The sequence below is a fragment of the Schistocerca gregaria genome, chromosome 1, assembly GCF_023897955.1.
Source record: "Schistocerca gregaria isolate iqSchGreg1 chromosome 1, iqSchGreg1.2, whole genome shotgun sequence".
Classification (NCBI taxonomy): Eukaryota; Metazoa; Arthropoda; class Insecta; order Orthoptera; family Acrididae; genus Schistocerca; species Schistocerca gregaria.
The window spans coordinates 587,043,015-587,115,103 of record NC_064920.1 but is presented as its reverse complement, the minus strand read 5'-3'; the positions used below and the strand labels follow the sequence as shown (position 1 = coordinate 587,115,103).

At 44.8% G+C, this 72,089-nt stretch overlaps 1 protein-coding gene across 1 annotated transcript; it reads left to right on the top strand.

The window, feature by feature from the left end:
• The first annotated feature begins 17,284 nt into the window (after nt 1-17,284).
• Nucleotides 17,285-56,296, top strand: LOC126362802 (mucin-19-like). Its single transcript, XM_050007915.1, has 7 exons — nt 17,285-17,474; nt 43,611-43,885; nt 43,976-44,207; nt 44,257-44,473; nt 44,567-44,935; nt 45,302-45,775; nt 56,116-56,296. Exons 1-7 carry the CDS (start codon nt 17,285-17,287, stop codon nt 56,294-56,296), a joined length of 1,938 nt encoding a protein of 645 aa, XP_049863872.1.
• Nucleotides 56,297-72,089: the final 15,793 nt, after the last annotated feature.

The window sequence follows — 72,089 nt, the reverse complement described above, 5'->3', positions numbered from 1 at the left end:
TTATCTGTGGTTTCACGGGCTGCGACCCCTCGTCGGTATCGGAATGAAAGCCAAACCCGAGCACCCGCCTTCACCTTCCTCCCCCCCCCCCCCCCACCCTTTTTATTTTCCTTCCTCCTCACCCGTCCCGCCCTCTCCAGCGACCCTCGTCGAGCCCGTATCAAAAGCAGAAATAATTAGTGTAGCAGATAATTAGATGAGTCAGGGTGGGTACGATCTTTTGTTCTTTGCGTAACGACCGCGTCTCAGCTGAAAACAGAACCTCTCATTCTGTCTGTCTCTCTCTCTCTCCCTCTCTTGCTCCTCTCACTCACTCACTCAACACACACACACACACACACACACACACACACACACACACACACACGATGTACGCAAATGAAGCTTGCATGTAAGGAGTGGAGCGTCATTCCGGCCGCTCCTCCGCAGAGGGTAAATTATTTCCACGCAACGGGGCGCGTCAGGCGCTGGTGGTGACGGCTGCTGGTTGGTCGGTTTCTTTCCCCCTGAGGCCTGGATCCCGGCAGTGCCATTATCCCGACGGAGAGGGAGAGCGAGAGAAGAACAGCGCACACCGGCCCGGTCTTCCTTCCTCCTTTACTTCCTGGTAACTTTACGTCTCTGTAACGATGATTGCTGTGGTACATCCGTTTGCATTATCTGTAAACGAATATTAATTACTTCTCATTGCTTAAATGACCTTAATTACATATGAAGAAAGGTTCACTATGCGAGACTACGCCCTCTCTCTTCAAATACTGTTTTTAATTTGTTTCAAAATAACGAGAAATGTAACTACGCATAAAAAACAAGTGTTATCGATTACTGAAGCAATGACACTACGTCCTAGTAGCTCACTGAACATTACAACACAAAGTTTAAAAATGAAGTTCGACATTTATATTTGAGGAGATCTCTTTGGATTCAAACACAGTACTTATAACCATGTACATAAAGAATTTTCAAACAGAAAAGTGCTCGCAGTCATTTTACATCTAAAATAATATTCGAAAAAAATTAGTAAGACTGATTCTAAATGAGTACCAAAATTTGTGTACCACAATGGACATCGTGGTTCAAATGGTTCAAATAGCTCTGAGCACTATGGGACTCAACTTCTGTAGTTATCAGTCCCCTAGAACTTAGAACTACTTAAACCTAACTAACCTAAGGACATCACACAACACCCAGTCATCATGAGGCAGAGAAACAATGGACATGTCTACGTAAGCCAAAGAGATGTAAACTAATTATGGCAAAGATGACAGAATGTGTTAAACTATTGATGATACCATGAACAGCACCGGTTATAATGTAAAAGAATTATATATTTAAACATTTTGAAATACATCGTAAGAATCAAGAAAAATAAAGTTAAATTTGTAATAAAAACTAAGACTGTTATCATACATTTATAGAAGTGAAGAAACGATTAAATATACACAAATATAAATGAGGTAAATCGTTTACAGTACTTGAATGGTATAACAAAGAATGAGAACGTAACTGCAATAAACAGAATTTTCTTGACCATACAGACGCTTAGCAATAAAGATATTCTACTAAGAATCTTCACCACACGAAGAAAAGGTAAGAATAAACTAGCCATAATAGAGTCTTAAAGAATATCTTCAAAAAAACTCTACAACAAAGGAGTGAATCGGCAAACCCAGAAAACCAACACAACAAAACAAAATGTCTAGCGTGAACTGTAGGAACTATAAATTTTTAATCCATGTCGGTACTCAAAGTCTGTTGCAAACAAACTTTCTGATTTAGTTGTGAGCACTGTTTCATGGAGATTGTGCCTTCACATTCAAAAACGGTTATACACGTATACCCATGATATTTTAAACAGTACTGACTCACAATGAAATTGCTACCTACCCCAACTTCGGTATAAGTGTTCAGGAGACCAATACCAGACTGAAAGTACTCCATACACAATCCAAAATCGAACGATCACTACCCTCTTAAGATCCCATTGGAATCCAATTGAAAACGACTCAGGGAATGAATCAATACAATATGCTACATTGGGGTCAAATAAGTGTAGAATGTATTTCGAGGTCTTAGGTATACGCTTGTAAATTGGTTGATTTCTCACATACTGTGAGCTTGTCTTGTTATAAGCTCCTAAAAGACACATAAATCATCCATATCCCAAAGCAGTCAGCTTCTTAGACAACCTAGTAACACCTCAAATCATCAAGGATAATTTTAAATGATATAAAAAATTAATTATGAACTCTTCTGGTATATTTTGCATACCAAAAGCAAATAGTTATTGGCTTTGCGGCACAGTGTTTGATTGGTGTATTCTCTCTCATTACTCGTTTTACTCATTGCTGAGTGTCGTGACCTCATTTCCTCATTCATTCTTACGTAGTTGAAACAGATGTCTGCATCAACAGCGATCTTCGGCCATTCTTAATATGATGTGAAGAGGCAGGCTGGTAACCTTCTTCGACTGATCCATCAGTCTGTTTGCTGCTCTCCCACTTGCTCCTCTCCTCTCAATTTTTCCCTGAATGACGGTCATCTCTAAATTATTCCTTCTCAAGATGTTCCCACGGAACTTTCTTTGGTTGACACGATAAGATAACCTTGTTGTGATTTTAAGTTCTTCTATTATTGAAACATTTGTTCTTTTTTTGTGTACATGTATCATACTCCACCAACATCACATCTCGAAGACTTCAATGCGCCTCTTATCACTACCTTTCACAGTCCAGGTCTCGCATCCGTGTAAGAATACAGGAAACACCAATACTTCTACCAAGAGCATCTTCGTTGTCTTGGATATTTCCCGATTCTGCCATATCATAGTGAGGTTGACCATTGCGGATCGGCTAAGAATGATTCGTTGTCTCATCTCTTTATCATACTTTCCTGCAGTCAGAAATGGCAGTGGTTTTGGCTCAGTCGAATTAACGCTACAGGGCCTGTGGCTTACAGATGTTCTTGAAGTAAAAGATTTTTAACATTTCATTGTGTGACTGTGGTGTCAACTCCTGCCGAAATTGCTGCTGCAGATGCGTTACGATGTCCTAGAGCTATACGCCGAACACGATTGTCTTCCCTCTAGGTAGTACTCGTGTTGTCCGGAGGCCGGTCTTCTTGCGACCGTACATTCTCTCGACCACCGATGAACAGTGGCTTCATTCCTGCAAAGCCTTTTTGTTGTATCGCAGAAGGAACATCCAGCTTCTAGTAGCCTTATTACACGACCCTGTTCAAACTCAGTGAGGTGTTGGTAATGACGTCTTTGTCACATTAAAGGCATTCTTACTTAATATCAGTTCACCGCTTCCAGTCTCAAAGGTGTCTAACGCCCACGACCGTTACAGCGTATAGATAAAAGCAAGCATGATTTGCATCCCCACAGCGGCGTTGCTAGCGCCACTGTCGCACGTCTGGCGCGACAACTCAATAGGTATCATCTTCCAGATGCAGAAACGTGCCTTCTAATTTTCGATATTGCCGCACAACTAATGCTTACGTCCGTTACAACGTGTATTTAAACAGCAAGCCTCATTTGCATCCCCATACCGACCCTACTCACGACTGGCGCTAAAACTGATTAGACCTTGTCAGTCTATGTTTAAGAAGCGTCATTGTGTGATATGACTATGACTACGTACTATGTCTATGGTAAGCCTCGTGAACAACTGCAAGAGGACAGAAGTGATAGCTACCGAATAACATCTCATGAGCTAACGATGCCTATATTTAACTACAGTTTTGAGGCCCCGCGTCACAGGTACCTCCTACTGTACGAGTCGTGGTACTGCTGCCATAAAAGACTCGCTTCTGTCCTCTGAAGTGCGCCAGACACCCATGCCCAGCTCAACGGTATCGCAACTCCCGAATATTGTAGTCCCTATCTACTCTGAGTTGGCATGCAGAAGTGTCAAAATACTGAAGAATCGTCACTCTAAGAGTGTCTGAGCCGAAATCTATTTTCGACTGTTCTCCCCTGCTCCACCGAGATGCTGCAAAACGCGCTTCTTCCTCTGCTACTCAGAGAGGCTGTCACACGAAAGCTCCAAAGCTACCGTCCAGTTGTACGTGCTATAAAAAGGCACAGTTCCTGTCTAGAGGGTATACTTTGATTACCAATCAGTGGCGTTTCCACGTATGAAAAGTATATCCGCAAATCGTTCTGCAGACTTGGGACCTAGACAGGTGCCTTTGTCTTCTCCTGGGCGGAAAAACATTGTCACACACGGCGGTGCGTGTAACTCAAATAATTTTTAGAAAGACATTATCAGTAACTAGGCCCGCGCCACCTCTTCCGGAAGAGCCATCTTTCAGTGTAAACTCTCCAGTGCTTTCTGCTGCCAGACAATTCCCATTAAAGACATGTCATGGTCAGCCAAGATACAATAAATTTTGCGTCTTTACATGTTGTAGGGAGACATCCGTGGCATTCATCAGAGGAGAACCTCCTGGAATGCCCGCTAGCTGATAGGCCAGAAGAACCATTCACTCTTTACGGTATCTACGTCCGCCCCAGGTAGCTGCGTAGTCGCCGGCACGGTAGCTCAGCGTGTTCCGGGGCAGTCTGCCGCCGGCAGTGCTGCGAGGCGGTCACGCGCCCCTGACGACCTTGCCGCCGAACAGGCTCCCGCACCGGACGCTGAGGAGAACAGTACTTCTTCACAACACTTTGACAATTTCATTGTACCCACCGACGCCTTCGAACCAGGTCGACGCTCTTCCTTGCCGTCGTCCGACACTGAGGAACACGTGCGCAAACAACGCTCGCCACGTAGGCGCAAACGCCGTCGCCGTTCACCCACGGGCTCTCAAAGTGTCGCCACCCGCGACGACGAAGACGACACCCAACCAGCCGACATTTCCACGCAGAGGTCGGCGGACAACTTTCACGATGAACAAGACGTTTCACAGGACGGGACCACTATGGAGGTCGCCACGTACAATGTAACGATCGGTGCGCCGGTTGACACGCCTGTCTCCCCGCCGACAACTCCAGATCTCTCTCACCATGACGCAATTCCCATGGACATTGGACAGACCCACGACACAGGAGCATGGGCCGACGAGATTGAGGAAGATACGCCCCCTCCTCCGGATGAGTTGCCTCCGCCGGACAAGGCTGCCTGTTAACGTCAAAAGCAAGGCACTGCAGCTGATGGGACGGGACTTCCTGTCGGTGCCCTCCTCTTACTTCCCTTGGTGATGGTAGATGCGCGTCCACCACCGCTGAAACAAATGGTACCGGTTTGCCGCACTGAACATCAACATGATCGGCACTGCACCCAAGCTGCAACTCCTATCTGACATGCTTCGGGCCTCTGACGTCGACGTCGCCCTTCTTCAGGAAGTACGCGTTGCCACACTACCACCAGTCTACGGCTACGACTCATACACGTCCACATGAGATCTATCAGGGCGTGGAGTGGCTTTCTACATACGCGAAGGAATCCCACTCAAGACACGACAATCCTTTCCTGTGGAAGAGGCATGGCTGTTACCATCTTAGACACGCGCGTCATCAATATCTTACGCTCCGTCTGGCTCCTCGAACCGTCGGCAGCGGTCCACGGTCCACTTTCTTCGGACATGACGTGGAGCCCCTGTTTTCTGGACGCTATGATTGCCTTATCATGGGAGGCGATTTTAACTGTGTTCTCCATCCGCGGGACCAAATGCCTGGTTATTCGCCATGCCCAGCGCTTCTCACCTTAATCGAAGATTTTCGTCTAGTGGACGTTTGGGAGAAAATTCATGGCAATACCCCCGGTTTTACCCATTATACAGCACATTCTGCGAGCAGACTGGACCGGTTTTATGTCTCTGCCCACCTTGGCAATGACGTCGCCCAAGCTGAACGGTGGCGCCTTGCATTTTCGGACCACTGCGCCGTCATTTGCTCCCTGGCTCTGCCACCTCAGTCAGTGTGGCGCAGTAGAGGTTACTGGAAGCTTAATACCTCCCTCCTTAATGATCCACACTGCCGACAATGTATTGCCACTACATGGGCGTCTTGCGAAGGACGCCTTCCGCAGTACACATCCACGTTCCATTGGTGGCTCAACTGTGCCAAACCTGCGATCAGAAAGGCCTTCATACAATGTGGCAAGGAAGCAGCAGCATGGCATCGAGACACCACAAATTTTCACTACGCCGTCCTCCGTGAGCTCGATGCGCTCCCTCCATCACCTGACACCCATAGGGAACGACAACGTACTAAAGCTCGTCTCCTCTCTCTTCAACGTGCACGACTGCAGGGTGTCGTGGTGCGTCCCCGACGACAAGACCTCCTCCACGACGAAATTCCATCCACAATGCATGCCGCATCCGACCATAGTCGTCGACGTCGACTTTTCCTTCCCAACATCACGACCTCCGATGGTGTTCACCACACAACACAGGCGGCGGTGGTGTCAGCCTTTGCTGAACATTAACGCCAATTTTATGAAGATGAACCGATGGCGACGCCCATTCCTGATGATCTCCGTATTTCTCCTGATCGGACCCTCACTGTAGCGGAGTCTACGTCCATGATGTCTGCAATCACCGCAGAAGAGGTGGTAGATGCGATCAACAAAGGGGCCAAGAACAAATCACCCGGACCAGATGGTCTCCCAGTGGAGTTTTACCGGGCGTTCGCCACGTTAATGCTTCCTCACTGGACGGAAATGATTCAGGAACTCTTTACTCCGTCCTTCCCAATTCCACCTGATTTCGTCACTGGCATTCTTCTACCTGTGCCTAAACCTAAGGGAGGGTCTTATGTCTCTGCATATCGCCCCCTTACACTTCTGAATGCAGACTATAAAAACTATGCACGCCTCTTAGCAGCGCGCATACGCACCGTCTTACCTACGGTCCTTTCACCTGAGCAGACTGCACGTGGTTGTGGGGCCACCTTACAAACAGCCCTAGGAGAAAGCCTCATTGTACTTGCGTCGGTTTGTCGCCTTCGTGCAGCACTGGTATCCGTCGATTTCACGAGTGCCTTTGATCGCGTTCGACACCCATTCCTCCTCATGGTGGCGACACGTATGGGGTTCCCATTACATTTTGTCGATGCCATTCGCTGGTTACTACTTCCCGCGGTCTCGATGGTACAAGTCAATGGGAGGCTTGTAGGACCGATTCCTATACGCCGCTCTGTACGTCAAGGATGCCCTATGTCTACTTTACTACACTCCTGGAAATGGAAAAAAGAACACATTGACACCGGTGTGTCAGACCTACCATACTTGCTCCGGACACTGCGAGAGGGCTGTACAAGCAATGATCACACGCACGGCACAGCGGACACACCAGGAACCGCGGTGTTGGCCGTCGAATGGCGCTAGCTGCGCAGTATTTGTGCACCGCCGCCGTCAGTGTCAGCCAGTTTGCGTGGCATACGGAGCTCCATCTCAGTCTCTAACACTGGTAGCATGCCGTGACAGCGTGGACGTGAACCGTATGTGCAGTTGACGGACTTTGAGCGAGTGCGTATAGTGGGCATTCGGGAGGCCGGGTGGACGTACCGCCGAATTGCTCAACACGTGGGGCGTGAGGTCTCCACAGTACATCGATGTTGTCGCCAGTGGTCGGCGGAAGGTGCACGTGCCCGTCGACCTGGGACAGGACCGCAGCGACGCACGGATGCACGCCAAGACCGTAGGATCCTACGCAGTGCCGTAGGGGCCCGCACAACCACTTCCCAGCACATTAGGGCACTGTTGCCCCTGGGGTATCGGCGAGGACCATTCGCAACCGTCTCCATGAAGCTGGGCTACGGTCCCGCACACCGTTAGGCCGTCTTCCGCTCACGCCCCAACATCGTGCAGCCCGCCTCCAGTGGTGTCGCGACAGGCGTGAATGGAGGGACGAATGGAGACGTGTCGTCTTCAGCGATGAGAGTCGCTTCTGCCTTGGTGCCAATGATGGTCTTATGCGTGTTTGGCGCCGTGTAGGTGAGCGCCACAATCAGGACTGCATACGACCGAGGCACACAGGGCCAACACCCGGCATCACGGTGTGGGGAGCGATCTCCTACACTGGCCGTACACCTCTGGTGATCGTCGAGGGGACACTGAATAGTGCACGGTACATCCAAACCGTCATCGAACCCATCGTTCTACCATTCCTAGACCGACAAGGGAACTTGCTGTTCCAACACTACAATGCACGTCCGCATGTATCCCGTGCCAACCAACGTGCTCTAGAAGGTGTAAATCAACTACCCTGGCCAGCAAGATCTCCGGATCTGTCCTCCATTGAGCATGTTTGGGACTGGATGAAGCGTCGTCTCACGCGGTCTGCACGTCCAGCACAAACGCTGGTCCAACTGAGGCGCCAGGTGGAAATGGCATGGCAAGCCGTTCCACAGGACTACATCCAGCATCTCTACGATCGTCTCCATGGGAGAATAGCAGCCTGCATTGCTGCGAAAGATGGATATACACTGTACTAGTGCCGACATTGTGCATGCTCTGTTGCCTGTGTCTATGTGCCTGTGGTTCTGTCAGTGTGATCATGTGATGTACCTGACCCCAGGAATGTGTCAATAAAGTTTCCTCTTCCTGGGACAATGCATTCACGGTGTTCTTATTTCAATTTCCAGGAGTGTATATGCCATTGCACTTGAGCCCCTCATCACTGGCCTTACCTCTAGACTGCAGGGTCTCACTTCGCGTGACTACACCTTTCACTGTAGGGCTTATGCGGACGATCTCCTCTTTCTCACCTGCTCCTCCACGGAACTCAATGACGCCATCCAATGGATCCACCAGTATGGACGTCTTTCTGGTAGCATTCTTAACGTACGTAAATCGACTATGATGCACATTGGGCGCGGCCTACCGGCTATGGTGCCGAACCCACTCCCAGTCAGTACCACCCTTCGTTACTTGGATATCGAATTTACGAGCTCCACACACCGCAAAGTGGCCCTGGCATACCGGCGGCTTTTGTAGTCGATTCGGCACAATGTCCGCGGCCAAGTGCACCGTAACTTAAATCAACTCCAACGTGTGTCCTATGTCAAAATGTATGTAGCCCCTAAACTGGTACACGTCGCCCAGATCCTCCCAATGCCATTACACCTTGGCCGCCGCATCCAATCAGCCTTAGGATATTTAGTGTCAGCAGGGGCACTTTTCAAAGCCCGCTACAACACTCTAACATTGCCTCCTGCAAAAGGTGGCCTCGGACTCATCAACGTGCGGGCACGATGTTCTGCCCTCTTTGTCCACACTCGTTGCGGCACTGTCAGGGGACGATTCCGTCCTTAACACGCACTCTCTTAGATATCCTCCGACCAGCTTCTATCTATCCACCGATCAATGTTGCACCTATTTCTCCATTATTGTACCACGTCGCCAATTATTTCATAGAACTCAGCTACGTTCGGGCCGATCTTCCAGTCACCCGTCCTCCCCGTACAAAAGATTATTATCGTTTGTTTATGCTGTCCAACCCTTGCGACCCCATGGTGCTACATTATCCTGACATTAACTGGCGCACGGTTTGGAGGTGTGTACATGTACCCTTTTTACCGTCGTCTGTGTCTGCACTCTGGTATGTTTTAGTCTATGGAAAATTCCCGACTAATAGTAGACTTTATCGCATAGGACTGGCCACCTCCCCACTCTGCCCTCACTGTCAGCTCGAAGACACCGACGAGCACCGTCTCACGTGCCCCCTGAAACAAAACGTATGGCTCCTCATCAAAAGAATCGTGGGCTTTTAGCTCCGCGCCCCGCCAACAACGGTAACCCCGGATTCCCTGTTGTTGCCCCAGACATTTCACTACCCTCTTGCTAAGCACCATACCCTCATCTGGTTTCGAGGACAGGGTTTAGAATACCTCTTTCAAAGTGGTCAGCATGCAGTCCTTGACTTCTGGTACAAAGTTGTGACCGCGCTTAGCACACTCACCCGACAACCATCTTACCGACAAACTTTTGCCGGTTATCTCCGCAGCGTCTTCCTTGACCCCCTCAAAGTTGGGGTGTACCATGCCTACCTGTCACATGATGCAACACCCTTACTCACGTTCCCATGCATCAACCCTCACCCCCTTTCAAAAAAAAAAAAAAAAAAAGGAAGAAGACAGAATATGTTATATTTTGTTGTATTTAATGTTTTTCTCTTTAATTAATTAATTAATTTTTTTCTTAACTAACAGTCATTTGTATATGTTTAAATGATATTGTACCTTGAAGAACTCTTGCATAGTGAATATATATGTACTTTTAGGTTGTTCAGTACAAATTATTAAAAAAAACCAACACAAAAAAAGCGTGTTCGGTCAGGGGGCTGCGTCCTCACTGTAATAAAAGAAGCTGAGTCAAGGAATCAACGATCAACTTGAACGAATGTTTTGTGACGTCCGCCCAGACCAAACGCAACGAACTATATCGAAAAAAAAAGTGGTCAGTGCCACGGACTGTCAATCCTAAGGGCCCGGATTCGATTCCTGGATTGGTCGGAGATTTTCTCCGCTCAGGGACTGGGTGTTGTGTTGTCCTAATCATTATAATTTCATCCACATCGACGCGCAAGTCGCCGAAGTGGCGTCAAATAGAAAGATTTGCACCAGACGAGTGGTCTCCCCGACTGGAGGCCCTCGTCACACTTTTTTTTATTGCGGTATCTGTCCTGCAGTTAGTTAGACGTGCCTTTCTTCTATCGAGACATTATTCTCATTGACTCACAAAAGAAACACGTCCTATCACTTAGCCGAGTGGTCAGAGCGTCTGACGGTAATGCAGTGAGGTCGGGTTCGATTCTCGTCCCGGTCGCGGATTTTCTCCGCTCTGGGACTGGGTGTTGTCTTGATCTAATCATCACTTCATCATCATCAACACACAATTCCCCAATGTGCGACTTGCAAATCGGTGGTTGTACTTCCCCAGGTGGGGACTCCCGTCTATAATGCCATTTGATCATTTCATATGATTGCATCCAGAAGCACGAACATCTGGCATTTCGCTTCACGCAAGGATGTAAGAAATTTGGGCGGTGAAATGAAGTGAAGCTGTCATACGGTCACGAAATCACTCCTCAGAATTCATGAATTAAACTTCGTTCGGTGAACATCACGTGATTAATTAGTTCAATTATCATATTATGAAAGGAAAAATTAATAAAAATTTGAGGACGTTGCCAAACCCTTGCTGAAACCTCACAAAATGTTCGTCACAGATGCTCTGTCAAAAACAATCCTTCTGCATTAAGTCATGTTTACAAGATATGTGTTATTTACAACTGAGCTGGTGCGAACATGGATGCTTCAGTTTCCAACAGTAAAACGTACATTGCCCACCTTACATGCAAATATTACACCAAGGTTACCGAAAGCAAACACAGGTCTTTAATAGGTTCTGCAGCATAGCAAATATAAATACGACAAAACCAAACATTGAAGGACTCAAGTATAATGAATCCCTCACTTACACCATTTTAACAGTAAATAAATACCTTAAATAAAACATAATTTATGTCTACGTGGATGAAACGAGTCTGATAAATGTCTGCTGCCCCGAGAAATCACGCAGAGGACTGTTTACAAGATATTACGTATCAACTTGAATAACCCAAAACTATATTTGGATTTTAAAAATAGTACGAAATGCTTCATTTCGAACAGCCTTACTACTTACATATTTCTTATACGATTGTAAGTTAAGTTGATGTTTTCCTCATTATCGTCATATCACTATTGTCTTAGAGAGGCTAATCCAAATAACGCGTCTAATTAGAATGAACAGAAAAATCTAGCTGTAGCAGGCTGTCAGCTTCAAAAATTCGAAAAGAATAAGTTTCAGAAACGTAAAAAGTGAAATATTACATCTGGTGGAGGGATAAATTAATAGCACACAAAAGTATTAGTCCTGACAACAAAAGCACTATTCCTTGTACAGGTATTTAGTGTGGTCACAAACAGTATGGAAAGCTTGCTCTTAATGTTTCAGGAGGACTGTGCTGATAATTGTTAAGAAAAAATTCGATACTTTGGACCGTTTCCTCTCGCTCAAATACAAGCACCCTGCCACAGACGGTGTCACCAAACGAATTATTCGTTTGGTTTCCTCAAACTGAACAAACATAACTTTTGATCATCTAATTTAAACCTATTACTTCCGAAAAAAGGCATATTTTAACTGGTAATAAGCTTTTCCACAAGGGGTAACTTATGGACCGCCAAATTTCTGTACATTACCGCATTTTCGTCCTCCAAAGTGCCTTAGTTTCCGAGCGCGATGACTTGAATGACTAACTTCGGTTCTAAATTTTTCGGGAATGGAGTAAAATATCGAAATTTTCTTTTCTTAACCTGTTTTGGAACATTGCTCCAGGGAACAGCGACCTAATAGTATTATAATTACTTAGTAAACACAGTCGTGATTAACTTGTTACATTCCATTTGTAGATGACCGATTTCGATTTCATGCAGAGATTAACATCAGATGAACATTACTTCGTGGTGGTAGAAATCCCTGGCGCTGACAATAGTGCTCAGTATTACTATACATTAAATTACACCCATTATATATATATATATATATATATATATATATATATATATATATATATATATATAATGTGTGAACTCAGCCTCGTGATGCCAATTGAGGGGCTACTAAACCGAATAATAGCATAATAGCGGCTTCGGTCAAGAATACCATCATTACGACTGGGAGAGCGGTGTGCTGACCCCACGCCCCTCCTATCCGCATCCTCCTCTGAGGATGACACGGCGGTCGGATGGTCCCGGTGGGCCACTCGTGACCTGAAGACGGGGTGCTATATATGAATGGTGAAGTTTATGGACGTTATTCTGAGCAGGAATCGACAACGAGGTAACCAGATTGAATGATAAACCACTATTTATTATATCTATCTGTCCTGCTGCCCCAGTTGCAACTTCTTTCACAAATCTCCAAATAAACCATAGTTTATCTGATTTTATTACTGTCCGTTTGCCTAGGCAACATCGACACTTAATCAGCAGCAGGTGTTTGAGCCATAAAATATTGTTGAATAAGAAACGGGGGGAAGGTCATAAACAAGTAACACAGGGGCAGGGTGTCAGTTGATATACATGATGCAACTTTGCAGGTGCAGATATTCCTATTAGTGACTGAGGCTGGTGTACATAAAAATATTACGTCAATATTTAATTTAATTGTAGCCCAATAATAATAGCTATAAAGTGTAGTATGTTTTATGTTAGTTAGTGCCTGCAAGTACTCATGGCAAGACCAAGCAACTTATGCTTATTTTCCACTGAGCAGCAGGTCAGGAGCTGCACTTAGAAGGTGTGCACGCAACACATTTAGTCTATACTGCAGGCGTAGTACATTTAGTGGCAAAGTTTCGATCGTTCAAGAAACATCTGGTGCTAAATTATGTGATGTGTTGCGGTAAGACCCCTTAAAGCAGTGTAAAAAGAACCAACACGCCGATATGTGTATGTATTACTGTGCCACGTCTAAAAACATCTGCACTGACACCAATGCCAAGCAACCTTTACAGAATATGATAGCAGCAATCCCCGATGCCGGATTTTTCGTAGAACCACCAGTCCTCCACGAGACTTTGAATTTACAAGAGAAAATCACTAAAGATGAATATAAAGTTAGTCAGTTCTCTATGGAGTTCTGGATGGTAGAAAGCGCGTGGAACAGCCCTGAGCGAATGTGGGGGACATTGTTGATTATGAAACCTCAATGAGAACGGCGGTGACTGTACCCAAGCCGCATCGGGTGGTGGGGTGCAGTCGGCTCATAGAGCAAACTGCGCCCGTTCGTTATTTTGGCGGTCGCGGCAGTCGTGTGCACCCTGTCTGGACGCACCGGGATACCTACTGATATGACGAAGCACATGCAACTCGGAGGTAAGAGAGACATCCTGGAGAGCCTGCGACAGTGTGGGCTGGAGAGCGTGCCTCAGTTAGTTTTATTGTCTACGTGGCGATCTCTCCTACTATTCGTTAGGATGTAGGACAGGGACGACTTCTAGGTTCTTAGGTTAATAATGGCACTCGGACACCTGCCATCAATGTCACTGTTTAAACAATAAGCCTTGTTGTCATTAAAATTATTTTGATCTCACCATCCGATGGTACTGTTCTCCAGCAACACATCCCGGGTCCAGATAACAGAGAAAAATTGCGTATTACGTGTTCCGATTTATTAAATATTCTCGCATTCGATCAATGACTGGAGTCATAAGAAAAATGGCTCTGAGCACTATGGGACTAAACCGCTGAGGTCATCAGCTCCAAGAACTTAGAACTACTTAAACCTAGCTTCCCACAACAACCAACTATGGCCGTAATAACGGCCTTGATACGTCTGGGCATTGAGTGAAGCAGAACTTGGATGGCGTGTACAGGTACAGCTGCCCGTCCAGCTTCAACACGATACCACCGTTCATCAAGAGTAGTAACTGGCCTATTGTGACGAGCCAGTGACGGTCGGCCACCATTAACCAGACGTTTTCAGTTGGTGAGAGATGTGGAGAATGTGCTAGTCAGGGCAGCAGTCGAACATTTTCTGTATCCCGAAAGGCCCGTACAGGACCTGCAACACGCGGTCGTGCATTATCCTACTGAAATGTAGGGTTTCACAGGAATCAAAAGTGTAGAGTCACGGGTCGTAACACATCTGAAGCGAAACGTCCACTGTTCAAAGTGCCGTCAATGCGAACAAGAGGTGAAACCAATGGCACCCCATACCATCACGCCGGGTGATACGATAGTAAGCCGGGGACGAATACCCGCTTCCAATGTGCGTTAACAGCGATGTCGCCAAACACGGATACGTCATCATGATGCTGTAAACAGAACCTGGATACATCTGAAAAAATGACGTTTTGCAATTCGTCCAACCAGGTTCGTCATTGAGTACACCATCACATTCGCTCCTGTCTGTGATGCAACGTCAAGGGTAACCGCAGCCATGGTCACCGAGCTGATAATCCATGCTGGTGCAAATGTCATAGTACTGTTCGTACAGATGGTTGTTGTCTTGCAAACGTCCCCGTCTGTTGACTCAGGGATCGAAACGTGACTGTACGATCCGCTACAGCCATGCGGATAAGATGCCTGTCATCTCGGCTGCTAGTGATTCGAGGTCGTTGGGATCCAGCACGGCGTTCCGTATTACTCTCCTGAACCCGCCGATTCCATATTCTGCTAAAAGTCATTGGATCTCAACTAACGTGAGCAGGAATGTCGCGATACGATAAACCGCAATCGGGATAGGCTACAATCCTATCTTTACCAAATCAGAAACGTGATGGTACGCATTTCTCCTCCTTACACGAGGCATCACAACAACGTTTCACCAGGCAACGCCGGTCAACTACTAGTTGTCTATGAGAAATCGGTTGGATACTTTCCTCATGTCATTACGTTGTAGGTGTCGCCACCGGCGCCAGCCTTGTGTGAATGCTCTGAAAAGATAATCATTTGCATATCACAGCATCTTCTTCCTGTCGGTTAAATTTGGCGTCTGTAGCACGTGATCGTGGTGTAAGAATTTTAATGGCCAGTAGTGTACTTGCAAACTCTCTCATCAAAATCTGTACGTTACTTCCCTTTGGTCTAGAATCATGAAATTCGGCAAAAAGAAACGTTTCACATGAGAACCAAAAATATTTCCCGAAACTATAACTATAACACACGCCATAATGTATTTTTGTCATTGCTTACTTGACTCTCTGTCTGTTTGTCTGCCTGTTAAGATCGCTTTATCTCGGAAACGGGTGAATCTATCAAGTTGAAATTTATGTCACATACTATCGCCTTTCTTCTCATAGTGGTGTACGAAATTGAAGAACCTAAGTTAATGTGGTCTAAATATATGGATTTATATCACATATTTCGATACTCGCAAACTCACTTATCAAAAGCCATAGGGTACTTACCTCTCTGCTTGATTCATGAAACTTGCCAAAAAGAAAGGTTTCACAGAAAAACGACAGGAAAAGAATTCGAAAACTTTTTATTTGTAATATGTCACACTAAGAAAAAATATATTCTTTCATTTTTATCCAACTATCTGTGTTTCCGCTCATCTTTTCTTATTTAGTTGAAATTAATGTGACATACCAAGATTTGTGGTCCATTGGTAGTATATAAGCGTTATGTTCTAGGTCAATATGATCAACGGATGCAACTATTCATGTCAGCTCACTTGCAAACTCACTCATCAGAATCATAGGGTAATTCTCACTGACAACGAATCACGACATTTTGCATGAAGTAAGGTTTAACACTGGAAGTAAAGAAAAATATCCTAAAATTGTTTATTTGTAATTCTATCAAATGAAAAAAATATTTCTTTTGTGATTTGTTATCCGACGTCAAACTTGAAAATAAAACAACGAGTAGTTCTGGATTCAGGCTGACTGTCTCGCAGTGGTAAAAGTCACCATGAGGTAAGGAATGACTTTATTCCTCATATGACGGGTATGTGAATGTTTGTTTCAACTACTACTTGAAACGCCATATCTACATGCAGTAATCACTCCTGGATATCCGATGGATATATTCCTAAACATATCATATGAGTATTCAAGTCATTCTTTGCCTGATATTTGACTTTTACCATTACGACCAAGTCAGCCTGAATGGAGGACCATTGGTTATTATAATGATAATCTGGCTCCTTCACGATTTTGAATCACATTTATACTGCGGTTAAAACATTCTGGTAAAGCTTGGAATCCCTGGGATCTATATCTTGCCGTTATCAAAGTCGATAACATGCAAAAATGGCCTAGATTCTCGATTACCGGAATAAGTGAACTATCTATACAGTAAAGTTTGTACTTAATCTTCGGTACGCGTCTACTACTCGCACCTGGCCAATTTTTTGTGTGTGCCGCAAGCCCGTCTGTGTTAGATAACTCGGTGCACCCTCTCGAGCGTTAGTTACTTACATCTTTGATTACTTCTGAGAGCTGTTCTCGATTGCAGAAGATCCTCTGTTCTTTTCAGTCAAATATCGCAGTACGCTGCAGAATCAAAATAGTGTGTGTGTGTTTGTGTCAGTGTGTGCATGTGTCTATGTTTATGCGTACACGCATGTACCCGAGTAACTGTTATTTGTATGACAGAACTGAGCGAACACAAAAACTCGCATGAGTAAAAGTATACATTTCGTAACACAGTTGCAAGAGAAACGCTCACAAATGCGCCTGCTATTGAAGCAGAGCCACAGTCGCAGCGGCAGCTTATACACCCGTTTCTCGCCGTACACTCCAGTTAGCAGCGGGCCGGCAAGCGCAATCTCTGGAGATGGAGTGCACCCGCGTGTACAGTAGCAGACCGTGGCCGCCGCAGCTGATGACGCAAGGAGAGCGTGCGCAGGCGCAGCTGGAGCCCGAACGGCAGCGGCCAAATGGCCCTGCAGAAGGGCTGCGAGCCCGCCAGCCCGCCAGCCCGCTTGTTAATTGCACGGATATGCGCCGGAAGCGCATTGTTCCCCGTGACGAGTCACCGCGCCACGGCCTCGGGCAGCGGACTCAACTGCCGGTACACACCAGCCTGCAGTTCTAGCCCCGTGTGAACCCGACCTACGCCGACTGAAGTCAGAAAATGTAGGCGCAGAGAACATCTACATACACTATTGGCCATTAAAATTGCTACACCACGAAGATGGCTTGCTACAGACGTGGAATTTAACCGACGGGCAGAAAATGATGTGACATGGAAATGATTAGCTTTTCAGCGCATTCGCACAAGGTTGGCGCCGGTGGCGACACCTACAACGTGCTGACATGAGGAAAGTTTCCAACTGATTCCTCATACACAAACAGCAGTTGACTGGCGTTGCCTGATGAAACGTTGCTGTGATGCCTCGTGTGAGGAGGAGGAATGCGTACCATCACGTTTCCGACTTTGATAAAGGTCGGATAGTAGCCTATCCCGATTGCGGTTTATCGTATCGCTACATTGTTGCTCGCGTTGGTCGATATCCAATGACTGTTAGCAGAATATGGAATGGATGGGTTCAGGAGGGTAGTACCGAACGCCGTGCTGGATCCCAACGGCTTTGTATCACTAGCAGTCGAGACAACAGGCATCTTATCCGCATGGCTGCAACGGATTGTGCAGCCACGTCTTGACCCCTGAGTCAACAAATGGGGACGTTTGCGAGACAACAACCATCTGCATGAACAGTTCGACGACGTTTGTAGCAGCGTGGATTATCAGCTTGGAGACTGTGGCTGCGGTTAGCATTGATGGTGAATCACACACAGGAGCGCCTGTGATGGTGTACTGAACAACGAACCTGGGTGCATGAATGGCAGAACGTCATTTTTTCAGATGAATCCAGGTTATGTTTACAGCATCATGATGGTCGCATCCGTGTTTAGCACCATCGTGGTGAATGTACATTGGATGCGTGTCATCGCCATACTGGCGTATCACCAGACGTGATGGTATGGGGTGCCATTGGTTACACGTTTCGATCACCTCTTGGTCGCACTGACGGCACTTTGAACAGTGGGCGTTACATTTCAGATGTGTTACGACCGAGGCTATACCCTTCAATCGATCCCTGCGAAATCCTAGTTTTCAGCAGGATAATGCACGTCCGCATGTTGCTCGACCTGTATGGGCCTTTCTGGATACAGGAAATGTTCGACTGCTGCCCTGGCCAGCACATTCTCCAGCTCTCTCACCAATTGAAAACGTCTGGTCAATGGTGGCCGAGCAACTGTCTCGTCACAATACTCCAGTCACTACTCTTGATGAACTGTGGTATGGTGTTGAAGCTGCATGGACAGCTGTACCTGTCCACGCCATCCCAGCTCTGTTTGACTAAATACCCAGGCGTATCAAGGCCGTTATTATCGCCAGAGGTTATTGGTAGTCTTTTGCAGATTCGAAGATTTTATGTCTCCGTAAATGGTAAGAACAGTAGATGGCGACTTCAGAAGAATGGCTTACAACAAGGAAGTGTACTATCTCCCATCCTTTATAATGTGTACACTAATGACGAACCTATACCTGAAGATGCAAGACTGTTCGTATATACTGGTGACACAGCTGTGGTGCTCCAGGGGCCAAATTTTGATGCAACATCTGGAAATCTCTCTAGAGTGCTTGAAGAACTGGCTCAGTACTACGACGCCAATCACTTCAAGCCAAACCCAGACAAAACTCAAGTATGTGCTTTCCATCTGCGCAATAGAGATGCTGGAGTTAATCTCGACGTAACATGGTAAGGTAAGAAGCTAAAGCACTGTCCAACACTTCAATACCTTGGGGTTGTACTTGACAGAACGCTTTCCTTCAAGCAGCATTGCCAAAACACCAAGGCTAAAGCCAGGAATAACAGCACTCACAGGCTGACTAACTGTGAATGGGGAGCTCAACCATCAGTAATGAGAACATCAGCACTCGCTCTGTGTGTTTCTGCAGCAGACTATGCAGCGCCAGTATGGGAAGCATCTGCACATGCTAAACAGGTTGATGTAAGTGTAAATGTGACAGGCTGTCTCATACTCACACCAATGGGTAATTTGTACCTATTTGCTGGAATTGCCCCATCCAAGATCAGAAGGCAGGTAGCAGCAGATGCTGAGAGAACAAAGAAAGAAACAGATTCTCGACACCCACTGAATGGGCACGTCACTCAGGCTCGGAGGCTTAAGTCTAGAAATAGCTTTATTGCAAGAACCAAGATCCTTGACAGTTCACAGGACGATAATAGAATCCTTAAATGGGAGAATGAACAAACCGCACTGCAGATAATACCAAAAGAGCAAATGGCACCTGAAAACAAACTTCCTTATGCAGTGTGGAGGACACTAAATAGGCTGAGGGCTGGTGTACCCAGATGCGAAACTAATCTGTGCAAGTGGGGACTGCTGACTAACGATGACGACGTTCTTTGCGGATGTGGAGAGGTACAAGACGAGGCACATCTGCTCATGTGCCGACTACTGCCGGAGCCCTACAGTATTAGTGACCTGCTACAAGCCAACGACAAATCCGTAGGAGTGGATAACTATTGGAAAAATAAAATTTGATCTGGACCACCACGTTCATTGCATGCTCCAACGTATATTTGGCACACACTATGTAACACACCTGTTATTTTAGAAATCACCTCAGGTATGCAAGCATCATCGTCCATGGGTGGAGAAAATAGCTCAGGAAGTAAGTTGATACAAAATAAGATGGTATTTCAGTAAAGGAGAAGACAAATGAATCTGCAGACTGACGAAGTTGCAGCAAAGTGAAATGTTAGGACCAGGCTGGGAGCTAAACATTATTTTCATGTACCTTGAAGACAACTGCTCAGACATCGAGGTTATGCAAGTGTATCCCTGTTATCTATCAAAACTTTTCCGCAAAGAGCAGAGCTGTAGGTTGGTGTAAGGATTCTTCTACATTGAAGTGTGGCTCAAAAAGACTTAAATCCAGTTTTCTGTTGATTGCTTTTCAATTTTCGTGATATAACAATGTTCCAGACAAAATTTCGTGAAACGTAATTATAAATTTTTATGGCACAAATTACATGATGAATGCAGCATCAGAATTGCTGATTTTAAAGTAATTTGACGTTTTGGAAGTCTATCAAAATGTCAATCAACAGTATATATATAGTACAGTATATATATAGTACTTTGAGGTATACACTGCATATCATTATTCAGAAATAGCTGTGAACGTAAACTACTTGGGTCTCTTTGATTTATCCTCACTCCTTCCGTTACCCCAAATACGAATTTACACCAAAAAACATATTATGATTCTAATTAAGCCACCAATTTTTAATTTTAAATAAACCACTCTTCCAGAATATCATTACATGTGGCACTTAGCCTTCATATATATATATATATATATATATATATATATATATATATATATATATATATATATATATAATATCATTACATGTGGCACTTAGCCTTCACATATATATATATATATATATATGAAGGCTAAGTGCCACATGTAATGATATTCTGGGAGAGTGGGTTATTTAAAATTAAAAAATTAAAAATTGGTGGCTTAATTAGAATCATAATATGTTTTTTGGTGTAAATTCGTATTTGGGGTAACGGAAGGAGTGAGGATAAATCAAAGAGACCCAAGTAGTTTACGTTCACAGCTATTTCTGAATTATGATATGCGGTGTATACCTCAAAGTACTATGTCTCCATAAGGTGAATTCATTTCTTCCATTGATGGCCTTTAATATCATAAGAGTACCTTAGGAGTTAGTCAGTGGTAAAGGGACATACGGAAGGCTAACCCATTTTGCAGGTGAAACTTTCTAGTTGAAAGGAATGAAGAAGAGATCTACATTTATATCCACATCTGTCTGTGTGCTCCACAAGCAATCACGCAAGCGTCAGCGTCCTGATCGTTCCATTTTTTGTTCCACTAGCACATAGAACGATGAAAACACCACTATGTGCTTCCTTATGAGCCCTGATTTCTCTTGTCTTAGCGATCTTTTTGCGAGATATGGATTGGTGGCAATGGAGTCGTTATGTGGTCTGTTTTTAATAAAACTTTTCTAAACTTTCTCAATATGGCATCGCAAGAAGAACTGCCTCTCTCTTCAGGGATTTCCATTTGATTTCATGGAACATTTTCGCAATAATGATGTGTTTGTCGAAATTATCAGTGACAACTCTACCACCACACATCCGAATTGCTTCGGTGTGTTCCTTTAATTCGACCTTCTGAGAATCACAGAGACTCAATTAGTATTCAAGAATGGACCACATAAGTTCTCTGGAAACGTTCTCATTCCCTAGAACTCCCAATAAACCGAAACAAACCATTCATGCTCCTTACTATCGACCTTGGATATATATTTCATTTCACATTGGTTTGTGACAGTAGTGGGACAAAGAGAGCTGGAGTATTTGCTAGAGGGGGTGCTTACATTAGGGGCAGGAATGCACTCAGGTAATGTACCCGTAACAGCAGGGGGAGGGGTTAGTTGGAGGTTTCCTAGGTGAGAGTGGAGTGGGAGGAAAAGGGGGGCAATAGGTTAAGCACCCGTTAATCAAAAGGAAGGATCCTCTTAGTAGAACATTAGGTTAAGGACCTGTCAATCAAAGGAGAACAATGGGTTAATGAACTGTCAATCAAAGGAGAACAATAAGTTTGCCCCTGAGTGCATACCTGTCCCTGACGTAGGCAACCTGCATTAACAAAATGCACCAGCTCTCTCTTTGTCCCACTACTTGCGATGTTAAGCCTACATGTTTCACTGACTTGACTCAGTAATACTATATTCTATATGTACATGGTTGTTTCTCATAATAATCTACATTAAGTTACATTTTATACATCTGGTACAAACTGACACTCATCACAACAAATGGACGATCTGTCCAAATCATCCTAATTCAACTACACCCACCTACTGACAACACTTTTCCGTTTGCTCCCGAGTCGAGAGTAAACACTGTATTCAACAGATCATTTATGCACACAGGGACTAGTCCCAGCTATGTCACAATTGCCTGGGACCCTTCGGGCAAGACCTTGTTCACTGACAAACGCTCAACATCCAAGACAACGTACTAGACTCTATTACTTAAAGTCTTCAAGTCATTCACATATCTAAGTACCTGTTCCACTGCGCTGAGGGGAACATCTCATGTCTCAATCTATAATGTGTGGTTCACTGTATTAAATGAAAGACGTTTAGTTATATCTTCTTTAAAGAGTTGGCGTAAGTAATGCGGTAGCCAAATACTTCATTGAGACCAGGTCCTGACTGTCCGATGCATGAGACACTCGGAAATCGAGTTGTGACTGGATTTTTAACATACCAATAGGAGGTGTGTAGCATGACTAGAGTGGTGCATGGTACAAATTCCAGGCTGTAAGGCAGTGTCAAGTGCGCTAACTACCATGGAGTAAATAAAATAGCCTGGCACAGTGGTGTTGACAATGGGCTAGCAGAGGAGCCCAGCAACACACCTGCTGATAAACACGCTATTCTGTGGTCTCCACACATGGACCTCTAATGTCCATTACCTGTATAACTGTGCGTTTGCCTGTAACTCTGTAAAACTTAAATGTCCCTTTGATGTTGTGTTCTACATGATTCCCACTGTGGGTCAATGGCTTGTAACAATGTAGTTATTAGGGAGTCTATCCTACATGATTGGAGTCTCTAAATCGTTAAAGTAGCTTTGATGTACAACATTAAGATATCAAGAGTTCAAAGAATGTGTCCTAATAAATCGTATTATACATTTTTTGTTGTTATTGTATGTTTTGATTGCCACCTGTCTACTTCAACCTAAGTGCATAGGTAATGAATCGACATTAATGAATTAATTGCATACATAGGTGAAATAGTAGGCAGCAAGACTTTTATTGTGCAATGAAGTTAGTGAATAGGCCTCTAACTTGTGTTAAATTAATGTTGAATTATAACGAAAACATTGAAGTATCCTAGCACAACCTGTAAGTGCAACTGCGACTCCCCTTATAGACGAAATGCTGTCTTCTCAGATATAAACTGAACTGTGCATTGACTAACACTTTATAGTCCAGAGCGTGAACCACAAGGTAACCAAATCTCGATGTCTTCATAACTAGAGCAAGTGGCTCAAAGTTATTAGCAGCTGAAACCTACATGGTGTTCGCTGAAAATCGATTGGAAAGAAGGTGGAGTAAAGAGAAAAAAGACCAAAGTAGCCAAAATGAGAATAGCGGGAAACTTAGCATCAAAATTGGTAGTCACGAAGTAGATGAAGATAAGTTCTGCTACCTTGCAAGTATAAACATCCATGACAGCCGAAGTAACAAGGGTATAAAGAGCAGAATTGCACAGGTAAGGAGAGCATTCCTGGCCATGAGATGTGTAATAGTATTAAAAACTTGCCTTAATCGGATGAAGAAATGTCTATGTACCAAACATAAGCCTTAATTGGAAGAATAAATTTCTGACAATGTACATTTGGAGCACGGCGTTGTAAAGACGGTGGGAATCGAGGCCTTCAAGATGTAGTGATGTTGAAAATCAGATGGACTGTTATGATAACGAATGCGCAACTTCTCCGCAGGATCGGCAAGGAAAGAACGTACGGAAGACAACAAAAAGAAAAAGGGACAGGATGGCAGGACACGCATCAGCATCAGATAGCTATAAGGGTAGTCAGACTTGGAAACAGATCCAGCAAATAACTGAGAGCATAGGCTGTCGGATGCAAGTGCTACTCTGAGACAAAGATGTTGCACAAAAGAGGAATTTGTGCCTGGCCGCATATACCAGTCAGAAGACTGATGGCTCATAATAAACGTGTTATCTCCTAGGGGCTGCTTCTCACTAAATTAGTTCTGCGGAATGCAGATTGCTTTTCAGTGAATTATGCTCCCATTAACTAGAAAAGGACGACAAAGGATTAATATAAACTGAGAATGACTGCCGTAAGTATCGAAATATTCATGGGAGAAAAAATGACGAAGGATAGACTGGAAATTAATTACCATTATTATTCAAGAAATAAAAATGAAACTTCTCAGGAAAATATAAGTGTATCCTTCATTGGCACACTTTGAAGTACAGCAAGATATGGTCTCAGAAACTACTAAAACATGAACCCCAGTACATACAAACACTGACGAAGTATTAATAAATGAGACAAGACCTAATCCCATGGGTGGCTTAATGAAAATCCTATGCTGATTCTTGTACATTACACAAACGGAACAAGTAAATATACAATTGGAATTTGTCGGCAAATCTGAAGAATCGTGTAAGATAGAATTAGGCAAATTCAACGCAAGCAAGCAACATAATCATCAATACTCATGATTACTGCCACATGTAGTTAGGCTCACGTTCCACGGATCATTTGTAGTATTAATCTTAATAATGTGGAACAAATCATGTGAGATTCACATATGGATTCATCTGTAAATACGTCTACAAGCCGACCAATTACAAAGTTTTTTTTTGTATATAAAATACGGATTTGATTAACAATTCCAACCGACCGCCTCTTACAGGTTACAAACACAAAAATTCTTGTAGGAGTTGCTGAGGAGAAACTCAGTTTGTTTTATAATTTAACTTTTCTTTCTGTCGGGCGATTTAAATACTAGGAAAGTGGCAAAAATTTTGTTTGCATCTTTGTGCGCTCATTTTTCTACTAAAGACAGCGTTAATGTGGAGTAACAGATCTCATATTTTGTTCTGTTATTGTAATTATGTACATTACTGTTAGGTTACAACTGCTGTAGATTATTTACGAAAATGCTGAGGAATAAATATACTGCCAAGCATTCGTGAAATATGTCTAACTCCTTAAACAGATGTTTACAACAAGATAGTGGGTGCACACCACACATTTTTCATAAAGAATTTGAGCAATGACGACCTTCTTTTTTAAAGAGAGCTACTCCAGATCATTATTCCATATAATACTACCGAATGACAATTTGAAGAATGTGTCTAGGCGCTGATTCGTCTGTTCCAAGGATCTGTAGTGATTCGAAGTAGAAAAGTGTCTAAACTAGTTTTAGGAGATCCAAAACGAGCTTCTTCTATTTTAAACTCTCCCATTTTAGAAGTGGCTAGACCAGTTATACATGAATTCGGCGTTATACCTCTAGATGTGAAGAACTGAATGTACTGTATCTTCTTGAAATTGAATGAGATCATTCGCAAAAAACAACTCAAAAATACTTTTAAGTACGTTATTAACCATATTTTCCATTGCTGCTTGTACATTTGGACTGTGTACGTTACTAGTGTCATCCGCAAGAAACCCCAGTTCCATTTGCTATTTATTAGACAGGACGTTTACATACACGAGAAAGAATAGTGGCTCTAAGATTCAGCCTTGATTTCTCCGCAGGCAGAAGAATATCCCCTAGTGATGTTGGTTAAGCATAGATTTCTACATTCTTTCAGTTAGAACTGACGTCACCCATTTCCTGACTACGCCATCAAATTCGTAGCGCCTCAGTAACATTTAGTTGAATATTGTGATTCACACACTCTGTCGTCTTAGATACATCACAGAAAAGCCAACCGGTGTTATTTTGTTGAGTGAACGTGTGAACGACGTTCTTATTTCAGCAGCCCTCCAGCTTCAGACTTACTGAGGAGATTATTGTCGCTGAGGTGACATACTATTCCAATTTACACTACCTTCTCAAATATTTCGGAAAATCTTGTCATTAGGGAAATTGGTCAGTAGTTATTGACATCTCTACTATAACCCTCATTAAGAGCGATTTAATAACCTTAGAAACTACAATGTCTCGGAAAGTTGCCCTGAGTTAGTGGTACGCTACATATTTAAGAAATTAATTTGGGAACTATACTTTAGTGCTCTAATAGAAAAGGCATCCAGTTCAGATGAGCTTTAACTTTTGAGGGAATACATAAAATTCCTGATTTCATATGACTGAATTTTACAAGAGTTGCATTTACAACATATTGCTTTGATTGTTTTCTTGAACTGTTCGTCCCTATATTTTTTACTACATTTTATAAATGATTACTAACATTTCTGCTTCCTGTGACGATTTATGGCCCTCACATTCAAATCAGTAGTGATGTTAATCTATTCTAAGGCCTGTTGTCCTCTCTGCCGTTATACAATTTTCCATACTGACTTAAGTATGTTACCAGAGTTACTGATTTCTAACATGATATCCATACTTTTTTATTTTTAGTAATTTTTCTCGGCAGTTCTGACCAGTGCTTGCAGCTTGCAGCTACTGAAGGCTCTCTGCTTGCCAATGCCAACACATCAATTTTCTTCTTACACAATATTTTAAGCATGGCGATCAACAATATTTTACCTGACTGTTAAATGTCCTTTCCGACTAGGTTTGTTGAATTATATTTTGAAAAAAAAAAAGATGTAGATTTATAATGGAATAGATCAATATTTATGACAGCATTTGCTACATTACAAATTTTACTCCAAGTCATTTTTAGCAAACTATTCTGAAACATATGTGTCCACGAATCATTAATTATACTGGCTGATTTCCACTTAGGACTACCTATACTGTAATAAACTTATTTACTACACTACTGGCCATTAAAATTGCTACACCAAGAAGAAGTGCAGATGATAAACGAGTATTCATTGGGCAAATGTGTTATACTAGAACTGACATGTGATTACATTTTCACGCAATTTGGGTGCATAGATCCTGAGAAATCAGTACCCAGAACAACCAGCTCTGTCCGTAATAACGGCCTTGATACGCCTGGGCATTGAGTCAAACAGAGCTTGAATGGTGTGTACAGGTACAGCTGCCCATGCAGCTTCAACACGATACCCAGTTCGTCAAGAGTAGTGACTGGCATATTGTGACGAGCCACTTGCTCGGCCACCATTGACCAGACGTTTTCAGTTGGTGAGAGATCTGGAGAATGTGCTGGCCAGGGCAGCAGTCGAACATTTTCTGTATCGAGAAAGGCCCGTACAGGACCTGCAACATGCGGTCGTGCATTATCCTGCTGAAATGTAGGGTTTTGCAGAGAGCGAATGAAGGGTAGGGCCACGGGTCGTAACACATCTAAAATCTAACGTCCACTGTTCAAAGTGCCGTCAATGCGAACAAGAGGTGACCGAGACGTGTAACCAATGGTACCCCATACCAACACGACGGGTGATACACCAGTATGGTGATGACGAACACACGCTTCCAATGTGCGATGTCGCCAAACAGGGATGCGACCATCATGATGCTGTAAACGGAATCTGGATTCATCCGAAAAAATGACTTTTTGCCATTCGTGCACCCATGTTCGTCCTCGAGTACACCATCGGAGGCGCTCCTGTCTGTGATGCACCGTCAAGGGTTACCGCAGCCATGGTCTCCGAGCTGATAGTCCATGCTGCTGAAAACGTCGTCGAACTGTTCGTGCAGATGGTTGTTGTCTTGCAAACGTCCCCGTCTGTTGACTCAGAGATCGAGACGTGGCTGCACGATCCTTTACAGCCATGCGGATAATATGCCTGTCATCTCAGCTGTTAGTGATACGAGGCCGTTGGGATCCAGCACGGCGTTCCGTATTACCCTCCTCAACCCACCGAGTCCATATTCTGCTAACAGTCATTCGATCTCGACCAACGCGATCAGCAATGTCGCGATACGATAAACCGCAATCGCGATAGGCTACAATCGGACATTTATCAAAGTTGTAAACGTGACGGTACGCATTTCTTCTTCTTAGACGAGGCATCACAACAACGTTGCACCAGGAAACACCGGTCAACTGCTGTTTGTGTATGAGAAATCCGTTGGAAACTTTCCTCATGTCAGCACGTTGTAGGTGTCGCCACCGGCGCCAAGCTTGTGTGAATGCTCTGAAAAGCTAATCATGTTTATGTCACGGCATCTTTTTCCTGTCGGTTTAATTTCGCGTCTGTAGCACGTCATGTTTGTGGTGTAGCAATTTTAATGACCAGTAGTGTATATCATGACCACTGTTACTCAATAGTTGTATTTTCCTTTGAGCCTCATCGAAGTAGAGATTATCAATTAGGATTCTATTATCGTTAGTACTGCAGTCTTAAATACTGAGAACAAACTGTATGACCCAAATAGTTTTCTGAAGATAATGTTTCCTATGGGAGTCCTTTAGAAAATCTACCTGGAAATCACAGACTATTATGCACTTGCTGCTGTCTGACAGCATGGTAAGGTATGCCAATTCCTTACAAATATTTCAATATTTCCTAGCTGGGATCTGTACACATTTCCAATTAATAGTGAACTATTTGTCACTATTAATTCACAAGCAAACATTTTTGTACCCTGATCACTAGAAAACATTAAAGTTCCACTAATAGTGGTGGGTATATGAAGCGTATTGGTAGGACGCGCGAAAGCGTGAGGCGGAACTGGAGCGATTTATCTGGGGCCCAGCGGGCATGATTACTGGCTACCGGGCCGAGGCTGGAAGCATTCCCGAAACGGGTAAATTTGTCAACTGTTACCGAGGCAACTGCGATACAAGGGCGAACGAAGGCTGCGGAGATGTGTACGGGCCAATAGACGTGCAACTAGTGAGACAAAGGACTACCAACAATGTGCATTGCTACGTATAGCATTTGCAGCAGATGCCGGATTCATGCATCTATGCTGACTGATTTTCATCGGCGACGAAGGCAGTATCTCCCCAATTGGGCGTCGATCGAGTGGCGACAGGTGGGCGTTTGAGATGAGGAACGTTTTATGCTCAATCGCACAGATGGTGTGTATGGCGTGAAATGTCTCGAAGCAAACACGCTGTCGTAGCAATGTGGTCTGAGGAATGTTTTCATGGGTGCTCTCGTCATTCTGGAAGGTACAACAGATCAGCCCAAGTATGCACGTATCCTTGTTGACCATGTACATCCCTCGATGCAGTTTATTTCTCCCAACTAAGATGGCATTTACTAGGAGGCCAAGCTACGTACCTCACAACTCTCATTCTATGTGCGTTGTTGGAAGAGCACAAGGAAAAAATTTACTGTACTCTCCTGCCCAACCAGTGTAGCATACTCCCGTGGCTAACAAACCCAGTTGAGAAACTATGGGACCATCTCGATCTTTCTCCCCCCTAGAACCATGGACCTTGCCGTTGGTGGGGAGGCTTGCGTGCCTCAGCGATACAGATAACCGTACTGTAGGTGCAACCACAACGGAAGAGTATCTGTTGAGAGGCCAGACAAACGTGTGGATCCTGAAGAGGGGCAGCAGCCTTTCCAGTAGTTGCAAGGGCCCCAATCTGGATGATTGACTGATCTGGCATTGTAACAATAACCAAACCGGCCTTGCTGTGCTGGTACTGCGAACGGCTGAAAGCAAGGGGAAACTACAGCCATAATTTTTCACGAGGGCATGCAGATTTACTGTATGGTTAAATGATGATGGCGTCCTCTTGGGGAAAATATTCCGGTGGTAAAATAGTCCCCCATTCGGATCTCCAGGCGGGGACTACTCAAGAGGATGTCGTTATCATGAGAAAGAAAACTGGCGTTCTACGGATCGGAGTGTGGAATGTCGGATCACGTAATCGGGCAGGTGGTTAGAAAATTTAAAAAGAGAAATGGATAGGTTAAAGTTAGTTACAGTGGGAATTAGTGAAGTTCGGATGCAGGAGGAACAAGACTTCTGGTCAGGTGACTACAGGGTTATAAACACAAAATCAAATAGGGGCAATGCAGGACTAGGTTTAATAATGAATAGGAAAATAGGAATGCGGGTAAGCTACTACAAACAGCATAGTGAACGCATTATTGTGGCCAACATAGATACGAAGCCCACACCTACTACAGTAGTACAAGTTTATATGCCAACTATCTCTGCAGATGACGAAGAAATTGAAGAAATGTATGATGAAATAAAAGAAATTATTCAGGTAGTGAAGGGAGACGAAAATTTAATAGTCATGGCTGACTGAAATTCGACAGTAGGAAAAGGGAGAGAAGAAAACGTAGTAGGTGAATATGGATTGGGGCTAAGAAATGAAAGAGGAAGCCGCCTGGTAGAATTTTGCACAGAGCACAACTTAATCATAGCTAACACATGATTTAAGAATCATGGGAAGAACCCTGGTGATACTAAAAGGTATCAGATAGATTATGTAATGTAAGACAGAGATTTAGGAACCAGGTTTTAAATTGTAAGACATTTACAGGGGCAGATGTGGACTCTGATCACAATCTATTGGTTATGGGCTGCAGATTAAAACTGAAGAAACTGCAAAAAGGTGGGAATTCAAGGAGATGGGACTTGGATAAACTGAAAGAACCAGAGGTTGTACAGAGTTGCAGGGAGAGCATAAGGGAACAATTGACAGGAATGGGGAAAAGAAATACAGTAGAAGAAGAATGGCTAGCTTTGAGGGATGAAGTAGTGAAGGCAGCAGAGGATCAAGTAGGTACAAAGACGAGGGCTAGTAGAAATCCTTGGCTAACAGAAGAAATATTGCATTTAATTGATGAAAGGAGTAAATATAAAAATGCTGTAAATGAAGGAGGCAAAAAGAAATACAAACGTCTCAAAAATGAGATCGACAGGAAATGCAAAATGGCTAAGCAGGGATGGCTAGAGGAAAGAAGGATGTAGAGGCTTATCTCACTAGAGGTAAGATAGATACTGCCTACAGGAAAATTAAAGAGACCTTTGGAGATAAGAGAATCACTTGTATGAACATCAAGAGCTCCGATGGAAACCCAGTTCTAAGCAAAGAAGGGAAAGCAGAAAGGTGGAAGGAGTATATAGAGCGTCTATACAAGGGCGATGTACTTGAGGACAATATTATGGAAATGGAAGAGGATCTAGAAGAAGATGAAATGGGAGATACGATACTGCGTTTGACAGAGCATTGAAAGACCTGAGTCGAAACAAGGCCCCCGGAGTAGACAACATTCCATTGGAACTACTGACGGCCTTGGGAGAGACAGTCCTGACAAAACTCTACTATCTGGTGAGCAAGATGTATGATAGAGGCGAAATACCCTGAGACTTCAAGAAGAATATAATAATTCCAATCCCAAAGAAAGCAGGTGTTGACAGATGTGAAAATTACCGAACTATCAGTTTAATAAGCCACAGCTGGAAAATACTAACACGAATTTTTTACAGACGAATGGAAAAATAAGCAGAAGCTGACCTCGGGGAAGATCAGTTTGGATTCTGTAGAAATACTGGAACACGTGAGGCAATACTGACCCTACGACTTATCTTAGAAGAAAGATTAAGGAAAGGCAAGCCTACGTTTCTAGCATTTGTAGACTTAGAGAAAGCTTTTGACAATGTTGACTGGAATTCCCTATTTCAGATTTTGAAGATGGCAGGGGTTAAATACAGGGAGCGAAAGCTATTTACAATTTGTGCAAAAACCAGATGGCAGTTATAAGAGTCGAGGGACATGAAAGGGAAGCAATGCTTGGGAAGGGAGTGAGACAGTATTGTAGTCTCTCCCCGATGCTATTCAATCTGTATATTAAGCAAGCAGTAAAGGAAATAAAAGAAAAGTTCGGAGTAGGTATTAAAATCCATGGAGAAGAAATAAAAACTTTGAGGTTCGCCGATGACATTGTAATTCTGTCAGAGAAAGTAGAGGACTTGGAAGAGCAGTTGAATGGAATGGATAACGTCTTGAAAGGAGGATATAAAATGAACACCAAGAAAAGTAAAACGAGGATAATGGATTGTAGTCGAAAGTCATTTTGTGCCTTGTACATTTTTTGCAAGAACCGCAACCAATCTTTCCTACCCTCTCATTTCAGGCATAGGCCGCGTGTAGCATATCAACGTCTGCCTAATGCAGCCACAGGCACCACACACATTTTTTTTTTGTCATCAGTCTACTGACTGGTTTGATGTGGCCTGCCACGATTTCCTTTCCTGTGCTAACCTCTTCATCTCAGAGTATCACTTGAAACCTACGTCCTCAGTTATTTGCGTGACGTATTCCAATCTCTGTCTTCCTCTACAGTTTTTGCCCTCTACAGCTCCCTCTAGTACCACGGAAATCATTCCCTCATGTCTTAGCAGATGTTCTATCTTCCTGTCCCTTCTCCTTATCAGTGTTTTCTACATATTCCTTTCCTCTCCGATTCTGCGTAGAACCTCCTCATTCCTTACTTATTCAGTCCACCTAATTTTCAACATTCGTCTATAGCACCACATCTCAAATGCTTCGATTCTCTTTTGTTCCGGTTTTCCCACAGTCCATGTTTCACTACCATACAATGCTGTACTCCAGACGTACATCCTCAGGAATTTCTTCCTCAAATTAAGGCCGGTATTTGATATTAGTAGACTTCTCTTGGCCAGAAATGCCTTTTTGCCATAGCGAATCTGCTTTTGATGTCCTCCTTGCTCCGTTCGTCATTGGTTATTTTACTGCCTTGGTAGCAGAATTCCTTAACTTCATTGACTTCGTGACCATCAATCCTGATGTTAAGTTTCTCGCTGTTCTCATTTCTACTACTTCTCATTACCTTCGTCTTTCTCCGATTTACTCTCAAACCATACTGTGTACTCATTAGACTGTTCATTCCGTTCAGCAGATCATTTAATTCTTCTTCACTTTCACTCAGGATAGCAATGCCATCATCGAATCGTATCATTGATATCCTTTCACCTTGTATTTTAATTCCACTCCTGAACCTTTCTTTTATTTCCATCATTGCTACCTCGATGTACAGATTGAAGAGTAGGGGCGAAAGGCTACAGCCTTGTCTTCGTCCACTCTTATTATTCCCTCTTGGTTGTTGTACATATTGTATATGACCCATCTCTCCCTATAGCTTACCCCTACTTTTTTCAGAATCTTGAACAGCTTGCACCATTTTATATTGTCGAACGCTTTTTCCAGGTCGACAAATCCTATGAACGTGTCTTGATTTTTCTTTAGCCTTGCTTCCATTATTAGCCGTAACGTCAGAATTGCCTCTCTCGTGCCTTTACTTTTCCTAAAGCCAAACTGATCGACACCTAGCGCACTCTCAATTTTCTTTTCCATTCTTCTGTCTATTATTCTTGTAAGCAGCTTCGATGCACGAGCTTTTCAGCTGATTGTGCGATAATTCTCGCACTTGTCAGCTCTTGCCGTCTTTGGAATTGTGTGGATGATGCTTTTCCGAAAATCAGATGGTATGTCGCCAGACCCATATATTCTACACACCAACGTGAATAGTCGTTTTGTTGCCACTTCCCCTAATGATTTTAGAAATTCTGATGGAATGTTATCTATCCCTTTTGCCTTATTTGACCGTAAGTCCTCCAAAGCTCTTTTAAATTCCGATTCATCCCCTATCTCTTCTAAATCGACTCCTGTTTCTTCTTCTACCACATCAGACAAATCTTCACCCTCATAGAGGCTTTCAATGTATTCTTTTCACCTATCCGCTCTCTCCTCTGCATTTAACAGTGGAATTACCGTTGCACTATTAATGTTACCACCGTTGCTTTTAATGTCACCAAAGGTTGTTTTGACTTTCCTGTATGCTGAGTGTTTCCTTCCGACAATCATATCTTTTTCGATGTCTTCACATTTTTCCTGCAGCCATTTCGTCTTAGCTTCCCTACACTTCCTATTTATTTCATTCCTCAGCGACTTGTATTTCTGTATTCCTGATTTTCCCGTTACATGTTTGTACTTCCTCCTTTCATCAATCAACTGAAGTATTTCTACTGTTACCCATGGTTTCTTCGCAGCTACCTTTTTTGTACCTATGTTTTCCTTCCCAACTTCTGTAATGGCCCTTTTTAGAGATGTCCATTCCTCTTCAACTGTACTGCCTACTGCGCTATTCCTTATTGCTGTATCTATAGCGTTAGAGAACTTCAAACGTATCTCGTCATTCCTTAGAACTTCCGTATCCCACTTCTTTGCGTATTGATTCTTCCTGACTAGTGTCTTGAACTTCAGCCTACTCTTCATCACTACTATATTGTGATCTGAGTCTATATCTGCTCCTGGGTACGCCTTACAATCCAGTATCTGATTTCGGAATCTCTGTCTGACCATGATGTAATGTAATTGAAATCTTCCCGCATCTCCCGGCCTTTTCAAAGTATACCTCCTCCTCTTGTGATTCTTGAAGAGCGTATTCGCTATTACTAGCTGAAACTTGCTACAGAACTCAATTAGTCTTTCTCCTCCTTCATTCCTTGTCCCAAGCCCATATTCTCCTGTAGCTTTTTCTTCTACTCCTTCCCCTACAACTGCATTCCAGTCGCCCATGACTATTAGATTTTCGTCCCCCTTTACATACTGCATTACCCTTTCAATATCTTCATACCCTTTCTCTATCTGTTCATCTTCAGCTTGCGACGTCGCATGTATACCTGAACTATCGTTGTCATTGTTGGTCTGCTGTCGATTCTGATTAGAACAACCCAGTCACTGAACTGTTCGCAGTAACACACCCTCTGCCCTACCTTCCTATTCATAACGAATCCTACACCTGTTATACAATTTTCTGCTGCTGTTGATATTACCCGATACTCATCTGACCAGAGATCCTTGTCTTCCTTCCACTTCACTTCACTGACCCCTACTGTATCTAGATTGAGCCTTTGCATTTCCCTTTTCAGATTTTCTAGTTTCCCTACCACGTTCAAGCTTCTGGCATTCCAGGCCCCGACTCGTAGAACATTATCCTTTCGTTGATTATTCAATCTTTTTCCCATGGTAACCTCCCCCTTGGCAGTCTCCTCCCGGAGATCCGAATGGGGGACTATTCCGGAATCTTTTGCCAATGGAGAGATCATCTTGACACTTCTTCATCTACAGGCCACATGTCCTGCGGATACAAGTTACCTGTCATTAATGCAGTGGTTTCCATTGCCTTCTGCATTCTCATGTCGTTGATCATTGCTGTTTCTTCCGCCTTTAAGGGCAATTTCCCACCCCTAGGACACGAGAGTGCCCTGAACCTCTATCCGCTCCTCCGCCCCCTTTGACAAGGCCGTTGGCAGAATGAGGCTGACTTCTTATGCCGGAAGTCTTCGGCCGCCCATGCTGATTAATTTATCAAAATTTAGGCAGTGGCGGGGATCGAACCCGGGACCAAAGACGTTTTGATTATGAATCAAAGACGCTACCCCTAGACCACGGGTTAGAGAACAGCACTCACATGCGAGATTTTATTTCAATCAGAAGCAATCTGCTTAACTCCGTATTCACACAGCTCACAACTTTGTTAAACCAGGGCTGATCATGGTGTTGCAGGAACTCCTCAATAATTCGACTTGTTTGCGAGTTGGTAATCCTATTTCATTCCCTAATCCTGTGATTTCTCTCATTATCCAGACTATTCCCTGCTCCACCTATTAGAAGTTACCATCACATAAACAGAACACTGTGAAATTATCATACAGTACAAGTTAGCTACTATAGTGATCAAAGAATCCAGAAAACAGCGTACAGCGACAGCGAGGAAGCCCATCAGAAAAATTTACTCCTCCGTGCCCACACTGGCCAAGGAAACTATAATTCTAACGGCATCACACCTGACCGGCAGAATTAAAATTTCGAAGTACCCATATCAGATGAAAACTGCAGATAGGTAGTCTTTGAACCACACTAGTGACTGGCAATTCGTTTATCGGTAAATGGATACATAAGCAATTTCTAACAGATGACCCTCAGTTTCTAATCACGAAAAAGATTAGTTCAGACATTCTTTGCACAACATTATTTAGCATGGAAAGGGACTGCGACTGCTGTGTTCGGATGCGGGCTGAATTGGCACCCCTTCGCTCCCAGCTCCAGGCAGTGTTGGCTTCAGCCACACAGCTTGAGGCTGTTGCCAATGGGCATCACTGTGGGAGTCCGGATGGGGGTTTGTCGGGGATGGCCAGCTCGTCCCACGCATCCCCCGATCGGACTATGACTGTGGCTTCCCGGGTTACTGCCCACATTGAGGCTGATCCCTCACCTGTGGTAGAGTGGAAGGTCGTCTCAAGGTGTGGCAGGCGGCGAAAGACATTCCGGAGGGCTGAATGGAAGGCCTCTCCAGTTTGTCTGATGAAGCAGTTTCCGGCTCTGTCTCTGGCTGATACTTATCTTCTGCTAGACATGGTTGCTTGTCCTGTTCCAGAGGTTGTCCTTCAGTCTGCGAGATCCCGGCGGTCGCCGAGGGTGGGCTTACTAGTAGTTGGGAGGTCCAACGTCAGGCACGTATTGGGGACCCTTAGGGATATGGTTGCCAGGGCGGCGAAGTAAACCATTGCGCACTCCGTGTGCATACCAGGGGGTGTCATTCCAGATATGGAAAGGGCCCTTCCGGATGTCATGAAGGGTGCAGGGTGCACCCACCTACAGGTGGTCGCTCATGTCGGCAGCAATGATATGTCTCGCTATTGGTAGGAGGAAATCCTCACTGGCTTCTGGTGGCTATCTGATTTGGTGAAGACTGCCAGCCTCGCTAGCGGCATGAAAGCAGAGCTCACCATCTGCAGCATCGTCGACAAGACCGACTGCGGACCTGTGGAACAGAGCCGAGTGGAGGGTCTGAATCAGAGGCTGAGACGGTTCTGCGACCGGGTGGGCTGCAGATCCCTCGACTTGCGCTATAAGGTGGTGGGGTTTCGGGTTGCACAGGATAGGTCAGGATTCCACTACAGCTAGCAGGTGGCTACGCGGGTAGTAGGGGTTGTGAGGTGTGGACTGGGCGGCTTTTTAGGTTAGATTTGCCTCGGGAAAGTACATAAAGGGCAAGAGCCTCAAAGGCTGGGGGGCAAAGTCAGGACATGCGGGGACCAAGCAGTAGTCGGTTTTGTAATTGTAAACTGTCGAAGGTGCGTTGGTAAAGTGCCTGTACTTCAGGCGCTGATAGAGAGCATCTAAGCTGAAATCGTTATTGGTACAGGAAGCTGGCTGAAGCCAGAGATAAATTCTGCCGAAATGTTTAGAAAGGATAGATTGCATGCAGCCGGTGGCGGCGTGTTTGTCGCTGTTAGTAGTAGTTTATCCTGTAGTGAAATAGAAATGGATAGTTCCTGTAAATTATTATGGATGGAGGTTATACTCAACAACCGAGTTAGGTTGTTACCTACCTCCCGAGTCAGCAGCGTTAGTGGCAGAATAACTGAGAGAAAATCTGGAATACATTTCACATAAATTTCCTCAGCATGTTATAGTCTTAGGTGGAGATTTCAATTTACCAGATATAGACTGGGACACTCAGATGTTTAGGACGGGTGCTAAGGACAGAGCATCGAGTGACATTATACCGGGTGCACTATCCGAAAATTACCTCGAGCAATTAAACAGAGAAATGTCTCGTAGAGGTAACACCTTGGACCTACTGATAATAAACAGACCCGAACTTTTCGACTCTGAAAGCACAGAACAAGGAATCAGAGATCATAAGGCCGTTGCAGCATCCCTGAGCATGGAAGTAAATAGGTATATAAAAAAAGGTACGAAGGTTTATCTGTTTAGCAAGAGTAATAGGAGGCAGATTTCAGACTACATAACAGATAGAAACGAAATTTCTGTTCCGACACACAATGTTGAGTGTCCGTGGAAAAAGTTCAAGGCAATCGTAAAATGCGTTATAGACAGGTACGTGCCGAGTAAAACTATGAAGGATGGGAAAAACCCAGCATGGTTCAACAACAAAGTTAGGAAACTACTGCAAAAGCAAAGAGAGCTTCACTGTAAGTTTAAAGGCAGCCAAAACCTCTCAGCAAACAGAAGCTAAACGATGTCAAAGTTAGCGTAAGGAGGGCTATGAGTGAAGCGTTCAGTGAATTCGAAAGTAAAATTCAATGTACCGACTTGACAGAAAATCCTAGGAAGCTCTGGTCTTACGTTAAATCAGTAAGTGGATCGAAACAGCATATCCAGACACTCTGGGATGATGATCGCATTGAAACAGAGGATGACACGGTAAAGCTGAAATATTAAACGTCTTTTTCCAAAGTTGTTTCACAGAGGAAAACCGCACTGCACAACTGAAATCACTCAACAGAGGAAAGTCCACTGGACCTGACGGGATACCAATTAGATTCTACACAGAGTACGAGAAATAACTGGCCTCCCCCCCCCCCCAACTTCTAACAGCCGTGTACCGCAAGTGTCTAGAGGAACGGAAGGTTCCAAATGATTGTAAAAGAGCACAGGTGGTCCCAGTTTTCAAGAAGGGTCGTCGAGCAGATGCGCAAAACTATAGGCCTATATCTCTGACCTATCTGTTGCAGAATTTTAGAATAGGTTTTTTGCTCGCGTTTCATGTCATTTCAGGAAACCCAGAATCTACTCTGTACGAATCAACATGGATTCCGGAAACAGTGATAGTGTGAGACCCAGCTCGCTTTATTTGTTAATGAGACCCAGAAAATATTAGATTCAGGCCCCAAGTAGATACCATTCTCCTTGACTTCCGCAAGGCGTTTGAAACAGTTCCGAACTGTCGCCAGATAAACAAAGTAAGAGCCTACGGAAGATCAGACCAGCTGTGTGGCTGGATTGAAGAGTGTTTAGCAAACAGAACACAGCATGTTGTTCTCAATGGAGAGACGTCTACAGACGTTAAAGTGACCTCTGGCGTACCACAGGGTAGTGTTACAGGACCATTGCTTTTCATAGTTTATATAAATGACCTAGTAGATAGTGTCGGAAGTTCCATGCGACTTGTCGCGGATGATGCTGTAGTATACAGGGAGGTTGCAGCATTAGAAATTTGCTAGAAAATGCAGGAAGATCTGCAGCGGATAGGCACTAGGTGCAGGGAGTGGCAACTGCCCCTTAACATAGACAAATGTAATGCATTGCGAATACATAGAAATGGTTACATGATTACATGATAGGGTAACAAACACTGGTAGCAGTTACTTCTGTAAAATATCTGGAGTATGTGTACGGAACGATTTGAAGTGGAATGATAATATAAAATTAATTGTTGGGAAGGCAAGTGCCAGGTTGAGATTCATTGGGAGAGTCCTTAGAAAATGTAGTCCATCAACAAAGGAGGTGGCTTACAAAACACTCGTTCGACCTGTACTTCAGTATTACTCATCAGTGTGGGATCCGTATCAGGTCGGGTTGACAGAAAAGATAGAGAAGATCCAAAGAAGAGCGGCGAGTTTCGTCACAGGGTTATTTGGTAAGCGTGATAGCGTTACGGAGATGTTTAGCAAACTCAGGTGGCAGACTATGCAAGAGAGGTGCTCTGCATCGCGGTGTAGCTTGCTGTCTAGGTTTCGAGAGGATGCGTTTCTGGATGATGTATCGAATATAGTTCTACCCCCTACTTACACCTCCTGAGGAGATCACGAATGTAAAATCAGAGAGATTCGAGAGCGCACGGAGGGATTCCGGCAGTCGTTCTTACCGCGAACCATACGCTACTGGAACAGGAAAGGGAGGTAATGAGAGTGGCACGTAAAGTGCCTCCGCTACACACCGTTGGGTGGCTTACGGAGCATAATGTAGAGGTAGATGTAAAAAATATCTACGTGAATTCTGCAACTGGCTGGAATATAGAATATGAATATACTGGCACTACAGTAAGGTATGTAAGCATATACACTGCTGACAATCCGTCATGGCGCATCAGGCAGGCGGGAGTGATTCATTAGGTCAGATGTACTACCGCAAGTCAGCTGGCTTCTCCTGTATGCCACACAGCCTAGGCCGCCGCAATCAGGCTGAAGCTTACACAGTGAATGCGTTAAGCAATGACTGACTGGATCGAGGGAGCCATTGCCGCCAACCAACCTTGGTTTACAACGAGTTGATGTCAGGGATCGGTACTACAGTACTACATCGGCCTTGCGTAGCCGCGTTAGTGGCACTTGTTGCTCACCACTCTTGTTTCATATGGCTGGGCTTTATGAGGTCAACACTGCCCCATTTACTCCACAAAACAATAGTAGCGTAGCTCTCGATGTGGCTAATTAAATATGGGGAATAATTACGTCATAATTCAGTTATAGATGTAGACATGACCAAAGGAAGCACAGTGCACATGCACATTTCACGATTTTGCAACGGTACTGAAATGGTCATAATGGATGACAGACGCGTTATCATACACATTGAATAAGAGGCTGTGCCGTAGGGAAATGTAAGAGGAACATTCAGTACTAATTCAGCATATTTCCTTTTCCAGAAAGGAGGTTGATTTTACTCAGGATTTCTATACACGATATCATTCCCCACACTTTTGGTCACTAAACCCTATTTTTCAACACGAAACACCCTACTGGGAAGGCTTCTAGCCCTGCATTCTACCGCTCTACTGATCGAAATCATGGCCAACGTCTTGCTGCATCAGTAACCTCATCTTGCACTCACTGCCTCCCGCAGTGTGTATCCTTTGCTGGGCCACACAGATGGCTGTCGGAAGCTGCGAGATCCTGGGTGCAGCTTGAATCCGTAGGAAGGTCCAATGAAATTTTGTGAGCTCCTCTTGTTTGGGCCGAGAAGGAGAAGTTCGTTTCTATTTTTGTGGCGATGAACTCCCTGAAGTCGTTCCTGCAATTTCCACCACGAGAGAGGACATCAAACAGAGTAATCATTTGAGACTCCCACAAGACTTTATCGGCTGAGGTTGCGGCTTTGACTTTTTGTTCGAAGAATAGGTAGTGTGGCGTCAGTTCATGAATTCCCGCACTGTTTCTGGTTCGAAGTACTAAACCAAAGTTTCAGTAATATTGACTCGATGTTCGTCAAAAAATTGTCACGATGAGCCTCGTAACGCGCAAGCAATTTAGCACAGATGGTTGCTCTTATGGTCTGCTGTTAGGTGCGAGAAGCACAGCGGACAAACACAACTGAGTACTCCAACTGGTGGATGAATGTATCAACACAACCAAAAGTGACGTCTAGCTGTGCAGCGAGGTGTTTGATTGTGTTACGTCGATCACCTCGAATGACAGAGTCCGCTCGATCCAACGCTGCAGGAGTAATAGCTATGTGCAACCAGTCACCACGTGGAAAGAATCGGTTATGCTCGCACGAGTTTGCTGAGATGATGACAGACGCCTCGCCCAAAGCCACACAGTGCTTTCGTTCACGGCTAGGTCTCCGTAGACATTCTGGAAGTGCCTATAGATATCTGTGATGCATTGGTTTTCGCTAAATGAATATGACAGCTCCCTGCTTTGATTGCATCTCTATTACGGAAGCCAATTTGAAGGCTACGCATGGCGCTGCCACCTATAGGAAAAATTCCGCATTTTTTCAACCGAAACTGCACGAGAAAAAAAAAATGTTGCGTTACTTACTGAACGGCCATCGTAGATTCGCCATCTACGACAGTTGTGACAAGAAACGGCTGTCGTTCAAGAGATCTCCTGCCAAAAGGATGGACTTACAAAAATGTACGATAGTGTCCGCTAACACACACTAAGTCAAGTGCTCTGTCTCTGTTTCTATTCCTCCCTCTCTCTCTACTCCCCCCCCCCCCCCCCCATCTCTCTCTTCTTCGCTCGCATGTCATAGACATGTGAGGAGGGTGCTACTCAGCCAAGTGTCAACGTTTTCCAAGTCGTCTTCGACTTCAGCAGATAGATGAGGCACCGTGTCACTTATCGAATGCTAAATAACAATAAAGGTAAGCAGCAAATTTTTGTGGCCGCTTCGAGGAAGTATGTTGCAGAAGCTACAGTTTAACAAATGTGCTCCTACTCATGGGAATTTGTCAGCATGACGTAATTGACGAGCTATGTAAGGCTTTGATCCACGCCGATGGAAAGGCGCTATACATCGAAATCCACATGGGCTAGGCAACACGTCGTTCTTTACGAGTGGAATAAAACATAATTATAAAAAAGTGACAGGTAGCAGTTTTGTATAACTTATTTAGATTCTTTAGGAATGTTATTCATTTTCATCAGGATGCTTACTTGACAAGAAATGGGAGTGAGGACACTGCCTGTCGTCGGCAAACGGTTCAGAGAACTAGAGCGCCCTGCAGGATACCTACACGTTCAACGAAACAAAACAACACTTCCTCGCTTCAAATTTGTGCCAGAATTGTTTGAGGATCTCTTAACGGACGTAAAGGTCAATCAGGTCACCTGAGCTCCAATGTTTTGAGTGCAACCGGGATGCCACCGTGTTGTAAAGTCGCATATCGTATAAGGGAGACGGGAAGAAAAAAAGAGGGGAACAAATTTATCATATTACAGATACAATATTTAAATTCCCCTTGAAGACAATGAAAGGCTACCATTAGTCTAAGTTGTGGAGCAGTAAGGTACGAACGTAGGAGCTCAAAGCTTCTAAAAGCTTCTGCCGGCCGAGGTGGCCGAGCAGTTCTATGCGCTACAGTCTGGAACCGCGCGACCGCTACGGTTGCAGGTTCGAATCCTGCCTTGGACATGGATGTGTGTGATGTCCTTAGGTTTGTTAGGTTTAAGTAGTGCTATGTTCTCAGACGTTAAGTCCAATAGTGCTCAGAGCCATTTCAACAATTTTCTAAAGGCTGCTACGAGATCCAAAAGAGCGCAACAGACTCTGCTACTGAGATAGGCAGGTGATTTATCTGGGGGAGCAGTTGATACTTTTTTGGTCGTTGTGACAATATTCCCATTCGACACTTAAATCAGAAAATGAGGTGCCCTGTTAGGTTTAAAGAAGTGCAACAAAACGCAAGAACAAAGAGAACTTCACAGAAAGGCTTGCAAGAAAAAATTCACTACGACATTTTACGGATACAGCAAGAAAAGTGAGAGACATCCTCAATCTTAAGCCATCGGCCGGACTACTGCTTTGCATGCAAGTAAAATAAGAAATAGATAAGTGATACTTCCACGAGTGGTAGTCCATCGCACGTGGTGCCCCACAAGAGTACCGCTATTTGATAGTGGCATTGCCTCTAATCGAAGCGCAAAGTTTTTCCTGGGCCGGCCAGCCAGCCGATCAGAAAGCCAGCCAGCAAGACAGCTAGCCAGATACCGAGCCGGAGAGCCAGCAGCAGCAGCGAGCAGCAGCAGCAGCCCAGTCGGCAGCAGGAGCAGTCCCACTGGCAGCAGCAGATATCCAGCCAGTGGCAGCAGCTTTGGTCCAGCCAACAGCAGCCCATACAGCAGCAGTGGTACAGCCAACAGCAGCCCAGCCAGGAGCAGCGGTCCAGTGAGCAGCCTGGCAGCAGAGATGCAGAACATCAGCACTGGTGAAGCCCAGCAGCAGTTGGCCAGCCGGCAGGAACAGTGGTCCAGCTGGCCACAGAAGCAGTCCCGCCAGCAGCGGACCAGATAGCAGCAGTAGCAGCAGTGCAGCCAGCAGCAGCCCAGCCAGCAACATTGGTTCAGCGAGCAGCCCAGCAGCAGCAGTGCAGCCCACCAGCAGCGTTGCAGCTCAGCATCACCAGTGCAGTCCATGAGCAGCAGGGCAGCACAGCAGCATTAGTGCCGCACAGCAGCAGCAGTGCAGCCCAGCAGCAATGGAGCAGAGCAGCAGCAGTGGTACAGACCAGCAGCAGAAGTCCAGCCAACATCAGAGCAGTCCAGCCAGCAGCCCAGCAGCAGCGGTGCAGCCTCACAGCTGCGGTGTAGCTCAGCAGCAGTGGTGTAGCCCAGCAGCAGCGGTGCAGGACAGCAGCAGTTGAACAGAAAAGCAGCAGCGGTGCAGAGCAGCAGCAGCAGTCCAGCCAGCAGCAGCAGAATTCGAGCAAGAAGCCCAGCAGCAGCGGTGCAGCCCCGCAAAAGCTGTGCAGCCTAGCAGCAGTGGTGCGACCCAGCAGCAGTGGTGCAGCCCTGCAGCAGCGGTTGCAGCCAAACAGCAGCAGTAAACCCCAACATCATAGGTGCAGGACCGCCATAGCGGTGCAGCCCAGGAGCAGCAGTGAAACCCAGCAGCAGCAGTGCAGCCCCCACAGCAGCAGTCCAGCCCAGCAGCAGTAGTGAAGCCCAGCAGCAGCAGTGCAACCCAACAGCAGCAGTCATCATAGCAGCAGCAGTGCAGCCCAACAGCAGTGGTGCAGCCCAGCAACAGCGGTGTAGCCCAGTAGCGACAGTGAAGCACAGCAGCAGCGGTGCAGCCCAGCAGCAGCGGTTTAGACCAGCAGCAGCAGCAGTAGTGAAGCCCAGGAGCAGCGGTGCAGCCCAGCAGCAGCATTGAAGACCAACAGCAGCGGTGCAGACCAGCAGCAGTGATGCAGGCCAGCAGCAGCAGTGCAGCACAACAGCAGTGGTGCAGACCAGCAACAGCGGTTTAGCCCATCAGCAGCAGAGAAGGGCAGCAGCAGTGCTGCAGCCCAGCAACAGCAGCGCAGCACAACAGCAGTGGTGCAGCCCAGCAACGACAGTTTACTCCAGGAGCAGCAGTGAAGCCCAGCAGCAGTGGTGTAGCCCAGCAGCATCAGTGAAGCACAGCAGCTGCGGTGCACCCCAGCAGCGGCGGTTTAGCCCAGCAGTAGCAGTGAAGCCCAGCAGCAGCGGTGCAGACCAGCAGCAGTGGTGCAGCCCAGCAGCAGCAGTGCATCCCCACAGCAGTGGTGCAGCCCAGCAGCAGCAGTGAAGCCCAGCACCAGCGTTTCAGCCCAGTGGCAGCGGTGCAGCCCAGCAGCTGGAGTGCAGCCATTTAGTGGTGCAACCCAACAGCGGTGCAGCACAGCAGCGGTGTAGCCCAGAAGCTTCTGCGGTTGACACTTGAACCAATTTCGAATTGCATCTACAGATTCCAAACAGAGCCACAATCTCTGCTACTGAGATAGCTGTAGATTTCTATGGGCGAGGAGTTGATATATTATTAGTTGTTGTGACAATATTTAAATCAGAAAATGAGGCACCCTATTATGAGTAAAGAAGCGCAACATAACGCAAGAATAAAGAGAATTTCACAGAAAAGTTTACTAGAATAAATTCAATACGACATTTTAGGGCTAATGCAAGAAAAGTGAGCAGCAGTCCAGCCAGCAGCAGTGGTCCAGGCAGCAGCAGACCAGCCAGCAGCAGTGGTGCAGCCAGCAACCCAGTGGAAGCAGTGCAGCCCAGCAACAGCAGTGTAGCCCAGCAGCAGCAGTGTATTCCAGCAACAGCAGTGCAGCCCAGCAGCAGCAGTGCAGCCCAACAACAGCGGTGCAGAACAGCAGCAGCAGTGCAGACCAGCAGCAGCAGGCCAGCCAGCAGCAGTGGTGCAGCCAGCAACCCAGTAGAAACAGTGCATTCCAGCAACAGCAGTGTAGCCCAGCAGCAGCAGTGCATTCGAGCAACAGCAATGCAGCGTAGCAGCAGCTGTGCAGCCCAGCAATATCTGTGCAGCCCAGTAGCAGTGGTCCAGCTGCCAGCAGCAGCGATCCAGGCAACAGCACTCCAGCCAGCAGAAGTGGTGCAGCCCTGCAGCAGTGGTGCAGTGTAGCTATAGCAGTTCAGCCCTTTAGCAGCAGTGCAGCCCAGCAGCAGTGGTTTAGCCCACCAGCAGCAGTGCTGCCTAACAACAGCAGTGCAGCCCATGTGTGGTGCAGGCCACGAGCAGTGTAGCACAGCAGCAGTGCAGCCCATCAGCCTCTGCGGTTGCCTTCCTTCAGCGGCAGCGGAGTGGAGCTTCAGCTCCAGTCAGTGTTTCGTCCGTCTTTGTCCGTGAGGTTCTAGTTTCTTCTTTCCCTTTGTCCCTTCCCTTCCTGTCCTGTTCGTTTCCCTGTTAGCCCCTTCGTTACCATGACTACCCCCACCACCACATCCACCACCCAGTATTCATCTATACATAACCATCCGCCGCCGCCACCACAATTAAGTGGTCACCACCCTCTCATTTCATCCTTCCTCACTTCTCCTTGACTCTTAGTCTCACTGTCCTTGACCACTTTATCCTCCTCCGATCCTTTCTCTCCTCTCTCTTACCCTATTGCAACTGTCCCAGCGGCACCTGCCAGTGTGGTGGTCTGGAGGGCCGTGGTCGATGTGCACTTGTCTCCATCACCTTCGCCATCACCATCGCCTTCACTGTCGCCTTCGCCATCGCCTTCGCCAACACCAGCACCAGCGCCTGAAATGGGACCAGCCACCTCCCACCATCTCCCTGTTGCTCCCATCCCCCACACCTCCTCTCATCCTTCAGTAGCACTCTGTTCTCATCATCTCCCCCAGGCACAACCTTCACACAAACATCCTCACCCAAATCCCCGATTTGGCCTAAATGCCTCCCTCACCCCTGCTCCTTCCCCATCCCCCTCCCACCATCCCCAACATCGCCTATTGACCCTCGCCAATGTGATCACTTGGCTTAGTCCAACGATCATGGAGGAGGAAGTGTTGGCGGAGCTTATGGCTCACCCATATTTAGAAATATGGGTAGTATGCCGAATCTTCAACCCCGCCGGCCCCACCCGCCTTATGCGGGTGTTCTCTGAACATTCCCTGTCCGTTGACTGTCTCCTGAATGTGGGTGCCCTCCTCTTCCATCAACAGCACAAGGTCGACCCCTCCCATTCCCCTCCTCAATCCCTCCACTACCACAAGTGTCTGTGCTTTAATGCACACCCTACATCTGAGTGCCGCGAGAGCCCCATCTCGCCACACTGTAAACAGGCACACTTCCTCCGGCAGTGCCCTGATCTATAGTCCCCTCCTTCCTGCAACACCTACAACCTCCCACATCTCACTTACTCCCAGAAATGCAAGGCCCAACTACCCCCTCCCCCAATTACCACTCCTGAACCTACCGCCCTTATCCACCCTCTCGACGCTCCCACCCTTCTTGGCAGTTCCCTTTGCCCCCACCCCCACCGCTGAGGACATCATCAGATTCATAACCATTGTCCTTCAGAATGTACAACCATTCCAGAGTCCCCACACCCTCCAGCAGATATCCTTCACTGCCCGATCCGTCTTCGACCTCAACACATATGCCACCTACTCCCATAATCAGGCCCACTTCACCTTATCCCATCTCGACATCCTTGTCTAAATCCCTGTCATGGCGCGACAGCACTGTATCTTGTTTAATAACATCTGTTTGCTTCCCGCCAACAAGAACCTCCTCCTGCACACCCTCACAACCCACTGCATGGATGCCTTCCTCCTCAATGAAACTTTTTTTCAGCCCCAGCACAATGTACACACCTAACCCTACCTCCTACACTGCTCCAATAATCCCCTCCCGATAGCACATGGCGAAGTACCCATTGGTCACCACCGCCAGATCCCAGTTCGGCTCCAACCTCTCCGTCCCGACCCCACAGAATACCTGATTCTTAGTCTCTTCTTCCCTGACATTACCATCACCTGCACCATCATCTCCGTCCACCCTAATGCTCCTATCCCTTTTGACTTCCTCTCTCACATTGACCTTACCTTCTCCTCCTACGTGATCGCCACCGACCTCAACATCCATAGCCATTCTGCCCCAAGTTATGGCAGTTGCATCAGTTCCTCTCCTACCTCCAAGGCGACCTCATTCCCATTCCTCAGCACACCCACCCTGAATCCAACACCACTCCCGATGTCATCCTCTCCTCCCCTAGAATCCTTGGCCACATAGCGGTGGATGTCCTGGACCCCATTGGTAGTGACCATTTCCCTGACCTCCTCACTATTTCAGATGGTTGTCGCCCCCATCCCGATCCTCTTAATGACTCTCCCACGAAACACATCCATCATTATTCCCGACCCAACTGGAATGCCTACCAGGATACCCTCTCTACACAGGTCGATAGCCACCCTTTCACCTACCTCCAACCTGATGATATTACCCATGCCACGTCCTTTCTCCAGCAGACCTTGTCTGAGGCCGCGGAGGCCCATGTCCCTCCCGTTGCCATCCACCCACACTGTCCTACTTTACCCCCACAGGCTGTCCTCCTCCTTCTCTGTGAATCCCGCCATCTCTACTGTGCCTTCCTTCACACACGTGACCCAGACACACTATGACGCCACTGGCAACAACAGTGACACATCAGAAACATACTCGCGGCTAAGAAAAGCCATGCACCTCTCTTAATGCTACACTTCCTTTCAACTCGTCCAAGTACGGGTCAGCCTCTGCTGCCTTCACGGATCTAACTCTGAGCACTATAGGACTTAACATCTGTGGTCATCAGTCCCCTAGACCTTAGAACTGCTTAAACCTAACTAACCTAAGGACATCACACACATCTATGCCCGAGGCAGGATTCCAACCTGTCACCGTAGAAGTCGCGTGGGTCCGGAATGAGCGCCAAGACGGATCTAACACCCCCCTCCCTACTACCCTCTCCTTCATTATAACCAACCCTTCCCTGACAACCTTAGTAAGGTACTTGGACAACATTGGACACAACGAACTCAATGCCACCATCACTACCCAGGATATCATCGCTACACTCTGCATGAATCGCAACACCACTCCCGGTCACGATCGTGTCACTTATTGCCACCTTTGTGAGGCTCCTGCCTCCTTCCTCTCCTCCCTGGCCAGGCTCTATAATGTGGTCCTGTCCACCGGCTACTACCCCAACCTGTGGAAAACCTGACATATCCTGGTGTTCCTTAAACCTGACAAACCGTCCTACCGTCCCATCAGTCTTACCTTGGTCTTCAGCAAGGCCATGGAATCCATCCATACCTGATGCATCCACCAGTATCTCCGCCAGCATCGCCCCCTTCCCGTTACCCAGTCTGGATTTCGGCCATCCTTCTCCAGCGATGAACTTCTCCTTCACCTCACACATCTCCTCTCCGAACGGCTCAATTCCCGTCGCTCGACTATCTTCCTTTGCCTCGACCTTGAACGCGCCTATGACCGTGTGTGGCATTCCGGTCACCTCTTCAAGCTCCAAAACTTCTTTCTTCCTATCAACTGCATCAGTCTGATTGGGTCCTTTCTTTCCCAACGTCCTACCTACGTCACCATTCATAACACAGATCCATACACATTTTTCCCCTCTGCTCGTGTGCCCCAAGGTTCCATCGTCTCCCCTCTTCTATACCTTTTGTATACAGCGGACATGCCGCTGCCTTCACCCCCCCCCCCCCCCGTCCACCTTCTCCAGTACGCCGATGACACCACCTTCCTTGCCCTTCGCCCCTCCCTGCAACACTCCCAACACATTCTCCAATCCCATCTTCACCGGTTCTCCACTTGGTGCAACCAGTGGTTGCTCAAGGTCAATCCTTCTAAGACCCAGGCGATCACTGTAGGCAAATACACACCTTCCTTGAGTCTTCTCGACTTCTATGTCACCATTTATGGTCGTCCGATCGCCCTCGACCCCACCCTTAAGTACCTTGGCATCACCCTTGACCATAGCCTCTCCTGGACTCCCCCATCTCCGGACAATCCAAGCCAAGACATGCTCCTGACTCCATCTCCTCAAGCTCCTCTCTGGCCGCACATGGGGTCTGGACCCCTCCATCATCCGCCACACATATAAGTCCCTCATCCGCCCTATCGTCTGCTATGCTCTCCCTGCCTGGATCTCTGCCCCTCCTGCCTTTTACAAATCCCTTCAAATCCTAGACCGCCATGCTATTCGCCTTGCCTATCGCATCTGTCTCCCCTCCTCCACGCGTCCACGCCGATCCTGTAAGACCCTATTCCGTTCCCACACCTCCTCCTTTTCCTCGAACGGATACAGATCCTTTACATCTGTAAATTTGATGCCCCTCACCCGCTTGTCTCTCCCATCCTCTCCCACCCCCATCTACTGCCACGCCTGTATTCCCACATCCCATCCCTTCTTTACTCTTCCCATCTCCTCTGCCACTGCCATCTCAACTCCCACCTCTCTTCTTCCTTCTCTACCTTTTTCACCTTTTGGCAGGTCTCCGGACTCGCACACGCCGCATGAACATTAGCGCGCCGGAGATCATTGCCATCGGTTTTGTGTGTATGCTGTCGTATTTGTGCTTTTCGCCGCCCAAGCCTCATCGTTCACGTGTGTCATCCCAATCATCAGTGTTCGGGTACAGTGCTGATATTTTCCCTGTTTTTCTTCGCGTGTGAACGGCTCCGTGTTTTTTCACTACTGTGTCTACTGTTTTTTGTCCACCGTTCTGTTATATTACTTCTGTGTCTTCATTGTTTTTTCTCTTTGTACTGCCTGTGGCTGACGAGCAGCGTAAAGTTGCCGCAGCCAGTCCACCTCGTGTAAGGTGTAAAATGACAGTAAAGAAAAAAAAAGCGTGGTAGTCAGCGTATCCAGTGCACTCTGTGGGGCTGCTCTCTACGGTGATTTAGCAGACGACGTCGGCAGGCTTTGAGGACACTGAATGAGCACTAAGGAACAAGATGACCCGACGCATTATGGACTTTGTTGTAACTGCAGTATCTACAGGGTCAGGAAGTATTTCAAGACTCAACCACACGATAGCATGCTACGTTCCTTGCGAAGCAGCGCGCAATTGTGGTCTGCGGTCGCTGAGTTGAACAATTAACGACACCGTCCCAGTTGATGAAAGAATTTTCAGAATCGGGGTTTCTTTGATAGTACAGTGAGTGGTACAGTCGTTTGCGATAGCGAAAAAGCAGTTGACGTGCCGTCACTTGCCCGAGGAAACCCACACACAATGAACATTAAGTTGCTTAGATTTCAGAGCGTATTATGCAACGAGAAACCTCCCTGATAGTTCCAATACCACGTAACATACACCTTCTGGGTCAAAATCATGTAGACTGAGTTTTTCTGGTAAACCAGTGATCGCAAATGAATACTGCAGACGGAAGAGGTGCAGGATGAGTAGCACCCATGAAAGACATGTTTGGAAACGCCTTTTGCAAACGAAAGCCTTAGTCGCAAAATAATGTCTGCGATATGGAAAATGGGGTATTGCTATTACCAGAACTTGAATAGATTACTTTAAATATGATGCGGCAGGATACGTTTCACAGATCTGAACGAATCACCCAGATAATGTTTTCTCAAAAGGCGACTTTTTAATAGAAAGAAATTTATCACTGCTGATGTAAACGTATTCAAATAATAGGTGTTTACGGTGTCCAAAGGGATTCAAGATCCTCTAGTAAGAATAAATCACACTGTAGAATTTCAAGAAGACTTGCAAACAATAAATCAAAATAAGTTTTCATCCAGATTTCAGTTGTATCACTTGTTTATTCATGGACTTCAATCGATGGCCGATATTTTAAATATCTCTATGAGCTGAAGTTGTTGCTAAAAAGTATTTGCTTCATTCTATATTCGCAAACATTAAAAATGTGGCTATAGACAAAAACAGATGGCTTTTTATCATTGTTTTGATCACTGTTACAACTGTCAGTATGTAGGGAATATGCAATTGATTGCGAAAAGAGTTTTTAATTCCAACAAAATCTTTGACATCGAATTCCGTCCGAAGTACACGGTTTAGGATCCTTTACAATCTGCGTGGGCGGCAACATATGAACGAAAGGCAGATTACCTGTAGGAATAAAAGTAGTAGAAGTATTGTAAACAGTTGTATTAGTAGCTGTGTAATCCAATATCAAAATGGGCCGCATAGTCAGCGAAGATAAGTTGTTTGGAACCACATGTCTCTCCCGATCGCCCTTTTATAAGAGGCATTAGAACCTCTCATTTAGAATCCGTGCTCACGAAAGTTTCTTTTCACTGAAGTGAAAATAGTCATGGGAAAGTAATAAACAGATATGCAGTAGTATTTGTGTACACAAGGTATAAAGGGATAGTGCTTTGACAGAGCTGTCATTTGTACTCAAGTGATTCATATTAAAAGGTTTCCGACGTGATTATGGCCTCACGACGGAAATTAACAGAGTTGGGACGCAGAATGGGAATTGGCGCTAGATGCATGGGGCATTCCATTTCGGAAATCGTTAGGGAATTCAATATTCCGAGATCCAGAGTGTCCAGACTGTGGAGAGAATACCAAATGTCAAGCACTGCCCCTCACCACGGTCTACGCAGTGTCCGACGACCTTCATTTAACGACCGAGAGCAGCAGCGTTAGCGTAGAGTTGTCAGTTCTAAAAGAAAAATAACACTGCGTGAACTTCAGAAATCAATATGGAACGCACGACGAACGTATCCGTTAGGACAGTGTGGCGAAAATTTGCATTAACGGGCTAAGACAGCAGACGACCGACTCGAGTGAATTTGCGAATAGCATGACAAAGCCAGCAGCTCCTCTCCTAGACTATGGAAAACCGTATCCTGATCAGCTGAGTCCCGATTTCAATTGGTAAGAACTTATGAAAGGGCGCATTAAGCAGGTACACAGATGGTAGTATTGTCGTGTACACAAGGTGTAAGGGGGCAGTGCTTTGGCAGAGCTGTCATTTGTACTCAAGTGATTCAGTTGCTAAGAACCGATGATGAGTATCGAATGTCGTGCAAACCCTAAGAAACCATGGACCCAACTCGTCAAGAAGACGATATGCGAGGGGGCAATGGCTCCTTAATGGTGTAGCATGTGTATACATAGAGTGGACTGGATCCTCTGCTCCAAATGAACTAATCATTAACTTGAAATGGGTACATTTGTCTACCTCTAGACATTTTGCAGCCATTTATGGACATCGTTTTCCCTAAGAACAATGGAAATTTTATGGATGACAATGCCCCATGCCACTGGCCACAGCTGTTTGCGACTGGTTTGAAGAATATTGTAGACAGTTAGAGGGAATGATTTGGCCACCTAGTTCATCTGGCATGAGTACTGTAGAGCATATTTGGGACATAATGGAAAGAAGATTGGGTTTTATATCTCGTCAACATCGAGGTCATTGGAGATGGAGCACAAACACGGATTGTCTCTAGGATGGGAAAGGAAATCGGCCGTGCCCTTTCAAAGGAACCATCCCGGCATTTACCTGGAGCGATTAAGGGAAATCACAGAAGCTCTAAATCTGTATGGCCAGACTTCTGGCTACTGAGGCAGTATGGGTCAATATATCTGCAAAGGACTTCTGACGACTTGTCGAGCCGATGCCACATTAAGTTGCTGGGCAAAATTAGGCTCGTGATGATATTAGGAAGTATCGCATGATCTTTTTAACCTCGTTGTAATCTATCATGAGTCATTCAATACTTAACATCACGAATAACATTTTCTATATCTCTCCTCAAGCAGCGTGCCTCCATAACTAAATGGGGTGGTAGGAACAGAATGGTGTTCACTGAGTCTACTGTTGCCAATTGAGGTAGCGATTTCGAGTTCTGGAAAGCAGACAACTGGGGAGAGACAGGTGTGAAGACCCTAGGATCCGGAAAGATGTATATATGTTTCGTGGTATTTAACTTTTAACCTGCCTGTGATGTCGTTTCGGCCCCTAGCTGCTATGGTGTGTCAAGTAGCTGACATCGAGAAAGGAGGAGTGTGTCACTGTCTTGATACCAGACTTGTAAAACCAATCTGCATTATTGCTCTACCCTCTCTATCCCATGCATATCCATTTATGACTTGTCAATCAATTTTATGTAATAACAGGAGGAGCTAATGAGGCTAAAATTTGCCATCTTCAAAACAGACATTTTTGCTCACAGTAATATCCCTACAGCCGACAATGAACTCCAAACGACACAATGTGAACAGTAGTGACTTGCTGGTAGAGTAAGTCAAAGCTGAACTTTCATGCCCAGGAGCGGTGAGCAACGAACGTTGTAGTAATGGTAAAAGCACCACACACTGCATAGAGGCCGCCAGCAGTCCCGGCCAAACTATGCGCTGTGGAGATTTCCTCACTGCTCCACGCCAACCGACCAACCCCCGCACACAGCCCTGCCGGAAACTATAAGCGCCAGGCCAAAGATAGACCAAGGTGTGAATATCGATACACACCGCTGATGCTGCCCACTGAAAGAGAGGAAAACAGCATAATCACGATAATCGCGGGAGATTAAACACACAATAGCAACCAAGGTTTAAACCAATGCATAGCATGAGCCAGCCACAGCTCAGCTAAACTCGCAGTTTTCTGTGACATATAAATTTTCGGGGACTTAGAAGTTTCTAATTGTTGGTATTGTAGCAGGATTCGTTTTCGTTTCAGGTCACCGATCAAATCTCTGCCTGTAATAGCGCGTTCAAGTAACCCTCTCTTTCACATTTAATAGAAAGTAAATTAGTTGAATTTGAAATTCAAGTTTAGCCACAGTGCGTCCCCCTTTGCCTTATCAATGGCAGTGTATTATGATTGATTGTTTCTTTTATGCATAGCAAACCTATCATTTCCCAAGAAATCAGACAAGTTAAACGTTGCCTCCCAACGACCCAGCCATAGCAGTTAGGCTATGCAGATCAACGCAGCCACGGTAGGAAGGATATACTTATAGTTGTAATACTGCTGTAGGCTACTGTAGACCATCATAAGTAAGAGCAGACTATGCTAGTTTTCAGTTAAGGTTACCTGACGTTAGGTGTGTTGCATATCTATGAGTGTTACCTCATGACAGTCGCTTTGTTTATTTGTCCCGTCAGCGTCTTACTAGTTTCCCTTAAAACCTAAAGCAGTGGACGTTCTGAAAGAGGAGTGAAGATATATATAAAGCATTGCATAACCTACGAAACATTTTTGTTCAAGACAGTCATTCTCCTCCCTGACATTTAAAAAAGACAAGCAGTATTTATAGAAAGCAGTATTTATAGAAAACCCAGTTTCCTCAGCAAAAATGTAGAATAAATGAAAATCACTGCACAAAAAGATATCAAACGTTTGTTCACCATTTCACCTAACTTACATAAAATATTTTTCTGTTAGGCATAAACAATGTTCGCATGTATTAATAATAACAGGAAACTGTTGCCTTTGATAATGATATATACCATTCTACTCAGTACAAAATAACAACAACAATTACACATGTTTTTTGTGTTTGTGCATGTAAACTGTAATTGCTCCTAATGTAATTGCTTTAATTATATAAAAACACAGAAGTTGCCTGATCAACTATATATACGGTGTCTCTTTTTTAGGACATGTCTGTGGAGGCTTAGTGGTCAGAGATTTTACCTAGTATGTGTGAGACATGTGTTCGATTCCCAGACCTGCTCAAATTTACAACTTTCTTAAATCATTGCCCACTCGCAGCCAATGTTTGTAATTTCTTTGTGTCTTAAATGTTATTATTTATAAATTGGTTGAGTAGTCTGGGGAAGGAGACCAAACAGCGAGGTCATCGGTCTCAATGAATTTGGGAAGGATGGGGAAGGAAGTCGGCCGTGCCCTTATAACATGCAACATATATTCTGTAAGAATATAAAGTACGCAATGAACTAACACTATATGATGTACGGTTTTAATTATGTCGAACAAAAAAAAAAAAAAAAGAAGGAAAGTCTTCAGCTCACTGTTTCTCTGTTACCCATTGATTTAGTTTCCTTTCACTAAGAATAATAGCAGCGCTATTGGTAATCCTGCGATATAATATGTCATTTATGTACTGTACCAAAACTACCGAGCCGTAGTTTCAAGGAAAACTGTAGTTATATCGCATCTGAGTGATGCCATATCACAGTTGATGACAGGGCGGATGGTAGGCATCGCGTAGTCTACGTTTTTTTAATTATTTAATTAGTAAGGAGGTATTCCGATACAACAATATCCCTCTATTAAGCAGTCTGGAAGGAATAATTAATTGAAAATAATGTTATGTGTTGAGAGAAGCACTGGAAAAAAGAAATATATTCCTGTACTGTGAGATCGGGACACGTTGCTTCTCCTTCGCACAGTGACACACGGCGAGCGGCGACGTCACGTATTCGGGATCCTCGGCAGCGAGCCTCTGTGAAGTAATTAGGGCGCCCAGCTGCGCCGCGTGCAGCGCGGGCGCCTCCAGCCAGATGAGTCAAGTTCGCAAATGGATGTCGCAGACAGTTCGGCGTGGCGAGGCGGGCGGTTTGCGGAAGTGCGCGCCGCGCTGTGGAGGAGCGACGAACGTCTCCCGCCTGTGGGCTGGTGTGGTGGAGGCGGCCGCCGGTTTATCAGCCGCGGCCAGGCCCTAAATCAGGCGCGCCGTCACCGGCCGGATGCCAGTCTGGCTGGCTTTCGCGCCGCCACGCGCAACGCACACGCGCGCGCACGCAGCTCCCACATACGGCCGGGGCGCGTGTGGCGCTGAGTTATGGTCCAGATGGGGCGGCGCTTCCCTCGAGGACCCGGCGCGGCCGAGCAGCGATTTACTGGCCGGCCTCCGCCATTCACGGCCGGGCTCGGCTGGCTGGGCTGCCTAGCTGCCAGGCGCCGCCAACGTCGCTTGCAGTCGCGAGTCTGTGTGCCACCCACATTTCTCAGGATCGCAGACGGCTGACTAAAGCGAAGTGACTGAGCCGCCCTTGTGCTCCGATTCTGGTAGTTTGAGATTTCTTGTTCTTTCTTTCCTGACGATAAGCAGTCAACGTGCACCACGATGCAATATCGAAAACGGAAGTTCAGGTGTACATGCCGACGTCGCAGGCTGAAGATGAAGAGACAGAAGAATTGTATGAGGATACTGAAAGGGAAATGAAAATTTTATAGTAATGCTGGTCTGTAATGCAGTTCTAGGGAAAGGGGTTGAAGATAATGTTAATGGAAAATACGAGCTTGGGACAAGGAATGAGAGAGAAGAAAGACTAATTGAGTTCTGTAATAAATGTCAGCTGGTAATAGCGAATACTCCTTCCAGATCACAAGAGGAGGAGGTGGTATACTTGAAAAAGGTTGATTTATACGGGAAGATTTTACTTAGATTATATCATGGTCAAACAGAGATTCCGAAATCGGTTACTGGATTTTGAGGCATACCCAAAAGCAGATGTAGACGAAGATCACAATTTAGTTGTTATGAAGAGTAGACTGAAGTTTAAGAGATTAGGCAGGAAGAATCAATACGCAAAAAAATGACATATCGAAGTACTGAGGAATGACGAGATACGCTTGTCGTTCTGTCAGGCTATATACACAGCAATAAGGAATAGCTCAGTAGGCAGTACAGTTGAAGAGGAATGGACATCTCTAAAAAGAGCAATCACAGAAGTTGTAAAGAAAATCATAGTTGCAAAGAAGGTAACTGCGAGCACTTCATGGGTAACAGAAGAACTATTTCAGTTAATGAACTACTTCACTTAAAGAAAAAAGAAAAAAAGTTGAGGATAATTCAAAGGTACAGGAATACAAGCAGCTGAGGAAAGAATTAAATAGGAAGTGCAGGGAATCTAAGACTAAACGACTGCAAAAAGAATGTGGTGAAATCGAAACACGAATTATTCTTGGAAGGACAGATTCAGCACACAGGAAAGTAAAAAAAAAAAAAAAAAAAAAAAAAAAACATTCGGTGAAATTAAAAGTAAGGGTGATAGTATTAAGATATCAACTGGATTTCAACTGTTAAATGCAGAGGAGAGAGCGGATAGTTGGAAAGAGTAGCTACACTGAAGGCATCTATGAGCGAGTGGGAGGGGGGCGGAGGGGAGATTTGTTTGATGAGATAGAAGAAAAAACAGTAGTCAACTTAGAAGAAATAAGAGATCCAATGTTAGAATAAAAAATTACGAGAGCTTTGGAGGACTCAAGATCAAATAAGCCTTCAAAATCATTGGGGGAAGTGGGAACAAAACTACTATTCATGTTGATGTGAAGAATGTATGAGTCTGGTGGCATACCATCTGACTTTCGAAAAAAACATCATCCACACTATTGTGAAGGTTGCAAAAGCCGACAGGTATTGCATGACAGTTGCTGAAAAGAATAATATACACAATAAAGGAAATGAATATTGAGGATCTGTTTTCTGACGGTTGGTTTGGCATTGGGAAAGGTACAGGTACCGCAACTGGAAGCAGTACTGATGTTTGCGGTTGATGGTAGAAGTGAGACTGAGGAAAAATGAAGACACTTACATAGAATCTGTCGATCCAGAAAAAATGTTCGACAATGTAAGATGCTGCAATATATCAAAAATTCTGAGAAAAATAGGGGTAAGCTTGTAACTTCCCCCTCTCTTATCAATCTTAATGACAGTGAAAAATTAAACTTTCGTGCACCTAATGGAAATTTGGGAAAAGCAATGGTCACCGAAGTTAATTTGTTGGTAAAGAGGGAGGAAAGGGTTAAATCTAAATGAAAGGAAAAATGCAAAGGAAATTCGTGGAAATTAATTTTGAAAAGAAAGTAAATGTACAGACGTTACGTTAACAATTAATTGGCGTTCATTACATATTTGAGATTTGGGGAAAAGTCCCATGGACAACAACTATAATAACTGAAAATGAAAGATTAATGCTTATATATTTAGCACTAAAAGCGTGGCACCTGAAGGTTGACATGTGTTGTGTGAAAACTGAATGTTTGTCAGAAGTAATAAATTACACTACACTCTGACTTAATTTAGCAAAAGAATTATTAAAACTGGAAAACAGAAGGTTAATTTAGTGACTGAAATTAATAGTGAACTTTGTTTCTGAAGCATTACGAAATTCAATAAAATAAGGTTAGTCTTAGGCTACCTCAATCATTTCAAAAGCTACTTGAATGTACGCAATTTAAAAATAAGAAATTTAACTTTGAACTTGAATTAAATGATTCTGAACAATTAACAATACTAAAATTTAGTACGTGCTTGTGTAATCTAAATATTGTAGCCAGCTATGAATACTTTAACTGAATTTCGATATTAAAGTAGTGAAATGGAATGATATTACTTCAATGCTCGCTTTTGAATTTCAACAACACTCGGGTTCATTCCGGAAAAGGAAGGGACCCTGCTGGGTAATGCAATTCGGACAACGAGCAACAAAGGTTCATGCTATGTTGCTGTAATTTTGAAACAGTTTGAAAAGCTGAGGTCTGCCATACAGTTCTAAAGCTTTACGTGCTTCCAGAATTCCTTGCTGGTTGATTGAAGGTTTGAATTCGTCGATCGAGGAGGTGGCGACAGTCACTCATTGTCGGCCGTCGCTGTTGCAGAAGCTGGATGTTGGCTCGCCTTTTTCTCGACATGGTCACCAGGCTCTTGATGTGTGCCAGCTAATGCTTCCCGTCCGCAAAACCGTGTCATAAACTATCATAGCAAGTCGAGCGCTATTAAATGCTCCCAAACTCCGAAAGCGTGGCAACTCGTGGGAGCGTCACACAACACACCTGCTCCACCGCCTTACTCCAGCGAGACTCCCTCTGCCCGCGCTCCATGCGCCAGAGTTAACATTACCAAAGGTTCTAAACACTTTGGTTTTCGACATGACCTGTCGATGTAGTCGTTCGATAGCATAGTTTTCCCTAGGCCAGACCCAGTGTGTATATATATATATATATATATATATATATATATATATATATATATATATATATATATATTAAAACAATTACAATATATCAATATATAAAGACACGGAAACGTCATACCTTCAGGTAACAAATAAAGGAAAAGAATTTATAGTACAATAGATGGAAATAGGAGGATATGCATTTCTGGCGTTACAAGCTATAGGGAGAGAGCGACAATATACAATATGTGAAAGAGTCAAGAGGGAATAATAAGAACAGATGACCAAGAACCAATTACTCGGTTTAAAAAAAGTATAAGGAAAGGATGCAGTCATTCGCCTCTACTGTTCAATCTGTACATCGATGAAGCAATGATGGAAATAAAAGGAAGGTTCAGGAGTGGAATTAAAATTCATGGGGAAACGATATCAACCTTTCAATGATACGATTGATGACATTGTTATCCTGAATGAAAGTGAAGGAGAATTACATGGTGTGCTGAATGGAATGAACAAGCTAATGAGTACAGAATACGAAATGAGTACGGAATATGGACTGAGAGCAAATGAAATAAAAACGAAATTAATTACAAGTAGCAGAAATTAAAACAGTGAGAAACTTAACATCACAATTCATGGTCACAAAGTAGATGAAATTAATTAATTCTGTACCTACGCAGCAAAATAATGAATGATGGACTGAGCAAGTACGACATCAAATACAGACTGGCACTGACAGAAAGGGAATTCCTATCCAAGAAATGTTTACTAGTATAAAAGACACGCCTTAATTTGAGGAAGAAATTTCTGAGAATGAACGTCAGGAGCACAGCATTGTGTGGTTGTGAAACACAGACAATGCAAAAACCAGAACAGAAGAAAATCGAATCATTTGAGTTATGGTTGAAACCTTCCCGTCTAATATTGGATGAACGTTTGCTTGCTGACTGAACGCTGCGTCTCTTAAAATCTTTTAACTGCTGCTCTGTCAAGACTACCTGCTGATTATTACGACGAAACATAAAATGTGTTGTCGCCGTGGCCCTCAGTCGTTACCTGAAATTACTAAGACTGATTCTTACCTTTAATTATTTATACTGGATCGCCATCTGACTGCTACAGCAAACTGTGGAATGAATATACTTACTTCTCTTTAACATAATTATAAGCTGCTGGTGGAGTTTCATAATACTTTGTGACTGGAATTCTTTAAGTTGAAGTTAATTTAGATTTGATAAAAGCTGAAGCTCAGTTTAGACTTTTCTTTTAAGATAACAATAAATTCCGTAAAGCATTTACGTGAATGATTTTGGGATAGAAAATTCTTAATGCATTTAATCTGGTAGAAGTTAACTATATTCTGAGAACGATCTTGACAAACAATTACAAGGGGTATAGTTCTTTACAAAAATTCTTAAAAAGTAGCGTTGCGCTACATACCTAATTTTCCATCAAAATTACATAACTATATTCTGAGAACGATCTTGACAAACAATTACAAGGGGCATAGTTCTTTACAAAAATTCTTAAAAACTAGCATTGCGCTACATATAGCGAGTGGCTGGCGAGCACACCGCTTCTTTCAAAGTGTTAATTCATACCTCGCTTACAGCGACCTCCTCTCATGTCTCGCTAGCTACGACTGCCTCGTCTCACATCTTACTCGCAACTGCTCGCTTCCAACGCTCAATGCTACAAAAGTGCGGTCTCGCCGCCAACAATGGTTTTTGGTGCAGACAATCCCTGCTACCATTACAGATGTATTACTGCGCGCTGTTTCCCGCTCTTTCTCAAAATGTATCTATGCGCGGTTTCCCGCTCTTTCTCAATAATACACAATGCAATTTAATTAACAAAACAATTTAAATAAGAAACAGTTCAGATAATTACATGCTAAAACAGTTTAAATACGCCTATTACATAATTACATATGCCGCTACTCGGCTTTCTTAAAATTTTACTACGTTGTTGAGTCATATGGACTCAACATAAGTATAAAATTTGATTATAGAAAATAGTTTGAACAAAGTGTATACACAAATGCTGTCATACGAAATGATTTGTCTATCTCTAATAAAGAGAATATGTAAATAGAAAGGGTTTTAGTAGGAATTGTACATCAAGTAAAATTTGGTTCCCTTAAATTTAACAACAAGAATAAGAGTAAATGTGAAAATCAATATACAGATCATATGAAGCAATTGAAAGTTTACATTATGAAACATTTAATTCAAATTGGCATCTCTTAGTACCACAATTAAGGAAGGTACAAAAGGAATTGGATAGCATGGTCAAAGCACTGGCAACTGTCTGTGAATGCACTCAAAAGTCTGTTCCTTTCCCTCACATAGCACAACACCAGGTTTCGCCATGTGGTTCCATCATCGCCTTGCTCCATAGTTTTAGTGTACCCAAACACTAAGTACGTCGTCGAATAGCCTGAGTTGCCGCAGCCACATCAGGATTATGCAAGGGAATTCTTCACTGAGTGCTAAAGGTTCACATGACAACATTTCTTCTGAAAAATCTTTCGTGGATTTAAGGAGTGCCTCCTGTTTATATATCCATAACAATTTAAGTAAAACAATTAAAGCTGAGAGACCTCAGCTGGTCAGCAATTAATAAAATAGAATAATTCGTGCCATATGTGGCAGATCATTAAATATGACTCGTATTAACAACGATTAAGATTAATTTAAGTTGTAGCAGTAGTGTAATCAATAAAATTGTAACATTAATGGTGCTACGCATTCACCTAACTCATGCTGCGTATGCAGTATATGTAACAACATACATATAGTGTAAGCCGTCACCACAACTTGATGTTTAGATATATGGGGCTTCATAATACTGACTACAGCTGACAATAAAGCAGTCAAGCTGTACTCCAGCCTATTTAACAAACTGTGTTGCCAAGTGTACAATTGCACAAATTGCAGTTGTTCTCCAGCTCATGCTGGGGAAATTACACCTTGAAATATATCTCTTACCGCAGCAAGCCTCCCAAAAATTCCCCCATTACTTGGTTAATCAAATAAGGATCCTCCAGCCATAGCCATAGCATATCAGTTTTATCTCTGGACAAACATGTGAAAATCTTACCGCAATTATACACACATCAAAAAACGTTTAGCAACACCCCGATTCCCAGAACTTGTGAAGATAGGCATTGACTGTAGGTATTGTATGACAGACACAGTCCCTTTAACTGTTCAGAGATGTAACTAAAAAAATGTAAAAATGAGCAGCGCCTATTAGATGGAGGGGGTCCAACATCAGTTCCAGTCATTCCACCAGGAAGGAGATACACGTGTTGTCTGTAGTTCAACATTGTTAGACGGTCAATACCGCTGTTCGATCGCGTCCACATTGTTACTTTGTGCCAGGAGGGGTTTTCAACAATGGAATAGCCCAGGCCGTCTCGGAGTGAACCAAAGCGATGTTGCTCGGACATGGAGGAGATACATAAAGACAGGAACTGTCGATGACATGCCCAAGGGCTGCTACTGCAGTGGATGACCGCTTCCTACGAATTATGGCTCGGAGGAACCCTGACACCATGCGATTCTAGGCGTTACAGTCTGGAACCGCGTTACCGCTACGGTCGCAGGTTTTAATCCTGCGGCGGGCATGGATGTGTGTGATGTCTTTAGGTTAGTTAGGTTTAAGCACTTCTATGTTCTAGGGGACTTATGACCTCAGAAGTTTAGTCCCATAGTGCTCAGAGCCATTTAAACAATTTTTTTTAACCCTGAGAGCAACGCCACCACGCTGAATAACGCTTTTCATGCAGACACAGGACGTCGTGTTACGACTCAAACTGTGCATGATAGCCTGCATCATGCGAAACATCACTCCCGACGTCATGACGATATCCATATTTGCAAATACTACACCATGCAACGCGATACAGATGGGTCCAGCAACATGCCGAATGGCCGCTCAGGATTGGCATCAAGTTTTCTTCACCGATAAGTTCCGCATGTGCCTTCAACCAAGCGATCGTCGGAGACGCGTTTGGAGGCAACTCGGTCAGGCTGAGCGCCTTAGACACACTGTACAGCGAGGGAAGCAACTTGGAGGTTCCCCGCTGTTTTGGGGTGGCATTGTGCAGGGCCGACGTACGACGCTGTTGGTCATGGAAGGTGCCGTAACGGCTGTACCATACGAGAATGCCATCCTCCGACCGATTGTCCAACCATATCGGCAGCATATTGGCGAGGCATTCGTCTTCATGGACGACAATTGCCCCCCCCCCCCCCCCCGGATCATCAACATCTTGTGAATGACTTCCTTCGTGATAACGACATCACTCGACTTGAATGGCCATCATCTTCTCCAGACTTGAACCCTAATTTTAACGTGGCTGGGACAGATTAAAAATGGCTGTTTATGGAAGACGTGACCCACTAGCCACTCTGAGTAATCTACGCCGAATCGCCTTTGAGGAGTAGGGCAATCTCGACCAACAGTGCCTTGATGAACTTATGGATAGTATGCCACGACGAATATAGGGATGCATCAATACAAGATGACATGCTACTGGGTATTAGAAGTACCGGTGTGTACAGCAATCCAGACCACCACCTCTGACGGTCTCGCTATGCAATGTGTGGTTTTCATGAGCAATGAAAAGGGCGGAAATGATGTTTATGTTGATCTCTATTCCAATTTTCTTTACAGGTTCCGAAACTCTCAGAACCGAGGTGATGCAAAACTTTTATTAGTGTGTGTGTATTAGAAGAATTAAATGATAATTAATTAAATCGACTGAGCTCAACCAAAATGCAGTAGTTGTAAAAATATTTTCTATGTAAATACAACAGAAATATCAGATAAAAACATTTCAACAGCTCATGTAATACTTTGAACTAAATTTACGTTCCAGGAAGAGAATATATCTGGTAACGCTAAACATTTAATACGCAGATCTTACGATTGTTGTTGTTGTTGTAGTTGTTGTTGTTGTCTTCAGTCATGAGACTGGTTCGACGCAGCTCTTCATGCTACTCTATCCTGTGCAAGCTTCTTCATTTCCCAGTACTACTGCAACCTACATCATCCTGAATCTGCTTATTGTATTCATGTCTTGGTCTCCCTCTTCGATTTTTACCTTCCACGCTACCCTCCAACACTAAATTGGTGATCCGTTGATGCCTCAGAACATGTTCTACCAACCAATCCATTCTTCTGGTCAAGTTGTGCCACAAACTTCTTTTCCTCGTTAGTTATGTGATCTACCCATCTAATCTTCAGCATTCTTCTGTAGCACCACATTTCGAAAGCTTCTATTCTCTTCTTGTCCAAACTATTTATCGTCCATGTTTGACTTCCATACATGGCTACACTCCATACAAATACTTTCAGAAATGACTTCCTGACACTTAAGTCTATACTGCATGTTAACAAATTCCTCTTCTTCAGAAACGCTTTCCTTTCCATTGCCAGTCTACATTTTATATCCTCTCTACTTCGACCATCATCAGTTATTTTGCTCCCCAAATAGCAAAACTCCTTTACTACTTTAAGTGTCTCATTTCCTTTCTTTCGATTAACCAACAGAAATCGTAATTACACGGCCGTGTTTGAAATGTACCCAAAACATGACACATCCAGACAGAACAGTTATCCGAGGTCCAAGAGATCGTTGTCCTGCAAGCTCTCGACATCACGTTTTTTGCGTTGAACCATCACCGTCGTATGTGCGTCTGTAACAAATCAAACACAATTCTCACTGCGTCAAGAAAACCCAGTGTTTTGGAGCACAGCCCCAGAGGCCATCGCTATCAGCGCAGCCGCACGGCTATTGTTTGCGGCTTACTTCGCTGCAGCGGCGCGCGCGTCGTCTAGGCGCGGCACTTGAAACGCTGAGAACGTCTGAGGTCTCAGGACGGCATATATTCTGAAGAGAAGTGTATGAACTGACTTACAATTGAAAATATGAGAAATCCAGCAACTTAAACGAAAATCGTTAAAAATCCAGTTTCAGCCAAGATGAAAATGCTGTGTGGTTAGGGCCTCCCATCGGGTAGACCGTTCGCCTGGTGCAAGTCTTTCGAGTTGACGCCATGTCGGCAACTTGCGTGTCGGTGGAGATGAAAGGATGATGATAAGGACAACACAACACCCTGTCCCTGAGCGGAGAAAATCTCCGACCCTCCGACCCAGACGGGAATCGAACCCGGGCCCGCTAGTTATGATATTCCGTCGCTCTGACCATTCGCTACCAGGGGCTAACCTCAGCCAAGATGACGTACCATCTTAAACGAAAACTACAATAAGCAGTACATCACTAGAGCACAAAATGTAGGGTCTTTTACTGTAGAAAAATAAGTACGTTAAATTCAAAAGAAATACTGCGTCTAATCGACACAAAGTTAAATACCTACGGGACACGTTTGTGAGAAACGTAAACACGTGTAAAGCAAATGAGTGTATCGGCTAGTCCTGACGGATAGATTATGCGCTGGACTGCTCGGTGGATTTTCTCCCACACTTTACTGCTGGATCTAGAATATTCTTCTACATTGCTACATTCCTAAATGAAACTAAACTGACCTGTGGCATAAGGTTAAACTTTGTTTTACTTCAGAATACTATAATTTTATCCCCGTGTTCTATAACGGATCCAAGATCAGACCACCGGAATAAAAATATACACGACCTAAGAAAAGTACACTGTTTACATCTGGCGCTTAGCAGTTTCCGCTCATAACTTCTCCAGCCATACACAAGGAATGTATTTCAAAATAGGCTGGTCAAAACGCAAATAAAAATTCTGGTCTTCTAGTTTACAGATAAATAAACAGAACTTATTGGAAACAACTGAACCAGCAATGTCTTTCTGTTAGCTACTGCGTACCCGATCTTATGTAAGCGTTCTGTCTACCAGGCATTTAGACTGCCGGGAAAAATGTGTACATATTTTAGAGGTTTCCAGTCCATTAAAGATGTTTTGTTCAACAGTACGGTGGTGTAGCCTCCAAGGGCTGAGTGCAAGCCCTAGTTCTGGCCTCTACTCGATCGTACAGATGGAGAATACTGTCACAGGAAATGTTATATGCACCTAATCGATCCGTTCACGCTGTTCTGGAAGAGATGTCGGCTGACCAGTTGCACAGCCCACTTATCGTCCCTTCATATCCCAAGGTCCTCGATTGGGGAAGAGTCCGGAGATCATGCTGGACAGGGAAGTTGCTGCACGTCTTGAAGAGCACGTTGAGTTCCATGGGCAGTGTGCGGGCCAGCATTATCCTGTTGGAACCACAAATCACTTTCCTACTGCAAGAATGGCAAAGGAGCAGATCTGACAACATTGTGCACACACCGAGAGCTGTTTAGTGTTCCCTCCAGAAATACTGAAGATGAACGAGAGTTGTAGCATATCGCAGCCCAGCCATAAAGCCTGGGATGGGGCCAGTATGTCTTGGACGAGTGCTCTCTACCAGACAGCGCTCGCCAGGTCTACATCGTATCAGTAAACGATGATTACTTGTGGGCAGGTAGAATCTGCTTTAACAGCTGAAGACACGGCGCGCCATTCCACCTTCTGACAGTGTCAGTCTAACCATTCACGTCGTCGCTGTGTTGTGACTGAAAGACGGGCTAGGAGTGTGTGTACCCGTAGTCCCACTGCAAATAGCCAGTTCGCAACACGTCTGGGCTACGTCTGGGCTCACAAGCCCCCTTATTTGTGTTGTGGTAGCTGTGGGACCTGCCACTGCTGACCTGGCAGTACGATGATCTTCGCTGGCGTCTGTGGTGCGTGGATGTCCAGAACCTCGTCGGCAATGTGAGAATGTTCATGTGACCACTGACACCAACACTGTCGCAAAACTGACGCAGCGCGTCCAACTAGGGAGGCTATTCTCCGAAAGGACCATCCGGCCTCTCGGAAGGCCATAATTTTACACCTTTCAGACTCGGTCTCTTGGCAAGAGGAAGCACAAGTGCGTCTTTGTGGTATTGTTGACGTGGTTGCCTACTTGCTTAAGGCTGCTTAAGGCGTCTGCACCACAGTACGCCTTCTGGCTGTGAGCGTTTCCTCCAAGAGGGCAGACACAGATGGCGTTCTGGTATCTATGCCACTATACTCTCTGTTGGCGGAAACGTTTAAACCGTTATCAGTACATCTACTGTCCCCCAGGATCGCCGGATCAAACTGGACGTCGTGTTACACGTGTACTTACCATTTTCTTTGGGTAGTGTACACGCTCACAAAACCGCAACACTCGCCTAGAAAACTGAAACGTATGTAAGCAGAATTCCACTTCCGAATATCTGTATTCTATAGGTAATGTAAAAGTTACCTTTCTAAGTATGTATCACCAACTCCGACATGATAACCACTTTGCTCTAGCGCATATGACTAGAAGACCCACGAAAGTTACTGGCAGACTCGAGTGCTATAAAACCACTTCTCAGACAATCAGCTACAGTAGTTGAAGAAAGGCAGTTCTATTGGCCATTTCCTCCTACCACTAACATCCTTATTCTGCCTAGTGATAATTTCTGTCACAACTCTCAGCGGTTTTCTTCCACACAGATGGTGGAAAGTACCTTCCGTCACAACTCCTTAAGCCAGTCTCCTAGGTTGTCAAAAATCATTTTGAAGATTGTGTAGAGCGGTCCATCACCTTCACGAAGAAAAATATAAATCCTCTGTGAGTCACAAGTCGTTGTTAGTGTCCGCACTAACGAACAGAACAAAGACACAGATGACATGGATGACATGTTACAGACCCTCCAGTGGTTACCGCCACTGGAGTTTGATGGCACGTCTGTAACACTCTAGCACTTACTAAACGATTTCGTTATTCGGCCTTCTGTGTGTCTTCCTTTGACCCTGTTTAGAAATGGTCCCAGACTGAAGGACAATACTAGAAATGCGGTCTACACGTGTTTTGTAATTCATTTCTTTCCTAGAGGAATAACACTTCCTTAGTATTCTTTCAAGGGACGTTCCACTCGTTACTGTTTGCTGTGTTCTACCGCCGATAGCGCAATCGAGGAATTACATGTCTTTGGAGAAGCCTTGTAGAAGACTTATATTTCTGTGTTCAACGATCAGAGGTGAAATCGAAGGTATTCAGTACTTTTCTTGCGGATGATTTTCTCGCTTTTTTGATTGGCGCAATGAGTATCTTACCAGGATCTGTGACGGACACTGTACATAAATGGGATATATTTTCGAGAGGGCTATCTAAAAGTACACCATGAGAATATCAGGATGCAGAAGCTTACAACGAAGTAAATTTAGACTATAAGTCAGACATTACTAGTTGAGGAGTGAGTACGTGAAAACACAGGCGAAAGGCACCGCTAAAGAAGCAATTGTACCTATCCAATTTGCACCTTAGTAACATAAAATCCCTGTCTGCGTTCGATACGATTATGATTATGATGAAGTTCAAGGAGATAACTGATAGGGAATCAATGGTGGAAAGGTATCGTCTCCCAAAAACATTAGCTGCCCTCACAGGTACGAAAATAAGTGATCTCAGTGGTGCCGAACCTAAATTTGAATCTGATGATAGAGTGATTAACTTGACCAACATTTATCTGCAACCAGAGGAGGCAGGTTTGTTAGGCAAAGAGCTAAGACATGACGTAACTCCCTCACTTCAAATGCCAAATGTTTTATAGCACACACTAAAATAGCACCAGATAAGCCAAAGTGTCCCCATCTCTCGTCATAGATGGCTACGTAATGTAGCCAGAAACTTTGTCGAACATGGTAGTTTTGGTGGTCCAAGTGTTATGGTGTGGGGAGGCACAAAGTTAGTTTCATTAACATATTCAATGAATACATGTTGTTACGTTTAGGTGAATATCACATGGACCAAATGTCTTTACCTGAAAAGTTAATGCCATGGGTATGGAAATATACTCATTTAAAATTTTTATAATTTGAGTATGTATATTTGTAATTTAAAGAATGTCTGCCTTTTAGAAGCAGAAGTTGAAGCGAGAAATAGAATAACAATAAAAGTAATATAAAATTTCAAGGCAACGTACCCCACACTGGCCACTTGTCAACTAAAGCATACATGTATGTATAATTTTTTAACCAGTTGTTAGTCGACGTCCTGATAAGTACAGATTTTTGTATTACACTACACCTTGCTCCGTTAGTTCGAAGTTTATGGTGGGTACACCTTTCCCAATATTTTTAAACTTTTTAAACTTTTAGAACTTGATATTGTATAACAAACTTCTGTCACTCTTTATACTCATTTCATATTAATTAAAGAGAGCTAATAATGGCAGATGGCGAAAGGCCGTAATAAATAAAGATATTTTATTTTGCAATCTAGACTGTTTCATTCATAAAACTCTTCACCATGGTTAACTCGACTCGATTTTTGTTCTGTTGAGAACCACTTAGTTATTGTAACTTTTCTACTTGTTGATCACTAATATTCACTAGTTATAATATTCACTAGTTACGATCATTCTGTGTGGTCACAGTTCCACTTTCTGAGATATTACATATAACTACTTTACAATGTTTTATACGTCAGTCACTTTTTTTTAACTTTCTAATGCTGATTCACTTTTGTGTATGCGCTGATAATTGTTCCCTTTTATTTTGTTTCCTTGTGATACTCTGCCATTTTGTGTAAGCATTTCTTGCAGATTGTTTGAGTGTGCGATAACTTGTACGCTATCGTATTATGTGAGTAAGTAAGCTTATTGTCTTTATTTATAACGATTATGATATTCCACACTCTCTAAATCGCACCGGACACAGGCTAATCAGTACATTTACGTGTTCACTTCTCTCACAGAAAGGCCCTCTCTGAACCGCCTATGGTACACATTACGCCAAGTTACTACTACTTACTGTACGCCGTGGTCCTGCCAGGTTGTCAAAGGAGTGTTTGTAGATAGTTATGTACCACAATTTGCCTTTAAGTTTACGTAAGATAACTAGACTTCTTATTTCTTGATATTAGCGCATCTCTTTCAGGATTACTTCTGTAGATCTCTTGACAGTGTGAGCTGCATGTCACTTACAAGTGAAGTTAACAACGGTATAGCTTAAGTTTAGTTTTGTTCAAATGTAGATTACCTGGTGATGTTGAGTACCACAGCTGGCTGACGTCAATGAGAAAGCAAAGCCATCACAGCTCTACTGATACACATACACTCCTGGAAATGGAAAAAAGAACACATTGACACCGGTGTGTCAGACCCACCATACTTGCTCCGGACACTGCGAGAGGGCTGTACAAGCAATGATCACACGCACGGCACAGCGGACACACCAGGAACCGCGGTGTTGGCCGTCGAATGGCGCTAGCTGCGCAGCATTTGTGCACCGCCGCCGTCAGTGTCAGCCAGTTTGCCGTGGCATACGGAGCTCCATCGCAGTCTTTAACACTGGTAGCATGCCGCGACAGCGTGGACGTGAACCGTATGTGCAGTTGAAGGACTTTGAGCGAGGGCGTGTAGTGGGCATGCGGGAGGCCAGGTGGACGTACCGCCGAATTGCTCAACACGTGGGGTGTGAGGTCTCCACAGTACATCGATGTTGTCGCCAGTGGTCGGCGGAAGGTGCACGTACCCGTCGACCTGGGACCGGACCGCAGCGACGCACGGATGCACGCCAAGACCGTAGGATCCTACGCAGTGCCGTAGGGGACCGCACCGGCACTTCCCAGCAAATTAGGGACACTGTTGATCCTGGGGTATCGGCGAGGACCATTCGCAACCGTCTCCATGAAGCTGTGCTACGGTCCCGCACACCGTTAGGCCGTCTTCCGCTCACGCCCCAACATCGTGCAGCCCGCCTCCAGTGGCGTCGCGACAGGCGTGAATGGAGGGACGAATGGAGACGTGTCGTCTTCAGCGATGAGAGTCGCTTCTGCCTTGGTGCCAATGATGGTCGGATGAGTGTTTGGTGCCGTGCAGGTGAGCGGCACAATCAGGACTGCATACGACCGAGGCACACAGGGCCAACACCCGGCAACATGGTGTGGGAAGCGATCTCCTACACTGGCCGTACACCTCTGGTGATCGTCGAGGGGACACTGAATAGTGCACAGTACATCCAAACCGTCATCGAACCCATAGTTCTACCATTCCTAGACCGGCAAGGGAACTTGCTGTTCCAACAGGACAATGCACGTCCGCATGTATCCCGTGCCACCCAACGTGCTCTAGAAGGTGTAAGTCAACTACCTGGCCATCAAGATCTCCGGATTTGTCCCCCATTGAGCATGTTTGGGACTGGATGAAGCGTCGTCTCACGCGGTCTGCACGTCCAGCACGAACGCTGGTCCAACTGAGGCGCCAGGTGGAAATGGCATGGCAAGCCGTTCCACAGGACTACATCCAGCATCTCTACGATCGTCTCCATGGGAGAATAGCAGCCTGCATTGCTGCGAAAGGTGGATATACACTGTACTAGTGCCGAAATTGTGCATGCTCTGTTGTCTGTGTCTATGTGCCTGTGGTTCATGTGATCATGTGATGTATCTGACCCCAGGAATGTGTCAATAAAGTTTCCCCTTCCTGGGACAATGAATTCATGGTGTTCTTATTTCAATTT

What these genes read in the sequence shown, in the direction of transcription:
- LOC126362802 (XM_050007915.1), top strand. Translation starts at nt 17,285, where the DNA reads ATGGAGTGCACCCGCGTGTACAGTAGCAGACCGTGGCCGCCGCAGCTG. An exon ending in GGTGCAGCCCAGCAGCAGCG is followed by an intron (nt 44,474 to 44,566) that starts GTTTAGACCAGC and finishes GGTGCAGACCAG; the next exon opens with CAGCAGTGATGCAGGCCAGC. An exon ending in GGTGCAGCCCAGCAGCAGCA is followed by an intron (nt 44,936 to 45,301) that starts GTGAAGCCCAGC and finishes ACGACATTTTAG; the next exon opens with GGCTAATGCAAGAAAAGTGA.